The sequence below is a fragment of the Oncorhynchus gorbuscha genome, linkage group LG20 (assembly GCF_021184085.1).
Source record: "Oncorhynchus gorbuscha isolate QuinsamMale2020 ecotype Even-year linkage group LG20, OgorEven_v1.0, whole genome shotgun sequence".
Classification (NCBI taxonomy): domain Eukaryota; kingdom Metazoa; phylum Chordata; class Actinopteri; order Salmoniformes; family Salmonidae; genus Oncorhynchus; species Oncorhynchus gorbuscha.
Window position 1 is genome coordinate 43299563 of NC_060192.1, and position 72089 is coordinate 43371651.

General features: G+C 47.7%; 1 protein-coding gene and 1 long non-coding RNA gene across 2 annotated transcripts; both read right to left on the bottom strand.

Annotated features, from left to right (window-relative positions):
• Positions 1 to 13503: 13503 nt before the first annotated feature.
• On the bottom strand, positions 13504 to 14017 carry LOC124007376. Its single transcript, XR_006833915.1, has 2 exons — positions 13681 to 14017; positions 13504 to 13644 (listed from the first exon to the last, which is right to left on the bottom strand). It is a non-coding gene; the product is annotated as an uncharacterized LOC124007376 (long non-coding RNA).
• A 4487-nt stretch (positions 14018 to 18504) lies between these two features.
• tmem135 (transmembrane protein 135) lies at positions 18505 to 58980 on the bottom strand. Its single transcript, XM_046317875.1, has 14 exons — positions 58762 to 58980; positions 42874 to 43001; positions 42591 to 42683; positions 41244 to 41277; positions 41032 to 41097; positions 36630 to 36718; positions 35853 to 36020; positions 35538 to 35607; positions 27889 to 28056; positions 24054 to 24117; positions 23651 to 23727; positions 23419 to 23517; positions 22784 to 22851; positions 18505 to 18836 (listed from the first exon to the last, which is right to left on the bottom strand). The coding sequence occupies exons 1-14, from the start codon at positions 58897 to 58899 to the stop codon at positions 18728 to 18730; spliced, it is 1371 nt and encodes a 456-aa protein (XP_046173831.1). The 5' UTR covers positions 58900 to 58980; the 3' UTR covers positions 18505 to 18727.
• Positions 58981 to 72089: the final 13109 nt, after the last annotated feature.

The window sequence follows — 72089 nt, forward strand, 5'->3', positions numbered from 1 at the left end:
TGGAGGTCTGGATTTGGTGTCACAATCAAAATTAAAGAGGAAAACCACACTTCAGGCTGATCCAACTTTGATGTAATGTCCTTAAAACAAGTCAAAATGAGGCTCAGTAGTGTGTGGCCTCCACGTGCCTGTATGACCTCCGCCTGTATGACCTCCCTACAACACCTGGGCATGCTCCTGATGAGGTGGCGGATGGTCTCCTGAGGGATCTCCCCTCAGACCTGGACTAAAGCATCCGCCAACTCCTGGACAGTCTGTGGTGCAACGTGGCATTGGTGGATGGAGTGACATGATGTCCCAGATGTGCTCAATTGGATTCAGGTCTGGGGAACGGGCGGGCCAGTCCATAGCTTCAATGCCTTCCTCTTGCAGGAACTGCTGACACACTCCAGCCACATGAGGTCTAGCATTGTCTTGCATTAGGAGGAACCCAGGGCCAACCGCACCAGCATATGGTCTCACAAGGGGTCTGAGGATCTCATCTCGGTACCTAATGGCAGTCAGGCTACCTCTGGCGAGCACATGGAGGGCTGCGCGCCCCCCCAACACCATGACTGACCCACCGCCAAACCGGTCATGCTGGAGGATGTTGCAGGCAGCAGAACGTTCTCCATGGCGTCTCCAGACTCTGTCACGTCTGTCACGTGCTCAGTGTGAACCTGCTTTCATCTGTGAAGAGCGCAGGGCGCCAGTGGCGAATTTGCCAATCTTGGTGTTCTCTGGCAAATGCCAAACGTCCTGCACGGTGTTGGGCTGTAAGCCCAACCCCCACCTGTGGACGCCGGGCCCTCATACCTGTGGACGTCGGGCCCTCATACCTGTGGACGTCGGGCCCTCATACCTGTGGACGTCGGGCCCTCATACCTGTGGACGTCGGGCCCTCATACCTGTGGACGTCGGTCCCTCATACCTGTGGACGTCGGGCCCTCATACCTGTGGACGTCGGGCCCTCATACCTGTGGACGTCGGGCCCTCATACCTGTGGACGTCGGGCCCTCATACCTGTGGATGTCGGGCCCTCATACCTGTGGATGTCGGGCCCTCATACCTGTGGACGTCGGGCCCTCAGGTGGGGTTTGTGACGTTTACATCTGATTGTCAAACAAATCCCTTCAAAGGGGTCTCCTTTACTAACAGTTTAACACTACTAACTAACCCGTCGAGCCACTCACAACATACTGTCTAAGAACTGGATAAAGTCTTATGTCTCACTCATTATGAAAATATATTTGTTAGCCATTTTGAAGCTTCAGAAGTGGTCTTCTCTAATGTTGAGGGGATTCAGTGGACTCAATAGGCTGAGTGAAGGAATGGGACCAATGGACTCATTAGGCTGAGTGAATGACTGGGACCAGTGGACTCAATAGGCTGAGTGAATGAGGGGGACCAGTGGACTCAATAGGCTGAGTGAAGGAGTGGGACCAGTGGACTCATTAGGCTGAGTGAAGGAGTGGGACCAGTGGACTCAATAGGCTGAGTGAAGGAGTGGGACCAGTGGACTCAATAGGCTGAGTGAAGGAGACCAGTGGACTCATTAGGCTGAGTGAAGGAGTGGGACCAGTGGACTCAATAGGCTGAGTGAAGGAGTGGGACCAGTGGACTCAATAGGCTGAGTGAAGGAGTGGGACCAGTGAACTCAATAGGCTGAGTGAAGGAGTGAGACCAGTGGACTCAATAGGCTGAGTGAAGGAGTGGGACCAGTGGACTCAATAGGCTGAGTGAAGGAGTGGGACCAGTGGACTCAATAGGCTGAGTGAAGGAGTGGGACCAGTGGACTCATTAGGCTGAGTGAAGGAGTGGGACCAGTGGACTCAATTGGCTGAGTGAAGGAGTGGGAGCAGTGGACTCAATAGGCTGAGTGAAGGAGACCAGTGGACTCAGTAGGCTGAGTGAAGGAGACCAGTGGACTCATTAGGCTGAGTGAAGGAGTGGGACCAGTGGACTCAATAGGCTGAGTGAAGGAGTGGGACCAGTGGACTCAATAGGCTGAGTGAAAGGAGTGGGACCAGTGGACTCAATAGGCTGAGTGAAGGAGTGGGACCAGTGGACTCAATAGGCTGAGTGAAGGAGTGGGACCAGTGGACTCAATAGGCTGTACTTCATTCTAGGCTATAGGATATATATATATATATATATTCATATCTCAGAGTCCTCCAAACCATGTGCTTATGATCATATATTTTTTGTAATTTTTGTAATATACTAATTACAACTGTGGTAGTTTTTGATTCTTCATCAAATATTTGTCAGCCATGAAATATAAATATATATATTTGCTTTTCAAACAACTTTCATGTATTCAAATACCTTCAAATCTTACTAGGTTTTCTGAGAGGTGTTCAAAATACTATCAAATATTATTAGGTTTTCTGAGAGGTGTTCAAAATACTATCAAATATTATTAGGTTTTCTGAGAGGTGTTCAAAATACTATCAAATATTATTAGGTTTTCTGAGAGGTGTTCAAAATACTATCAAATATTATTAGGTTTTCTGAGAGGTGTTCAAAATACTATCAAATATTATTAGGTTTTCTGAGAGGTGTTCAAAATACTATCAAATATTATTAGGTTTTCTGAGAGGTGTTCAAAATACTATCAAATATTATTAGGTTTTCTGAGACCTGTATTTGAATATCAAAGAAAATCAATCAATCAATCAAATGTATTTATAAAGCCCTTTTTACATCAGCTGATGTCTCAAAGTGCTGTACAGAAACCCAGCATAAAACCCCAAACAGCAAGCAATGCAGGTGTAGATACACCTACACAGCTTCTACACCACCGAATACATCTCTCTACTCTTTATATTTTTCACATGTTAATTTAATGTAGAAGCACGTGTTGCCTTTTATCTGAACAGTTTATATTGAAGTGATAATGCCCTCAAAGCCGGTGTTTGGAGGATATATTGGTATGGATGTTGTCAGGCCCGAGACAAAGACCTGTGAATTATTAACACAGGATATATTGGTACGGATGTTGTCAGGCCCGAGACAAAGACCTGTGAATTATTAACACAAATTCAACCACAAAGATCAGGGAGGTTTTTCAATGCTGCCTCGCAATGTAGAACACCTACTGGTAGATAGGTAAAAAATAATAAAAAGCAGACATTGAATATCCCTTTGAGCATGGTGAAGTTATTCATTACACTTTGGATGGTGTATCCATACACCCAGTCACTACAAAGATACAGGCATCCTTCCTAACTCAGTTGCTGGAGAGGAAGGAAACCGCTCAGGGATTTCACCATGAGGCCAATGGTGACTTTAAAACAGTTACAGAGTTTAATGTCTGTGATAGGAGGAAATTGAGGATGGATCAACAACATTGTAGGTTACTCCACAATACTAACTGAGGATGGATCAACAACATTGTAGTTACTCCACAATACTAACTGAGGATGGATCAACAACATTGTAGTTACTCCACAATACTAACTGAGGATGGATCAACAACATTGTAGGTTACTCCACAATACTAACTGAGGATGGATCAACAACATTGTAGTTACTCCACAATACTAACTGAGGATGGATCAACAACATTGTAGTTACTCCACAATACTAACTGAGGATGGATCAACAACATTGTAGGTTACTCCACAATACTAACTGAGGATGGATCAACAACATTGTAGTTACTCCACAATACTAACTGAGGATGGATCAACAACATTGTAGTTACTCCACAATACTAACTGAGGATGGATGAACAGCATTGTAGTTACTCCACAATACTAACTGAGGATGGATCAACAACATTGTAGTTACTCCACAATACTAACTGAGGATGGATCAACAACATTGTAGTTACTCCACAATACTAACTGAGGATGGATCAACAACATTGTAGGTTACTCCACAATACTAACTGAGGATGGATCAACAACATTGTAGTTACTCCACAATACTAACTGAGGATGGATCAACAACATTGTAGTTACTCCACAATACTAACTGAGGATGGATGAACAGCATTGTAGTTACTCCACAATACTAACTGAGGATGGATCAACAACATTGTAGTTACTCCACAATACTAACTGAGGATGGATCAACAACATTGTAGTTACTCCACAATACTAACTGAGGATGGATCAACAACATTGTAGTTACTCCACAATACTAACTGAGGATGGATCAACAACATTGTAGTTACTCCACAATACTAACTGAGGATAGATCAACAACATTGTAGTTACTCCACAATACTAACTGAGGATGGATCAACAACATTGTAGTTACTCCACAATACTAACTGAGGATGGATCAACAACATTGTAGTTACTCCACAATACTAATGTAAAAGAAGAAAGCCTGTACAGAATAAAAAACATTCCATAACGTGAATCCATTTTATAATAAGGCACTAAAGTAAAACTGCAAAAAATGTGTACCAGTCAAACACATTTACTCATTCAAGGGTTTTACTTTATTTTCTACATTGTAGAATAATAGTGAAAACATCAAAACTATGAAATAACACATATGGAATCAGGTAGTAACCAAAAGTGTTTAACAAATCAAAATATATTTATATTTGAGATTCTTCCAAGTAGCCACCCTTTGCCTTGATGACAGCTTTGAACACTCTTGACATTCTCTCAACCAGCTTCATGAGGTAGTCACCTGGAATGCATTTCAATTAACAGGTGTGCCTTCTTAAACGTTAATTTGTGGAATCTATTTCCTTCTTAATGCATTTGAGCCAATCAGTTGTGTTGTGACAAGGTAAGGGTGGTATACAGAAGATAGCACTATTTGGTAAAAGACCAAGTCCGTATTATGGCAAGAACAGCTCAAATAAGCAAAGAGAAATAAATGATAAATGACAGTCATTACTTTAAAACAGGAAGGTCAGTCAATACGTAAAATGTCAAGAACTTTGAAAGTGTCTTCAAGTGCCGTCGCAAAAACCTGCACTTGAAAATGTGATGAAACTGGCTCTCATGAGGACCGCCACAGGGAAGGAAGACCCAGAGTTACCTCTGCAATAGAGGATAAGTTCATTAGAGTACCAGCCTCAGAATTTGGGGAATGGGGAGGGTTGATTAGTGGGCTGACTATAGTACAGAATGGGGAGGGTTGGTTGGTCGGCTGACTCTCTATAGTACAGAATGGGGAGGGTTGGTTGGTCGGCTGACTCTCTATAGTACAGAATGGGGAGGGTTGGTTGGTTGGCTGACTCTCTATAGTAACAGAATGGGGAGGGTTGGTTGGTGGGCTGACTCTCTATAGTACAGAATGGGGAGGGTTGGTTGGTCGGCTGACTCTCTATAGTACAGAATGGGGAGGGTTGGTTGGTCGGCTGACTCTCTATAGTACAGAATGGGGAGGGTTGGTTGGTCGGCTGACTCTCTATAGTACAGAATGGGGAGGGTTGGTTGGTCGGCTGACTCTCTATAGTAACAGAATGGGGAGGGTTGGTTGGTGGGCTGACTCTCTATAGTACAGAATGGGGAGGGTTGGTTGGTCGGCTGACTCTCTATAGTACAGAATGGGGAGGGTTGGTTGGTGGGCTGACTCTCTATAGTACAGAATGAGGAGGGTTGGTTGGTCGGCTGACTCTCTATAGTACAGAATGGGGAGGGTTGGTTGGTCGGCTGACTCTCTATAGTACAGAATGGGGAGGGTTGGTTGGTCGGCTGACTCTCTATAGTACAGAATGGGGAGGGTTGGTTGGTGGGCTGACTATAGTACAGAATGGGGAGGGTTGGTTGGTGGGCTGACTTTATACAACAGAATGGGGAGCCATTTTGCCACAACTTTGGAAGTATGCTTGGGGTCATTGTCCATTTGGAAGACCCATTTGCGACCAACCTTTTAACTTCCTGACTGAAGTTGCTTCAATATATCCACGTAGTTTTCACCTCCTCATGATGCCATCTATTTTGTGAAGTGCACCAGTCCCTCCTGCAGCAAAGCACCCCCACAACATGATGCTGCCACCCCCGTGCTTCACGGCTGGGGTGGTGTTCTTTTGGCTTGCAAGCCTCCCCCTTTTTCCTCCAAACATAACGATGGTCATTATGGCCAAACAGTTCTATTTTTGTTTTATCAGACCAGAGGACATTTCTCCAAAAAGTACGATCTTAGTCCCCATGTGCAGTAGCAAACTGTAGTCTGGCTTTTTTAATGGTGGTTTTGGAGCAGTGGCTTCTTCCTTGCTGAGCGGCCTTTCAGGTTATGTCGATATAGGACTCATTTTACTGTGGATATAGATACTTTTGTACCTGTTTCCTCCAGCATCTTCACAAGGTCCTTTGCTGTTGTTCTGAGATTGATTTGCACTTTTCTCACCAAAGTATGTTCATCTCCAGGAGACAGAACGCGTCTCCTACCTGAGCGGTATGTTGGCTGCGTGGTCCCATGGTGTTTATACTTGCATACTATTGTTTGTACAGATGAATGTGGTACCTTCAGGAGTTTGGACATTGCTCCCAAGAATGAACCAGACTTGTGGAGGTCTACAATTTTTTCTGAGGTCTTGGCTGATTTCTTTTAATTTTCCCATGATGTCAAGCAAAGAGGCACTGAGTTTGAAAGTAGGCCTTGAAATACATCCACAGGTACACCTCCAATTGACTCAAATAAGGGTAAATTAGCCTAAAGCCATGAGATCATTTCTGGAATTTTCCAGGCTGTTCAAATACTCAGTCAACTTAGTGCATGTACATTTCTGACCCACTGAAATTGTGATACAGTGAATTATAAATTAAATAATCTGTAAATAATTGTTGGAAAAATTACTTGTGTCATGCACAAAGTAGATGTCCTAACTGACTTTCCAAAACTAGTTTGTTAACAAGAAATTTGTGGAGTGGTTGAAAAACGGGTTTTAATGACTCCAACCTAAGTGTATGTAAACTTCCTACTTCAACTGTATCCAGCCAAGTTATTATTGACTCAGTACTGGTACCGTGTATGTAGCCATGTTATCATTGACTCAGTACTGGTACTCTGTGTATAGTACCATGTTATAATTGACTCAGTACTGCCAGTTGAGGACTTGTGAGGCGTCTGTTTCTTAAACTAGACACTCTAATGTACTTGTCCTCTTGCTCAGTTGTGCACCGGAGCCTCCCACTCCTCTTTCTATTCTGGTTAGAGCCAGTTTGTGCTGTTCTGTGAAGGGAGTAGTACACAGCGTTGTACGAGATCTTCAGTTTCTGGGCAATTTCTTGCTTGGAATAGCCTTCAATTCTCAGAAGAATAGACTGATGAGTTTCAGAAGAAAGTTATTTGTTTCTGGCCATTTCGAGCCTGTAATCAAACCCACAAATGCTGATGCTCCAGATACTCAACTAGTCTAAAGGCCAGTTTAATTGCTTCTTTAATCATGACAACAGTTTTCAGCTGTGCTAACATAATTGCAAAAGTGTTTTCTAATGATCAATTAGCCTTTTAAAATGATAAACTTGGATTAGCTAACACAACGTGCCCTTGGAACACAGGAGTGATGGTTGCGGATAATGAGCCCATGTAGATATTCCACAAAAAAATAGCCGTTTCCAGCTACAATAATCATTTACAACATTAACAATGTCTACACTGTATTTCTGATCAATTTGATGATATTCTAATGGAATTTTTTTTGTGCTTTTCTTTCAAAAACAAGGAAACTTCTAAGTGACCCCCGACCTTTTGTATCTGTCTTGTAACGTTTACAAGCATGTAAGTATTTGTACATTTTTCCATTTGTTTGCTGGTAAATATTTGAAACTTTCTCAAATTGTCTGTAAATGTTTACATTTGCATATTACATTTATTCATTACAAATAAAATGTTCAATTGACTGAAAAAGCTGTTCAGTTGCCTAGTTACTGACTTACTGGTCCTTAACGCTTTCTCCCAAGCCGTTAATCCCGTGTGTCCAATTCCAAATCAAATCTTAGGCCAGAATTGGAATGGAATTGGGTTTCTAGTTCATATCTACACATCTGGATGTTCTAGATGTGTGAATGTAATATGGCAGAAGTCTCCTGGAGTCCATTACACAGCAGGGTTGAGTCATCTCCATATCACTACACCTATCCAAGCCCCATCAGGTCAAACACAGCAGGGTTGAGTCATCACCATATCACTACACCTATCCAAGCCCCATCAGGACAAACACAGCAGGGTTGAGTCATTACCATATCGCTACACCTATCCAAGCCCCATCAGGACAAACACAGCAGGGTTGAGTCATCTCCATATCACTACACCTATCCAAGCCCCATCAGGACAAACACAGCAGGGTTGAGTCATCACCATATCACTACACCTATCCAAGCCCCATCAGGACAAACACAGCAGGGTTGAGTCATCACCATATCACTACACCTATCCAAGCCCCATCAGTCCATTACACAGCAGGGTTGAGTCATCTCCATATCACTACACCTATCCAAGCCCCATCAGGACAAACACAGCAGGGTTGAGTCATTACCATATCGCTACACCTATCCAAGCCCCATCAGGTCAAACACAGCAGGGTTGAGTCATCTCCATATCACTACACCTATCCAAGCCCCATCAGGACAAACACAGCAGGGTTGAGTCATCACCATATCACTACACCTATCCAAGCCCCATCAGGACAAACACAGCAGGGTTGAGTCATCTCCATATCACTACACCTATCCAAGCCCCATCAGGACAAACACAGCAGGGTTGAGTCATTACCATATCGCTACACCTATCCAAGCCCCATCAGGACAAACACAGCAGGGTTGAGTCATCACCATATCACTACACCTATCCAAGCCCCATCAGGTCAAACACAGCAGGGTTGAGTCATCACCATATCACTACACCTATCCAAGCCCCATCAGGTCAAACACAGCAGGGTTGAGTCATCTCCATATCGCTACACCTATCCAAGCCCCATCAGGTCAAACACAGCAGGGTTGAGTCATCACCATATCACTACACCTATCCAAGCCCCATCAGGTCAAACACAGCAGGGTTGAGTCATCACCATATCACTACACCTATCCAAGCCCCATCAGGACAAACACAGCAGGGTTGAGTCATTACCATATCACTACACCTATCCAAGCCCCATCAGGTCAAACACAGCAGGGTTGAGTCATCACCATATCACTACACCTATCCAAGCCCCATCAGGACAAACACAGCAGGGTTGAGTCATCACCATATCACTACACCTATCCAAGCCCCATCAGGACAAACACAGCAGGGTTGAGTCATTACCATATCACTACACCTATCCAAGCCCCATCAGGTCAAACACAGCAGGGTTGAGTCATCACCATATCACTACACCTATCCAAGCCCCATCAGGTCAAACACAGCAGGGTTGAGTCATCAGGGTTGAGTCACCATATCACTACACCTATCCAAGCCCCATCAGGTCAAACACAGCAGGGTTGAGTCATCACCATATCACTACACCTATCCAAGCCCCATCAGTCCATAACACAGCAGGGTTGAGTCATCTCCATATCACTACACCTATCCAAGCCCCATCAGGACAAACACAGCAGGGTTGAGTCATCTCCATATCACTACACCTATCCAAGCCCCATCAGGTCAAACACAGCAGGGTTGAGTCATCACCATATCACTACACCTATCCAAGCCCCATCAGGACAAACACAGCAGGGTTGAGTCATTACCATATCACTACACCTATCCAAGCCCCATCAGGTCAAACACAGCAGGGTTGAGTCATCACCATATCACTACACCTATCCAAGCCCCATCAGGTCAAACACAGCAGGGTTGAGTCATCACCATATCACTACACCTATCCAAGCCCCATCAGGACAAAGTCATCACCTCCTTCTCTCGGCCCTGTACCTTCACGTGGTGAGAGGCCTTCCAACTAAACCAGTATTACTGAACCCCTGACTGAGACTGGCCTAAACCAGACCCATGTTATTGAACCCCTGACTGAGACTGGCCTAAACCAGACCCATGTTATTGAACCCCTGACTGAGACTGGCCTAAACCAGACCCATGTTATTGAACCCCTGACTGAGACTGGCCTAAACCAGAACCATGTTATTGAACCCCTGACTGAGACTGGCCTAAACCAGGCCCCTGTTATTGAACCCCTGACTCAGAAGGCAGGTGGCCTAGTGGTTAGAGTGGAGGGGCGGCAGGTAGCCTAGTGGTTAGAGTGGAGGGGCGGCAGGTAGCCTAGTGGTTAGAGTGGAGGGGCGGCAGGTACCCTAGTGGTTAGAGTGGAGGGGCGGCAGGTAGCCTAGTGGTTAGAGTGGAGGGGCGGCAGGTAGCCTAGTGGTTAGAGTGTAGGGGTGGCAGGTAGCCTAGTGGTTAGAGTGGAGGGGAGGCAGGTAGCCTATTGGTTAGAGTGGAGGGGCGGCAGGTAGCTTAGTGGTTAGAGTGGAGGGGCGGCACGTAGCCTAGTGGTTAGAGTGGAGGGGCGGCAGGTAGCCTAGTGGTTAGAGTGGAGGGGCGGCACGTAGCCTAGTGGTTAGAGTGGAGGGGAGGCAGGTAGCCTAGTGGTTAGAGTGGAGGGGCGGCAGGTAGCCTAGTGGTTAGAGTGGAGGGGTGGCAGGTAGCCTAGTGGTTAGAGTGGAGGGGTGGCAGGTAGCCTAGTGGTAAGAGTGGAGGGGCGGCAGGTAGCCTAGTGGTTAGAGTGGAGGGGTGGCAGGTAGCCTAGTGGTTAGAGTGGAGGGGCGGCAGGTAGCCTAGTGGTTAGAGTGGAGGGGCGGCAGGTAGCCTAGTGGTTAGAGTGGTGGCAGGTAGCCTAGTGGTAAGAGTGGAGGGGCGGCTAGTGGTTAGAGTGGAGGGAGGCAGGTAGCCTAGTGGTTAGAGTGGAGGTAGCCTAGTGGTTAGAGTGGAGGGGCGGCAGGTAGCCTAGTGGTTAGAGTGGAGGGAGGCAGGTAGCCTAGTGGTTAGAGTGGAGGGGCGGCAGGTAGCCTAGTGGTTAGAGTGGAGGGGCAGGTAGCCTAGTGGCAGGTAGCCTAGTGGTTAGAGTGGAGGGGCGGCAGGTAGGTAGCCTAGTGGTTAGAGTGTAGAGGTGGTAGGGTAGCCTAGTGGTTAGAGTGGAGGGGCGGCAGGTAGCCTAGTGGTTAGAGTGGAGGGGCGGCAGGTAGCCTAGTGGTTAGAGTGGAGGGGCGGCAGGTAGCCTAGTGGTTAGAGTGGAGGGGCGGCAGGTAGCCTAGTGGTTAGAGTGGAGGGGCGGCAGGTAGCCTAGTGGTTAGAGTGTAGGGGTGGCATGTAGCCTAGAGGTTAGAGTGGAGGGGAGGCAGGTAGCCTAGTGGTTAGAGTGGAGGGGCGGCAGGTAGCCTAGTGGTTAGAGTGGAGGGGCGGCAGGTAGCCTAGTGGTTAGAGTGTAGGGGTGGCATGTAGCCTAGAGGTTAGAGTGGAGGGGAGGCAGGTAGCCTATTGGTTAGAGTGGAGGGGCGGCAGGTAGCTTAGTGGTTAGAGTGGAGGGGCGGCACGTAGCCTAGTGGTTAGAGTGGAGGGGAGGCAGGTAGCCTAGTGGTTAGAGTGGAGGGGAGGCAGGTAGCCTAGTGGTTAGAGTGGAGGGGAGGCAGGTAGCCTAGTGGTTAGAGTGGAGGGGAGGCAGGTAGCCTAGTGGTAAGAGTGGAGGGGCGGCAGGTAGCCTAGTGGTTAGAATGGAGGGGTGGCAGGTAGCCTAGTGGTTAGAGTGGAGGGGCGGCAGGTAGCCTAGTGGTTAGAGTGGTGAGGCGGCAGGTAGCCTAGTGGTTAGAGTGGAGGCAGGTAGCCTAGTGGTTAGAGTGGAGGGGTGGCAGGTAGCCTAGTGGTAAGAGTGGGGGAGGCAGGGTAGCCTAGTGGTTAGAGTGGAGGGCGGCAGGTAGCCTAGTGGTTAGAGTGGAGGGGCGGCAGGTAGCCTAGTGGTTAGAGTGGAGGGGCGGCAGGTACCCTAGTGGTTAGAGTGGAGGGGCGGCAGGTAGCCTAGTGGTTAGAGTGTAGGGGTGGCAGGTAGCCTAGTGGTTAGAGTGGAGGGGAGGCAGGTAGCCTATTGGTTAGAGTGGAGGGGCGGCAGGTAGCTTAGTGGTTAGAGTGGAGGGGCGGCACGTAGCCTAGTGGTTAGAGTGGAGGGGAGGCAGGTAGCCTAGTGGTTAGAGTGGAGGGGAGGCAGGTAGCCTAGTGGTTAGAGTGGAGGCAGGTAGCCTAGTGGTTAGAGTGGAAGGGCGGCAGGTAGCCTAGTGGTTAGAGTGGAAGGGCGGCAGGTAGCCTAGTGGTTAGAGTGGAGGGGTGGCAGGTAGCCTAGTGGTTAGAGTGGAGGCAGGTAGCCTAGTGGTTAGAGTGGAGGGGTGGCAGGTAGCCTAGTGGTAAGAGTGGAGGGGAGGCAGGTAGCCTAGTGGTTAGAGTGGAGGGGCGGCAGGTAGCCTAGTGGTTAGAGTGGAGGGGGCAGTGGTAGCAGGTAGCCTAGTGGTAAGAGTGGAGGGGCGGCAGGTAGAGTGGAGGGGGGCAGCCTAGTGGTTAGAGTGGAGGCAGGTAGCCTAGTGGTTAGAGTGGAGGGGTGGCAGGTAGCCTAGTGGTAAGAGTGGAGGGGAGGCAGGTAGCCTAGTGGTTAGAGTGGAGGGGCGGCAGGTAGCCTAGTGGTTAGAGTGGAGGGGCGGCAGGTAGCCTAGTGGTAAGAGTGGAGGGGCGGCAGGTAGCCTAGTGGTTAGAGTGGAGGGGTGGCAGGTAGCCTAGTGGTTAGAGTGGAGGGGAGGCAGGTAGCCTAGTGGTTAGAGTGGAGGCAGTGGTTAGAGTGGAGGGCGGCAGGTAGTGGTTAGAGTGGAGGGGAGGCAGGTAGAGTGGTGGAGAGGTAGCCTAGCCTAGTGGTTAGAGTGGAGGGCGGCAGGTAGCCTAGTGGTGGTAAGAGTGAGGAGGAGGGGCGGCAGGTAGCCTAGTGGTTAGAGTGGGAGGCGGCAGGTAGCCTAGTGGTTAGAGTGGAGGGGGCAGGTAGCCAGTGGGTAGCCTAGTGGTAAGAGTGGAGGGAGGCAGGTAGCCTAGTGGTTAGAGTGGAGGGGCGGCAGGTAGCCTAGTGGTTAGAGTGGAAGGGCGGCAGGTAGCCTAGTGGTTAGAGTGGAAGGGCGGCAGGTAGCCTAGTGGTTAGAGTGGAGGGGTGGCAGGTAGCCTAGTGGTTAGAGTGGAGGGGCGGCAGGTAGCCTAGTGGTTAGAGTGGAGGCAGGTAGCCTAGTGGTTAGAGTGGAGGGGTGGCAGGTAGCCTAGTGGTTAGAATGGAGAGCATTGATATACACAAGTCTTTACAGTAGGGATGTCCAAGGATCAACGCTGTGTGTAACTGAATGTGTAGAATTCCAACAACATTGTAAAAGTTGTCCAAGTTCTGTAAATACATGGTCCTAAAGTCAGGTATTTACTGTACTGTAAAACACTACAACTCCTGGAGCCCTTTGGGGGTTAAGTGGCCAATGGCAGGATGTGGCATGTAGGTCTATGACTGATTCCAGACACCCTCTGTTTGCAATAACACTCTGCCCAGATGTTTTTCCTGTTGGACATGAGCTCCACGATCTTCCATCCCCACAATAACAGACTACAGGATTTTACTAAATATTTAATAGAAAGTCATCAAGCCTTCTGGAAACATCAACCAATAGAAAGTCATCAAACCTTCTGGAAACATCAACCAATAGAAAGTCATCAAACCTTCTGGAAACATCAACCAATAGAAAGTCATCAAACCTTCTGGAAACATCAACCAATAGAAAGTCATCAAACCTTCTGGAAACATCAACAAAATACTAATAAACATGTTGCTGAATTATTTTATACATAAATTACAAACATTGTCATACTGGTATTTATATCATACAGGTATGTATTTATATATGTTGAGATTATAAGTATCATACATTAGTCTGTATATTGCTATATTTAAAAGATCTCTGCTACGTTTCTATGGTGATTTATGTTACATGATGCTTTTCACAATCAGTTTCTCTCAACCTGGAGAGAGAGCGAGAAAGAGGGGGCGAGAAAGAGGGAGGGGAGAGAGAGGGGGGGAGAAGGGGGAGTGGAGGGAGACGGAAGGGGGAGTGGAGGGAGACGGAAGGGGGAGAGGGAAGGGGGAGTGGAGGGAGAGGGAAGGAGGAGTGGAGGGAGAGGGAAGGGAGGGAGAGGGAGAGGGAAGGGAGGGAGAGGGAAGGGAAGGAGAGGGAGAGGGAAGGGAAGGAGGAGTGGAGGGAGAGGGGGAGGAGTGGAGGGAGAGGGAAGGGAGGGAGAGGAGAGGGAGGGAGGGAGAGGGAAGGGGGAGGGAGAGGGATGGGAGAGAGGGAGGGAGGGAAGGGAGAGAGGGAGGAGGAGAGAGAGAGGAGAGAGGGAGGGAGGAAAGAGAGGGTGAGGGAGAGAGGGAAGAGGGAGGGAAGGGAAGAGAGAGGGAGAGAAGGGGAAGAGGGAGGGGAGGGAGAGAAGGGGAAGAGGGAGGGGAGGGAGAGAAGGGGAAGAGGGAGGGGAGGGAGAGAAGGGGAAGAGGGAGGGGAGGGAGAGAGGGAAGAGGGAGGGAAGGGAGGGGGAGAGAGGGAAGAGGAGAGAGGGAGAGAGAGGGAGGAGAGAGAGGGAGAGAGAGGGAGGGAGAAGAGAGGGAGAGAGAGGGAGGGAGAAGAGAGGGAGAGAGAGGGAGGGAGGGAAGAGAGGGAGAGAGGGAAGAGGGAGGAAGGAGAGAGGGAAGAGGGAGGGAAGGAGAGAGGGAAGAGGGAGGGAAGGAGAGAGGGAAGAGGGAGGGAGAGAGAGGGGAAGTGGGAGGGGAGAGAGAGGGAAGAGCAAGGGAAGGGGAGAGAGGGGAGATTGAGGGAGAGAGAGAGAGAGAGAGAGAGAGAGAGAGAGAGAGAGAGAGAGAGAGGGAAGAGGGAGTGGAGGGAGAGAGAGGGAAGAGGGAGTGGAGGGAGAGAGAGGGAAGAGGGAGTGGAGGGAGAGAGAGGGAAGAGGGAGTGGAGGGAGAGAGAGGGAAGAGGGAGTGGAGGGAGAGAGAGGGAAGAGGGAGTGGAGGGAGAGAGAGGGAAGAGGGAGAGGGAGAGAGGGAAGAGGGAGTGGAGGGAGAGAGAGGGAAGAGGGAGTGGGAGGGAGAGAGGGAAGGGGAGTGGAGGAGAGAGAGGGAAGAGGGAGGGAAGAGGGAGTGGAGGGAGAGAGAGGGAAGAGGGAGTGGAGGGAGAGAGAGGGAAGAGGGAGAGCAGGATTGGGACCTGACAGTTTTAACTCAGTCAATTAAAGAAGTCAATTGAATATGTCCAATGTTTGATAAAAGGAGTTTTCAATTTAGTACATGATTAATCTGAACTTCCACTTAATTAGAACTGACATCAATAAATTACTAAATGGAAAGTGGAATTGAGAACTGAATCAAGCCTGTCCCCTGGTGGAGAGATTAAGAGTTACTGTGCCGCTGAACTGTGTTGCCGTTTTGAAAAAAGAAGTAAACCTTTATTTAACTAGGCAAGTCAGTTAAGAACAAATTCTTATTTACAATGCCTCTTTCAGGAGGAAGAACGACAGATTTTTACCTTGTCAGCTCGGGGATTCGATCCAGCAACCTTTCGGTTACTGGCCCAACGCTCTAACCACTAACCCATTGAGTGGCCATGTCCCAAAACCTGTACTTGTGTCCTAAACAGAAGGCATTTTTTTTCAAACATGTTTTTTTTTTATATATAGTCTGAAATTTAACAAAATGTTGAATACTTTAAATGCCAGGATCTCATACTCATTTCATCTAATAGAATTCGCTGCACTTCATTGAGGAAGAGAATCGTCTGTCCAGACCCACGTGTATCTGACAACAGTTGATAATCAGCTGGGGAGGGGGGCTGCTTCGATTAGCAAATGGCGGGAATTAAGGCAACTGCACGAGGATGACTCATTCTCAGTAGGATGAGCCTAGCATCCTGATACTTGGTGCTTACTGCATTCGTTGTTTTGTTTACACAACGTAATAAATAGCAGCGCTGTAGTATTCAAGTCCAGGATTCACCACCTCATGACACTTGGTACACACACCCAGTACACCCAGCCTTCATCAGCTGGTGAGCTGCACCCAGTACACCCAGCCTTCATCAGCTGGTGAGCTGCACCCAGTACACCCAGCCTTCATCAGCTGGTGAGCTGCACCCAGTACACCCAGCCTTCATCAGCTGGTGAGCTGCACCCAGTACACCCAGCCTTCATCAGCTGGTGAGCTGCACCCAGTACACCCAGCCTTCATCAGCTGGTGAGCTGCACCCAGTACACCCAGCCTTCATCAGCTGGTGAGCTACACCCAGTACACCCAGCCTTCATCAGCTGGTGAGCTACACCCAGTACACACAGCCTTCATCAGCTGGTGAGCTGCACCCAGTACACCCAGCCTTCATCAGCTGGTGAGCTACACCCAGTACACCCAGCCTTCATCAGCTGGTGAGCTGCACCCAGTACACCCAGCCTTCACCAGCTGGTGAGCTGCAGGGGAGCAAGCGTTGAGTGTGGGCAGACAGGCTCCGGTCAAACACATCGTGCAGGCAACTCTCCTGCTTCACCGTAGCGAACCCAGTGACCGTCAGCTTTCTAGTTAGATACCCAACTCTCCTGCTTCACCGTAGCGAACCCAGTGACCGTCAGCTTTCTAGTTAGATACCCAACTCTCCTGCTTCACCGTAGTGAACCCAGTGACCGTCAGCTTTCTAGTTAGATACCCAACTCTCCTGCTTCACCGTAGCTAACCCAGTGACTGTCAGCTTTCTATTTAGAGGCTACTAGTTTAGGCTACACTAAACCTTGTTCAGTCATAATACCTCATTAGCTAGCTAGCTAACATGGTAACATTGCCGGTAGCCTATTGAACGTAGCCATGGTAATATTACCAGTAAACAAGGTAAACATTTGCTGGCAAAGAAAGAAAGGAAAAGGATAGCCAACAATGTATTGACTAAATCCCTCTTGCCAAGACACTATATCTGACTGGGTTAATAACCCCTCTGACTGGGTTAATAACTCCTCTATATCTGACTGGGTTAATAACCCCTCTGACTGGGTTAATAACTCCTCTGACTGGGTTAATAACTCCTCTATATCTGACTGGGTGAATAACCCCTCTATATCTGACTGGGTTAATAACCCCTCTATATCTGACTGGGTTAATAACCCCTCTGACTGGGTGAATAACTCCTCTGACTGGGTTAATAACTCCTCTATATCTGACTGGGTTAATAACTCCTCTATATCTGACTGGGTTAATAACTCCTCTATATCTGACTGGGTTAATAACCCCTCTATATCTGACTGGGTTAATAACTCCTCTATATCTGACTGGGTTAATAACTCCTCTATATCTGACTGGGTTAATAACTCCTCTATATCTGACTGGGTTAATAACTCCTCTATATCTGACTGGGTTAATAACTCCTCTGACTGGGTTAATAACTCCTCTATATCTGACTGGGTTAATAACTCCTCTATATCTGACTGGGTTAATAACTCCTCTATATCTGACTGGGTTAATAACCCCTCTATATCTGACTGGGTTAATAACCCCTCTATATCTGACTGGGTTAATAACTCCTCTATATCTGACTGGGTTAATAACCCCTCTATATCTGACTGGGTTAATAACTCCTCTATATCTGACTGGGTTAATAACTCCTCTGACTGGGTTAATAACTCCTCTATATCTGACTGGGTTAATAACTCCTCTGACTGGGTTAATAACTCCTCTGACTGGGTTAATAACTCCTCTATATCTGACTGGGTTAATAACCCCTCTATATCTGACTGGGTTAATAACTCCTCTATATCTGACTGGGTTAATAACTCCTCTGACTGGGTTAATAACTCCTCTGACTGGGTTAATAACCCCTCTATATCTGACTGGGTTAATAACTCCTCTATATCTGACTGGGTGAATAACTCCTCTGACTGGGTTAATAACTCCTCTATATCTGACTGGGTTAATAACTCCTCTATATCTGACTGGGTAAATAGCCTGGTATGGAACCAGGGACTTGGGCTTCGACTCGGACTTGAAGTTTAGTGACGCGACCACATCACCACTAAATAGTATATATATTATGATTAGTACACAGTATGCCATTTTATTAAGTAGTACGCAAGCCAAATTTGGGACACGGCCAGTGTAACCCCAGAAGGTTGGTTTCCACAACAGAACACCTTGAAGATCCCATAAATGATCAATCACCCTCTCGGCACGGTTAGAGCTCCTCCTCCTCCTGCGCCAAGACAACAGCTAGAAAACCGTCCAGCAAACTCCCCATTCTTCACCTTAACTCAGTTACCCAAATCAAGCCCTAGCCCATTCCCCTAGCCCCTATTCACCAGGGCAGATCTGAGAGGATTGGATAGGTTTAAGCAATATTGCTCATATTAAATCAACTCAGATGTCCAGACGTCTACCGGCGAGAGCAGTTTCCCAAAACCTTCTCCCTCCCTCAATCCCCCCCTCCCGCCCTCCCTCAATCTCTCTCCCTTCCCTCAATCACTCTCCCACAACCTCCCTCCCTCCCCCCTCCCTCCCTCCCTCCCCCTCAATCTCCCTCCCTCCCTCCCTCCCTCCCTCCCTCCCTCCCTTACATACAATATCATCTGCCCTCTACGGGTTGAACATCCTTAAAACAGCCTTATGAAGTGTCCTCGCACAGACGCAGGTCCTTAGAGAGAGCCAATGTGTTCCCTATGTAGTGCACTCTACAGGAAACAGGCCTCCATTTAGGACCCCGCCCCCCCCGGCTGACCCCCTGACCTCTAACAGTGTGGGGTCAACCCAGAGTGATGTTCTGTTAAGGACTCAGGGTCGGGGTGGCGTAACGGGGGTTCTGTTGGGCATGAATCCATGGAAGTCTCTGGAGGCCTGAGTCCCAAACACATCCAGCACCCTCCTGTTCATAAAAGCAAACCTGTAGAGGGAGAGAGAGGGGTTTTAGTCACCAACACAAACCCCCAACCACACCTGTAGAGGGAGAGAGAGGGGCTTTAGTCACCAACACAAACCCCCAACCACACCTGTAGAGGGAGAGAGAGGGGTTTTAGTCACCAACACAAACCCCCAACCACACCTGTAGAGGGAGAGAGAGGGGTTTTAGTCACCAACACAAACCCCCAACCACACCTGTAGAGGGAGAGAGAGGGGCTTTAGTCACCAACACAAACCCCCAACCACACCTGTAGAGGGAGAGAGAGGGGCTTTAGTCACCAACACAAACCCCCAACCACACCTGTAGGGAGAGAGAGGGGCTTTAGTCACCAACACAAACCCCCAACCACACCTGTAGAGGGAGAGAGAGGGGCTTTAGTCACCAACACAAACCCCCAACCACACCTGTAGAGGGGCTTTAGTCACCAACACAAACCCCCAACCACACCTGTAGGAGAGAGGGGTTTTAGTCACCAACACAAACCCCCAACCACACCTGTAGAGGGAGAGAGAGGGGCTTTAGTCACCAACACAAACCCCCAACCACACCTGTAGGGAGAGAGAGGGGTTTTAGTCGACAACATGTATATAGTATATATAGTATAGTATCTAAATGTATATAGTACCTAAATGTATATAGTATATATAGTATAGTATCTAAATGTAAATAGTATATATAGTATAGTATCTAAATGTATATAGTATATATAGTATAGTATCTAAATGTATATAGTATCTAAATGTATATAGCATATATAGTATAGTATATAAATGTATATATAGTATCTAAATATATATAGTACCTAAATGTATATAGTATATATAGTATAGTACCTAAATGTATATAGTATATATAGTATAGTACCTAAATGTATATAGTATATATATAGTACCTAAATGTATATAGTATATATAGTATAGTACCTAAATGACCTCTTGAGTATTGAGTGAGTCACTGGTACTTCCTGCTTTAGCAGGAATCAGGTGGATATAGTTATGGTCTGCCAACTGGAAGGCAGTGTTTGGAGTAAAGGTGGTCTAGAGTTTTTCCTCTGGTTGCACATGTGACATGCTGGTAGAAATTTGGGAAAAAATCTTTAAATTTGCCTGGATTAAAGTCCATGCCCACTAAGAGTGCCTCTTCTGGATGAGCATTTTCTTGTTTGCTTATGGCGTTATACAGCTCGTTGAGTGCGGTCTTAGTGCTAGCATTGGTTTGTGATGGTAAATAGACAGCTCCAAAAAATATACATGAAAACTCTCTTGGTAGGTAGTGTGGTCTTCGGCTTATCATGAGGTACTCTACCTCAGGCGTTCAATGGATACTAAACAAAATAATAAGGATTTCTATCAGCCTAATCAAGATGTAGATTACATCACACACTCCAGTGTTCCAATTTGTAACATGGCTGCATAGGAAAAGACATCACAGACAAAATACTTTACAATTGAAATACATTTAAAAGCATGAACATGTAGTGTGTGTGAGTGTGTGTGCATCTATCATTTCCACATACATGTCAGTAAATACACACAACAAGTAGGTCAAATGGGGGAGATACGTTGTACCATGAGTTGTTGCTTTATTCTTTTTTTGAAACCAGGTTTGCTGTTCACTTGTGCTTTATAAGATAGAAGGGAGTTCCATGCACTCATGGCTCTGTATAATACTATATGTTTGCTTTCATTTGTTCTGGACCTGGGGACTGTGAAAATGATGGGAGCCATGTGCTGATTTGAAAAGGTCCAACGCAATTACACCTCCAACATCGGCTAAATAGAACCAATAAAAACTGTATGCAGTGGTCGGTTATCATGAGTGGAACTGATTGAATCAAAGATGAACTGATCCAAAGATTTATTTATGTATATAGTATATATAGTATAGTACCTAAATGTATATAGTATATAGTATATATAGTATAGTACCTAAATGTATATAGTATATAGTATATATAGTATAGTACCTAAATGTATATAGTATATATAGTATAGTACCTAAATGTATATAGTATATATAGTATAGTACCTAAATGTATATAGTATATAGTATATATAGTATAGTACCTAAATGTATATAGTATATAGTATATATAGTATAGTACCTAAATAGTATATATATATATATAGTATATATAGTATAGTACCTAAATGTATATAGTATATAGTATATATAGTATAGTACCTAAATGTATATAGTATATAGTATATATAGTATAGTACCTAAATGTATATAGTATATAGTATATATAGTATAGTACCTAAATGTATATAGTATATAGTATATATAGTATAGTACCTAAATGTATATAGTATATAGTATATATAGTATAGTACCTAAATGTATATAGTATATAGTATATATAGTATAGTACCTAAATGTATATAGTATATAGTATATATAGTATAGTACCTAAATGTATATAGTATATAGTATATATAGTATAGTACCTAAATGTATATAGTATATATATATAGTATAGTACCTAAATGTATATAGTATATAGTATATATAGTATAGTACCTAAATGTATATAGTATATAGTATATATAGTATAGTACCTAAATGTATATAGTATATAGTATATATAGTATAGTACCTAAATGTATATAGTATATAGTATATATAGTATAGTACCTAAATGTATATAGTATATATAGTATAGTACCTAAATGTATATAGTATATAGTATATATAGTATAGTACCTAAATGTATATAGTATATAGTATATATAGTATAGTACCTAAATGTATATAGTATATAGTATATATAGTATAGTACCTAAATGTATATAAATGTATATAGTATATATAAAGTATATATAGTATATATAGTATACCTAAAAATAGTATATAGTATATAGTATATATAGTATAGTACCTAAATGTATATAGTATATAGTATATAAATGTACCTATATAGTATATAGTATATATAGTATAGTACCTAAATGTATATAGTATATAGTAAATATATAGTATAGTACCTAAATGTATATAGTATATAGTATATATAGTATAGTACCTAAATGTATATAGTATATAGTATATATAGTATAGTACCTAAATGTATATAAATAGTATATATATATAGTACCTATATATAGTATATATAGTATAGTACCTAAAAATGTATATAGTATATATAGTATAGTACCTAAATGTATATAGTATATAGTATATATAGTATAGTACCTAAATGTATATAGTATATAGTATATATAGTATAGTACCTAAATGTATATAGTATATAGTATATATAGTATAGTACCTAAATGTATATAGTATATAGTATATATAGTATAATACCTAAATGTATATAGTATATAGTATATATAGTATAGTACCTAAATGTATATAGTATATAGTATATATAGTATAGTACCTAAATGTATATAGTATATAGTATATATAGTATAGTACCTAAATGTATATAGTATATAGTATATATAGTATAGTACCTAAATGTATATAGTATATAGTATATATAGTATAGTACCTAAATGTATATAAATAGTATATATAGTATATATAGTATATATAGTATAGTACCTAAATGTATATAGTATATATAGTATAGTACCTAAATGTATATAGTATATAGTATAGTACCTAAATGTATATAGTATATATAGTATAGTACCTAAATGTATATAGTATATAGTATATATAGTATAGTACCTAAATGTATATAGTATATATAGTATAGTACCTAAATGTATATAGTATATATAGTATAGTATATAAAAGCAAAGGAGTGTATTTCAAAATACATTAAATATTCAACTTCTTGTATTTTCAAATAAAATATGAATATTGAAATAGTATTTGAACCCAGATCGAACACACAGATATTGTATCTTGGGAAATAAATAATGACTCTGGAAGAAACGCTTGATGTTTTGTTTCTAACTAACAAGTAGACACACCTGCCCTTTGTGAGCCTGAGGAGAAACTTCCAGTAGGAGGGTCTGAGATTCTGTACCTCCATCACCGCCTAGGACAGAAAGAGAGAAGACAGACAGACAGAAAGAGAGAAAAGACAGACAGACAGACAGAAAGAGAGAAAGACAGACAGACAGACAGAGACAGACAGAGACAGACAGAGACAGACAGAGACAGACAGAGACAGACAGAGACAGACAGAGACAGACAGAGAGAGACAGAGACAGACAGAGACAGAGACAGACAGAGAGACACAGAGACAGAGAGAGAGACAGACAGAGAAAGAGAGAGACAGACAGAGAAAGAGAGAGACAGACAGAGAGAGAGAGAGACAGACAGAGAGAGAGAGACAGACAGAGAAAGAGAGAGACAGACAGAGAGAGACACAGAGACAGAGAGAGAGAGACAGACAGAGAGAGAGAGAGAGAGACAGACAGACAGAGAGAGAGAGAGAGAGAGAGGGTCAGCACTGAACAGTGTGTGTGTGTGTGTGTGTGTGTGTGTGTGTGTGTGTGTGTGTGTGTGTGTGTGTGTGTGTGTGTGTGTGTGTGTGTGTGTGTGTGTGTGTGTGTGTGTGTGTGTGTGTGTGTGTGTGTGTGTGTGTGTGTGTGTTTCTCACAGCCTGGAAGCAGATTGCGGTAGATATGGCGTAGATAATGGTGTCAGCCTGGGAGAAGTAGGGGAGGTGACCCGTCTCAATGCCTTTAAAGTACATGGTCTGGAGAGGAACACAGCGCTACAGTCAACATACGTGGTTTTCATCTGACATCTGAAGCAGTAGTATCATTTCCTTCACAATACTACAGGTTCTTTGTGTCCAGGGGGAATGTGAAACGGGACACAGACCTCACCTCCACTAGCTTGGAGAACAGGTACATGGAGATTGTTGTGCTTTTGTAGAAGAACATGGACATGCCAGCCAGGAACCCTAGAGAGAGGGAGGGGGAGAGAGATGGAGGGAGGGAGGGAGGGAGGGAGGGAGGGAGGGAGGGAGGGAGGGAGGGAGGGAGGGAGGGAGGGAGGGAGGGAGGGAGGGAGGGAGGGAGGGAGGGAGGGAGGGAGGGAGGGAGGGAGGGAGGGAAAAAGGAGGGAGAAAGAGGGAAAGATGAGAGATGGAGAAAGAGGGAGAGAAAGAGATTCAATGGGACAAAAACAGAAATTAATGCATTGCTGGACTCTGTAACCAATGGATAGCTGATTGGACAGTGGCAAGACTTCCAGTTAGCTGATTGGACACTGGAAAGACTGACCTACCCGCTATGAGTGCGTGGAGCTCGTCATCAATGTTACGCACCCAACGCAGCAAGCAGCTGGTCCCCTGGGAGAGAGAGAGAGTAGTTCATATCAGAGAGAAAGAGAAGGAGACCTTGTATATTGAGACGAAGGACCCTAGGAATGATGAGAGAAGAAGAGAGGGATATATACAGTGTTGGTGGTAACATGTTACAGGCATCCTTCCTGACTCAGTTGCCGGAGAGGAAGGAAACTGCTCAGGGATTTCACCATGAGGCCAATGGTGACTTTAAAACAGTTACAGAGTTTAATGTCTGTGATATGAGGAAACTGAGGATGGATCAACAACATTGTAGTTACTCCACAATACTAACTGAGGATGGATCAACAACATTGTAGTTACTCCACAATACTAACTGAGGATGGATCAACAACATTGTAGTTACTCCACAATACTAACTGAGGATGGATCAACAGCATTGTAGTTACTCCACAATACTAACTGAGGATGGATCAACAACATTGTAGTTACTCCACAATACTAACTGAGGATGGATCAACAACATTGTAGTTACTCCACAATACTAACTGAGGATGGATCAACAACATTGTAGTTACTCCACAATACTAATGTAAAAGAAGAAAGCCTGTACAGAATAAAAAATATTCCAAAACACGCCTCCTGTTCGCAATAAGGCAAATCAAAATCAAATCAATCAAATCAAATTTTATTTGTCACATACACATGGTTAGCAGATGTTAATGCGAGTGTAGCGAAATGCTTGTGCTTCTAGTTCCGACAATGCAGTGATAACCAACAAGTAATCTAACTAACAATTCCAAAACTACTGTCTTATACACAGTGTAAGGGGATAAGGAATATGTACATAAGGATATATGAATGAGTGATGGTACAGAGCTATATGTAGTACCAGTATATACATATGAGATGAGTGATGGGACAGAGCTATATGTAGTACCAGTATATACATATGAATGAGTGATGGGACAGAGCTATATGTAGTACCAGTATATACATATGAATGAGTGATGGGACAGAGCTATATGTAGTACCAGTATATACATATGAATGAGTGATGGGACAGAGCTATATGTAGTACCAGTATATACATATGAATGAGTGATGGTACAGAGCTATATGTAGTACCAGTATATACATATGAATGAGTGATGGGACAGAGCTATATGTAGTACCAGTATATACATATGAATGAGTGATGGGACAGAGCTATATGTAGTACCAGTATATACATATGAATGAGTGATGGTACAGAGCTATATGTAGTACCAGTATATACATATGAATGAGTGATGGGACAGAGCTATATGTAGTACCAGTATATACATATGAATGAGTGATGGTACAGAGCTATATGTAGTACCAGTATATACATATGAATGAGTGATGGGACAGAGCTATATGTAGTACCAGTATATACATATGAGATGAGTGATGGGACAGAGCTATATGTAGTACCAGTATATACATATGAATGAGTGATGGGGCAGAGCTATATGTAGTACCAGTATATACATATGAATGAGTGGCTATATGTAGTACCAGTATATACATATGAATGAGTGATGGGACAGAGCTATATGTAGTACCAGTATATACATATGAATGAGGGATGGGCAGCCGTAGCGGAAATGGATATGAATGCCTCCCTGCGGACCTGGCATCCTTTCACTCCCTCCTCTCTACATTTTCCTCCTCTGTCTCTGCTGCTAAAGCCACTTTCTATGAATGAGTGATTCCAAGCATCTGCCTCTAACCCTATATACATATGTTTGTCCACCTTCACATACTCCCTCCTGAATCCTCCGACCCCCCTCCTGGCCTCTCTGCAGATGCCTTGAGGCAAATTTTGTTAAATGAGGAAAGACATCCGATCCTCGTTTGCTAAGTCAAGCCACCGCTGGTTCTGCTCACACTGAGCCCTACCCTGTGCAATCAGAGCCACCTCTTTCAGAGCCTCTCTCTCCAGATGAAATCAGAGCCACCTGCATATAGGCCAATCAACAACCTGCATATTGCCCAATCCCCACCTCTCTTCTCCAGACCATTTCCGGAGACCTTCTCCATTAGGCCAATCAACCTCATATAAGGCCATCAACTCATCCCTGACCGGCTCAGAGCCACCTTCCGTCTTCAATCAGAGCCATTCACCCCTTCTGAAAAAACCTGAGCTGTAGATCCCTCCGATGTCAACAATTACAGACCAGTAACCTTCTTTCTTTTCTTTCCAAAACTCTTGAACGTGCAAAGTCCTTGGCCAGCTCTCCCGCTATCTCTCTCTGAATGACCTTCTTGATCCAAATCAGTCAGGTTTCAAGACTAGTCATTCAACTGAGACTGCTCTCCTCTGTATCACGGAGGCGCTCCGCACTGCTAAAGCTAACTCTCTCTCCTCTGCTCTCATCCTTCTAGATCTATCGGCTGCCTTCGATACTGTGAACCATCAGATCCTCCTCTCCACCCTCTCCGAGTTGGGCATCTCCGGCGCGGCCCACCCTTGGATTGCGTCCTACCTGACAGGTCGCTCCTACCAGGTGGCGTGGCGAGAATCTGTCTCCTCACCACGCGCTCTCACCACTGGTGTCCCCCAGGGCTCTGTTCTTGGCCCTCTCCTATTCTCGCTATACACCAAGTCACTTGGCTCTGTCATAACCTCACATGGTCTCTCTTATCATTGCTATGCAGACGACACACAATTAATCTTCTCCTTTCCCCCTTCTGATGACCAGGTGGCGAATCGCATCTCTGCATGTCTGGCAGACATATCAGTGTGGATGACGGATCACCACCTCAAGCTGAACCTCGGCAAGACGGAGCTGCTCTTCCTCCCGGGGAAGGACTGCCCGTTCCATGATCTCGCCATCACGGTTGACAACTCCATTGTGTCCTCCTCCCAGAGCACCAAGAACCTTGGCGTGATCCTGGACAACACCCTGTCGTTCTCAACCAACATCAAGGCGGTGGCCCGTTCCTGTAGGTTCATGCTCTACAACATCCGCAGAGTACGACCCTGCCTCACACAGGAAGCGGCGCAGGTCCTAATCCAGGCACTTGTCATCTCCCGTCTGGATTACTGCAACTCGCTGTTGGCTGGGCTCCCTGCCTGTGCCATTAAACCCCTTCAACTCATCCAGAACGCCGCAGCCCGTCTGGTGTTCAACCTTCCCAAGTTCTCTCACGTCACCCCGCTCCTCCGTTCTCTCCACTGGCTTCCAGTTGAAGCTCGCATCCGCTACAAGACCATGGTGCTTGCCTACGGAGCTGTGAGGGGAACGGCACCTCAGTACCTCCAGGCTCTGATCAGGCCCTACACCCAAACAAGGGCACTGCGTTCATCCACCTCTGGCCTGCTCGCCTCCCTACCACTGAGGAAGTACAGCTCCCGCTCAGCCCAGTCAAAACTGTTCGCTGCCCTGGCCCCCCAATGGTGGAACAAACTCCCTCACGACGCCAGGACAGCGGAGTCAATCACCACCTTCTGGAGACACCTGAAACCCCACCTCTTTAAGGAATACCTAGGATAGGATAAGTAATCCCTCTCACCCCCCTAAGTTTTAGATGCACTATTGTTAAGTGACTGTCCCACTGGATGTCATAAGGTGAATGCACCAATTTGTAAGTCGCTCTGGATAAGAGCGTCTGCTAAATGACTTAAATGTAAATGTAAATGAAAAGAATGAGAACAGGTTTCAGAATAACAGCTGTGAAACTCTAACTAGTACAGTAACTCATTACTTTTCCCAGGGAGTAATACGCCATTAGTTACAGTTGGAAGAATATGACTTTTTTTAAAGTAACACTGAATCTAGTGTTTACCTTGTATATAGAGACGAAGGACCCTAGGAAAGCCCCCAGCTGAAAGTTCTCTTTGTTGTAGAAGAGAGAGGGGAGGCGGGACGGCTTCGTGAAGACCTGGCGGAACGCTGACGGAACCTTCAGACAACACTGGATCAGGTAGCCCACACTGAACATACGGATGAAGCCCTGGAAACATGAATATAACATTATTATAACGTCGTTATAACTTTCAGACAACACTGGATCAGGTAGCCCACACTGAACATACGGATGAAGCCCTGAAAACATGAATATAACATTATTATAACGTCGTTATAACCTTCAGATGACACCGGATCAGGTAGCCATGGAAACCACATTAATACATTACGATTTCAGTTTTTGAACTGAGACGCAACATCACCAGACTTCTGGGAACGCTTGTGAAGCCAACCAGGCCGACCAGGCCGACCAGGACGACCAAGATGACCAGGACACCCAAGATGACCAGACACACCAGGACAACCAAGATGACCAGACACACCAGGACAACCAAGATGACCAGACACACCAGGACAACCAAGATGACCAGGACACCCAAGATGACCAGACACACCAGGACAACCAAGATGACCAGACACACCAGGACAACCAAGATGACCAGACACACCAGGACAACCAAGATGACCAGACACACCAGGACAACCAAGATGACCAGACACACCAGGACACCCAAGATGACCAGACACACCAGGACAACCAAGATGACCAGACACACCAGGACAACCAAGATGACCAGACACACCAGGACACCCAAGATGACCAGACACACCAGGACAACCAAGATGACCAGACACACCAGGACAACCAAGATGACCAGGACAACCAAGATGACCAGACACACCAGGACAACCAAGATGACCAAGATGACCAGACACACCAGGACACCCAAGATGACCAGACACACCAGGACAACCAAGATGACCAGACACACCAGGACAACCAAGATGACCAGACCAGGACACCAAGATGACCAGACACACCAGGACAACCAAGATGACCAGATGACCAGGACACCAAGATGACCAGGACAACCAAGATGACCAGACACACCAGGACAACCAAGATGACCAGGACACCCAAGATGACCAGACACACCAGGACAACCAAGATGACCAGACACACCAGGACAACCAAGATGACCAGACACACCAGGACACCCAAGATGACCAGACACACCAGGACACCCAAGATGACCAGACACACCAGGACAACCAAGATGACCAGACACACCAGGACAACCAAGATGACCAGACACACCAGGACACCCAAGATGACCAGACAGACCAGGACAACCAAGATGACCAGACACACCAGGACACCCAAGATGACCAGACCGACCAGGACAACCAAGATGACCAGACACACCAGGACAACCAGGACACCCAAGATGACCAGACACACCAGGACAACCAAGATGACCAGGCCGACCAGGACAACCAAGATGACCAGACACACCAGGACAACCAAGATGACCAGACACACCAGGACAACCAAGATGACCAGACACACCAGGACAACCAGGACACCCAAGATGACCAGACACACCAGGACACCCAAGATGACCAGACCGACCAGGACAACCAAGATGACCAGACACACCAGGACAACCAAGATGACCAGGCCGACCAGGACAACCAAGATGACCAGACACACCAGGACAACCAAGATGACCAGACACACCAGGACACCCAAGATGACCAGACCGACCAGGACAACCAAGATGACCAGACACACCAGGACAACCAAGATGACCAGGCCGACCAGGACAACCAAGATGACCAGACACACCAGGACAACCAAGATGACCAGGACAACCCAAGATGACCAGACCAGGACAACCAGGACACCCAAGATGACCAGACACACCAGGACAACCAAGATGACCAGACACACCAGGACAACCAAGATGACCAGACCGACCAGGACAACCAAGATGACCAGACACACCAGGACAACCAAGATGACCAGACACACCAGGACAACCAAGATGACCAGGACACCCAAGATGACCAGACCCACCAGGACAACCAAGATGACCAGACACACCAGGACAACCAAGATGACCAGACACACCAGGACAACCAAGATGACCAGACACACCAGGACAACCAAGATGACCAGGACACCCAAGATGACCAGACCGACCAGGACAACCAAGATGACCAGACACACCAGGACAACCAAGATGACCAGGCCGACCAGGACAACCAAGATGACCAGACACACCAGGACAACCAAGATGACCAGACACACCAGGACAACCAAGATGACCAGACACACCAGGACAACCAGGACACCCAAGATGACCAGACACACCAGGACACCCAAGATGACCAGACACACCAGGACAACCAAGATGACCAGACACACCAGGACAACCAAGATGACCAGACACACCAGGACAACCAAGATGACCAGACACACCAGGACAACCAGGACACCCAAGATGACCAGACACACCAGGACACCCAAGATGACCAGACACACCAGGACACCCAAGATGACCAGGACACCCAAGATGACCAGGACACCCAAGATGACCAGACACACCAGGACACCCAAGATGACCAGACACACCAGGACAACCAAGATGACCAGACACACCAGGACACCCAAGATGACCAGACACACCAGGACACCCAAGATGACCAGACACACCAGGACACCCAAGATGACCAGACACACCAGGACACCCAAGATGACCAGACACACCAGGACAACCAAGATGACCAGACACACCAGGACACCCAAGATGACCAGACACACCAGGACAACCAAGATGACCAGACACACCAGGACACCCAAGATGACCAGACACACCAGGACAACCAAGATGACCAGACACACCAGGACAACCAAGATGACCAGACACACCAGGACAACCAGGACAACCAGTACGGGATTTGGGGTTAAAGAAGTCAATGAGAGAAATAAAAAAATTCTTCCTTAGTTGTTCATTTTCTCTCAATCTAAAGGCACATCTCTGATTAGAGCCAATGTCTTCAGTAGTGGAACATATTACTACTCCAGCCTTGTGAAACTGACAAAGACATGTTTTTATCTTCATTTTTAAAAATGACTTTATATCGATGGGAGTGCGTTGACAGCCTGCACACGCACAGTCCAGCACGAGACAACCATTAGACCAGATGACGTGTTTCTGCGCACGAGCTTATAGCTAGCCAACGTCGCCATGACAATCGCCTACAAGCATGATCTGAGATTTCTATTGGAGAAGCAGTTTCTGCCTATCTTCACACTGTACCGTCTTTCACAATAAACTTTATTGACCATCTACATGGAAATTAATTTTGTGAAGTCAGCATACAAACACCCCCCTAAATAATGCACTATAGTCAGGGCTGTCAAATACCCAAGATAATATACTATAGTCAGGGCTGTCAAATACCCAAGATAATACACTATAGTCAGGGCTGTCAAATACCCAAGATAATATACTATAGTCAGGGCTGTCAAATACCCAAGATAATACACTATAGTCAGGGCTGTCAAATACCCAAGATAATACACTATAGTCAGGGCTGTCAAATACCCAAGATAATATACTATAGTCAGGGCTGTCAAATACCCAAGATAATACACTATAGTCAGGGCTGTCAAATACCCAAGATAATATACTATAGTCAGGGCTGTCAAATACCCAAGATAATATACTATAGTCAGGGCTGTCAAATACCCAAGATAATACACTATAGTCAGGGCTGTCAAATACCCAAGATAATACACTATAGTCAGGGCTGTCAAATACCCAAGATAATACACTATAGTCAGGGCTGTCAAATACCCAAGATAATATACTATAGTCAGGGCTGTCAAATACCCAAGATAATACACTATAGTCAGGGCTGTCAAATACCCAAGATAATACACTATAGTCAGGGCTGTCAAATACCCAAGATAATATACTATAGTCAGGGCTGTCAAATATCCCCAAGATAATATACTATAGTCAGGGCTGTCAAATACCCAAGATAATATACTATAGTCAGGGCTGTCAAATACCCAAGATAATATACTATAGTCAGGGCTGTCAAATACCCAAGATAATATACTATAGTCAGGGCTGTCAAATACCCAAGATAATACACTATAGTCAGGGCTGTCAAATACCCAAGATAATATACTATAGTCAGGGCTGTCAAATACCCAAGATAATACACTATAGTCAGGGCTGTCAAATACCCAAGATAATACACTATAGTCAGGGCTGTCAAATACCCAAGATAATATACTATAGTCAGGGCTGTCAAATACCCAAGATAATACACTATAGTCAGGGCTGTCAAATACCCAAGATAATATACTATAGTCAGGGCTGTCAAATACCCAAGATAATACACTATAGTCAGGGCTGTCAAATACCCAAGATAATATACTATAGTCAGGGCTGTCAAATACCCAAGATAATACACTATAGTCAGGGCTGTCAAATACCCAAGATAATACACTATAGTCAGGGCTGTCAAATACCCAAGATAATATACTATAGTCAGGGCTGTCAAATACCCAAGATAATACACTATAGTCAGGGCTGTCAAATACCCAAGATAATACACTATAGTCAGGGCTGTCAAATACCCAAGATAATACACTATAGTCAGGGCTGTCAAATACCCAAGATAATATACTATAGTCAGGGCTGTCAAATACCCAAGATAATATACTATAGTCAGGGCTGTCAAATACCCAAGATAATATACTATAGTCAGGGCTGTCAAATACCCAAGATAATACACTATAGTCAGGGCTGTCAAATACCCAAGATAATATACTATAGTCAGGGCTGTCAAATACCCAAGATAATACACTATAGTCAGGGCTGTCAAATACCCAAGATAATACACTATAGTCAGGGCTGTCAAATACCCAAGATAATATACTATAGTCAGGGCTGTCAAATACCCAAGATAATATACTATAGTCAGGGCTGTCAAATACCCAAGATAATACACTATAGTCAGGGCTGTCAAATACCCAAGATAATATACTATAGTCAGGGCTGTCAAATACCCAAGATAATACACTATAGTCAGGGCTGTCAAATACCCAAGATAATACACTATAGTCAGGGCTGTCAAAGATAATATACTATAGTCAGGGCTGTCAAATACCCAAGATAATACACTATAGTCAGGGCTGTCAAATACCCAAGATAATATACTATAGTCAGGGCTGTCAAATACCCAAGATAATACACTATAGTCAGGGCTGTCAAATACCCAAGATAATACACTATAGTCAGGGCTGTCAAATACCCAAGATAATACACTATAGTCAGGGCTGTCAAATACCCAAGATAATACACTATAGTCAGGGCTGTCAAATACCCAAGATAATATACTATAGTCAGGGCTGTCAAATACCCAAGATAATATACTATAGTCAGGGCTGTCAAATATCCAAGATAATATACTATAGTCAGGGCTGTCAAATACCCAAGATAATACACTATAGTCAGGGCTGTCAAATACCCAAGATAATATACTATAGTCAGGGCTGTCAAATATCCAAGATAATACACTATAGTCAGGGCTGTCAAATACCCAAGATAATACACTATAGTCAGGGCTGTCAAATACCCAAGATAATATACTATAGTCAGGGCTGTCAAATACCCAAGATAATATACTATAGTCAGGGCTGTCAAATATCCCCAAGATAATATACTATAGTCAGGGCTATATAGCCCCTCTACCGTATATAGCCCCTCTACCGTATATAGCCCCTCTACCGTATATAGCCCCTCTACCGTATATAGCCCCTCTACCGTATATAGCCCCTCTACCGTATATAGCCCCTCTACCGTATATAGCCCCTCTACCGTATATAGCCCCTCTACCGTATAGCCCCTCTACCGTATATAGCCCCTCTACCGTATATAGCCCCTCTACCGTATATAGCCCCTCTACCGTATATAGCCCCTCTACCGTATATAGCCCCTCTACCGTATATAGCCCCTCTACCGTATATAGCCCCTCTACCGTATATAGCCCCTCTACCGTATATAGCCCTCTACCGTATATAGCCACTCTACCGTATATAGCCACTCTACCGTATATAGCCACTCTACTGTATATAGCCACTCTACTGTATATAGCCACTCTACTGTATATAGCCACTCTACTGTATATAGCCACTCTACTGTATATAGCCACTCTACTGTATATAGCCACTCTACTGTATATAGCCACTCTACTGTATATAGCCACTCTACTGTATATAGCCACTCTACTGTATATAGCCACTCTACTGTATATAGCCACTCTACTGTATATAGCCACTCTACTGTATATAGCCACTCTACTGTATATAGCCACTCTACTGTATATAGCCACTCTACTGTATATAGCCCCTCTACTGGGGAGGAGACGGGTTAAAGAATGATTTTTAAGCCTTGAGAATTGGATTGTGTTCGTGTGCCATTCAGAGGGTGAATGGGCAAAAGACTTCAGTGCCTTTAAACGGGGTAGTAGGTGTCAGGAGCACCGGTTTGTGTCAAGAACTGCAACGCTGCTGGGTTTTTCACACAACAGTTTTCTGTGTGTACCAAGTATGGTCCACCACCCAAAAGACATCCAGCCAACTTGACACAACTGTGGGAAGCATTGGAGTCAACATGGACCAGCACCCCTGTGGAACGCTTTCGACACCTTGTAGAGTCCATGTGTACAGTGTACAGTGCTGTGAAATTACTTGAATCTCCTCCCAGACTCAAGGGTTTATTCGGAGGACCTCAGAGAGCTCTTTTGATATTGCCATAACGTGTTACCACACACCTGTATGTTTAAGACCAAACCAGACCCAGTTACTGATCTTCATGGAAGGCTGGACCCTACCAAACCAAACCCAGTTTCTGATCTTCATGGAAGCCTGGACCCAGTTGCCCAGTGACCAGGTATCTCACCTTGACACAGTAGACTATGCAGTTGTCCTAGTAGTGACCAGGTATCTCACCTTGACACAGTAGACTATGCAGTTGTCCTGGTAGTGACCAGGTATCTCACCTTGACACAGTAGACTACGCAGTTGTCCTAGTAGTGACCAGGTATCTCACCTTTACACAGTAGACTATGCAGTTGTCCTAGTAGTGACCAGGTATCTCACCTTGACACAGTAGACTATGCAGTTGTCCTAGTAGTGACCAGGTATCTCACCTTGACACAGTAGACTATGCAGTTGTCCTAGTAGTGACCAGGTATCTCACCTTGACACAGTAGACTATGCAGTTGTCCTAGTAGTGACCAGGTATCTCACCTTTACACAGTAGACTATGCAGTTGTCCTAGTAGTGACCAGGTATCTCACCTTTACACAGTAGACTATGCAGTTGTCCTAGTAGTGACCAGGTATCTCACCTTGACACAGTAGACTATGCAGTTGTCCTAGTAGTGACCAGGTATCTCACCTTGACACAGTAGACTATGCAGTTGTCCTGGTAGTGACCAGGTATCTCACCTTGACACAGTAGACTATGCAGTTGTCCTGGTAGTGACCAGGTATCTCACCTTGACACAGTAGACTATGCAGTTGTCCTAGTAGTGACCAGGTATCTCACCTTGACACAGTAGACTATGCAGTTGTCCTAGTAGTGACCAGGTATCTCACCTTGACACAGTAGACTATGCAGTTGTCCTGGTAGTGTTTACAGCATCGATGTCTGGGTCCATGCTTGCATCTGGAGACAGACAACACAGTCACTACAACTCTGTGTGTATGTGTGTGTGCTTGCTTGCAATTGTTACTGTGTGTTGTGTGTGTGTGTGTGTGTGTGTGTGTGTGTGTGTGTGTGTGTGTGTGTGTGTGTGTGTGTGTGTGTGTGTGTGTGTGTGTGTGTGTGTGTGTGTGTGTGTGTGTGTGTGTGTGTGTGTGTGTGTGTGTGTGTGTGTGTGTGCAAATGCTACTGTGTGTGTGTGTCCTCACATAGATTCTAGCAGTCTCCTGGTGAGGGTGATGAGGGACTTCCTGCCGGATGCGGGGCTTTCTGTTGACCTCTGTGACTCTGTGTTGACGGATGTCTCCAGGGATTGTGGATTGCTGTGCTCGGACAGGTTGGAGTGTGTTGGAATCTCCTCCTTCCCAACGATGAACCTGGGGAGGAAGGCAATCACAACAGCAGAGATATATATATAGATAGAAGGATAGATAAACACTTCCCCTAACCTCTAGCTATAACGGTAGTAGTACGCTAGTATAAACACAATGGGACCATGCAGCCGTCATACCGCTCAGTAAGGAGACGCGGTCTGTCTCCCTCCCTCCACCCCCCCCCCACGGCCCTCCATCTCCCCTCCACGATCTCCCCCTCGGCCCTCCATCTCCCCCCACGATCTCCCCCCCTCGGCCCTCCATCTCCCCTCCACGATCTCCCCCTCGGCCCTCCATCTCCCCCCACGATCTCCCCCTCGGCCCTCCATCTCCCCCCCCATCTCCCCCTCGGCCCTCCATCTCCCCCCACGATCTCCTCCCCACGGCCCTCCATCTCCCCCCACGGCCCTCCATCTCCCCCTTCGGGCATCCACCCCCCCCCTCGGGGCATCCACCTCCCCCTTGAGAAGCGTCCCAAAGCTGAAGAGGTGAATATTATCGAAGGTGTAGGGGCCTTTGACTGAGCCAGCTGAGATAGTCTTTAGAGCGATGTGGTATCCAACATGGCCGCCATATGTTTGGAGATGGTACAGGTTCATATGGAAGCCTTACTTGAGCGCTGAGAAGGAGAATCCTTTAAGTCCATCTTTACTCCTGAAGAAGAACATGTAAAGAGATGCTGTCATACAGAACAGCAGAACCTGGAGAGAGAGAGAGAGGTGGGGAGAGAGAGAGAGAGAGAGAGAGAGAGAGAGAGAGAGAGAGAGAGAGAGAGAGGTGGGGAGAGAGAGAGAGAGGTGGGGAGAGAGAGAGAGAGGTGGGGAGAGAGAGAGAGAGAGAGGTGGGGGGAGAGAGAGAGAGGTGGGGGGAGAGAGAGAGAGAGAGAGAGAGGTGGGGAGAGAGAGAGAGAGATGGGGAGAGAGAGAGAGGTGGGGGAGAGAGAGAGAGAGAGAGGTGGGGAGAGAGAGAGAGGAGGGGGGGGAGAGAGAGAGAGAGAGAGGGGGGAGAGAGAGAGAGAGAGAGGTGGGGGGGGAGAGAGAGAGAGAGAGGTGGGGAGAGAGAGAGGTGGGGGGAGAGAGAGAGAGAGAGAGAGAGAGAGAGAGAGAGAGAGAGAGAGAGAGAGAGAGAGAGAGAGGTGGGGAGAGAGAGGTGGGGAGAGAGAGAGAGAGGGGTGGGGGAGAGAGAGAGAGAGAGAGAGAGAGAGAGGGGTGGGGAGAGAGAGAGAGAGGTGGGGAGAGAGAGAGAGAGAGAGGTGGGGAGAGAGAGAGAGGTGGGGGAGAGAGAGAGAGGTGGGGAGAGAGAGAGAGGGGTGGGGGGGGGAGAGAGAGAGAGGTGGGGGGAGAGAGAGAGAGAGGAGGGGAGAGAGAGAGAGAGAGAGAGAGAGAGCGAGAGAGGTGGGGAGAGAGAGAGAGAGAGGTGGGGGGAGAGAGAGAGAGAGGTGGGGGAGAGAGAGAGAGGTGGGGGGGAGAGAGAGAGAGAGAGGTGGGGGGGAGAGAGAGAGAGGTGGGGGAGAGAGAGAGAGGTGGGGGAGAGAGAGGAGAGGGGGGAGAGAGAGAGAGGGGGGGGAGAGAGAGAGGTGGGGGGGAGAGAGAGAGAGGTGGGGGGAGAGAGAGAGGGGTGGGGGGAGAGAGAGAGAGAGGTGGGGGAGAGAGAGAGAGGGGGGGAGGAGAGAGAGGAGGTGGGGAGAGAGAGAGAGGTGGGGGGAGAGAGAGAGAGGGGGGGGGAGAGAGAGAGGGGTGGGGGAGAGAGAGAGAGAGGTGGGGAGAGAGAGAGAGAGAGGTGGGGAGAGAGAGAGAGAGGGGGGAGAGAGAGAGAGAGAGAGAGGTGGGGGGAGAGAGAGAGAGAGGTGGGGGGGAGAGAGAGAGAGGTGGGAGAGAGAGAGGTGGGGAGAGAGAGAGAGAGGTGGGGGGGAGAGAGAGAGGTGGGGGGGAGAGAGAGAGAGGTGGGGGGAGAGAGAGAGAGGTGGGGGGGAGAGAGAGGGGTGGGGGGAGAGAGAGAGAGAGGTGGGGGAGAGAGAGAGAGGTGGGGGGAGAGAGAGAGGGTGGGGGGAGAGAGAGAGAGGGGGGGGAGAGAGAGGGGTGGGGGGAGAGAGAGAGAGAGGTGGGGGAGAGAGAGAGGTGGGGAGAGAGAGAGAGGTGGGGAGAGAGAGAGAGAGAGAGGGGGGGGAGGAGAGAGAGAGAGAGGTGGGGAGAGAGAGAGGTGGGGGAGAGAGAGAGAGGTGGGGAGAGAGAGAGAGAGAGAGAGGTGGGGAGAGAGAGAGAGAGAGAGAGAGAGGTGGGGAGAGAGAGAGAGAGGTGGGGAGAGAGAGAGAGATGGGGAGAGAGAGAGAGGTGGGGGAGAGAGAGAGAGAGAGGAGGTGGGGAGAGAGAGAGAGAGAGGTGGGGAGAGAGAGAGAGAGAGGTGGGGAGAGAGAGAGAGAGAGGTGGGGGAGAGAGAGAGAGAGAGGGGGGGGAGAGAGAGAGAGAGAGAGAGGTGGAGAGAGAGAGAGAGAGGTGGGGAGAGAGAGAGAGAGAGAGAGAGAGAGAGAGAGAGAGAGAGAGAGAGAGAGAGAGAGAGAGAGAGAGAGAGAGAGAGAGAGAGAGGTGGGGAGAGAGAGGTGGGGAGAGAGAGAGAGAGGGGTGGGGAGAGAGAGAGAGAGAGAGAGAGAGAGAGAGAGGGTGGGGGAGAGAGAGAGAGGTGGGGAGAGAGAGAGAGAGAGAGGTGGGGGGGAGAGAGAGAGAGGTGGGGGGGAGAGAGAGAGAGGTGGGGGAGAGAGAGAGGGGTGGGGGGAGAGAGAGAGAGGTGGGGGAGAGAGAGAGAGAGGTGGGGAGAGAGAGAGAGAGAGAGAGGTGGGGGAGAGAGAGCGAGAGAGGTGGGGAGAGAGAGAGAGAGAGAGGTGGGGGGGAGAGAGAGGAGGGGGGGGAGAGAGAGAGAGAGAGGTGGGGGAGAGAGAGAGAGGTGGGGGGGAGAGAGAGAGGTGGGGGAGAGAGAGAGGAGGTGGGGGGAGAGAGAGAGAGGTGGGGGGGAGAGAGAGAGGTGGGGGGGAGAGAGAGAGGGGTGGGGAGAGAGAGAGAGAGGTGGGGGAGAGAGAGAGAGAGGTGGGGAGAGAGAGAGAGAGGTGGGGGGAGAGAGAGAGGTGGGGGGAGAGAGAGAGGTGGGGGGAGAGAGAGAGGGGTGGGGGAGAGAGAGAGAGAGGTGGGGAGAGAGAGAGAGAGAGGTGGGGAGAGAGAGAGAGGGGGGGGAGAGAGAGAGAGAGAGAGGTGGGGGGGAGAGAGAGAGAGAGAGGTGGGGGAGAGAGAGAGAGGTGGGGGGAGAGAGAGAGAGAGGTGGGGAGAGAGAGAGAGAGGTGGGGGAGAGAGAGAGAGGTGGGGGGGGAGAGAGAGGTGGGGGGAGAGAGAGAGAGGTGGGGGAGAGAGAGAGGGGTGGGGGGAGAGAGAGAGAGGTGGGGAGAGAGAGAGAGAGAGAGGTGGGGGGGGAGAGAGAGAGGTGGGGGAGAGAGAGAGAGGTGGGGGAGAGAGAGAGGGGTGGGGGGAGAGAGAGAGAGAGGTGGGGGGAGAGAGAGAGGTGGGGAGAGAGAGAGAGGTGGGGGAGAGAGAGAGAGAGAGAGAGAGGTGGGGGAGAGAGAGAGAGAGAGAGGTGGGGGGGAGAGAGAGAGGGGTGGGGGGAGAGAGAGAGGGTTGGGGGAGAGAGAGAGAGGGTGGGGGAGAGAGAGAGAGAGAGGTGGGGGAGAGAGAGAGAGAGGTGGGGGAGAGAGAGAGAGAGAGAGGGGGGAGAGAGAGAGAGAGGTGGGGAGAGAGAGAGAGAGGTGGGGAGAGAGAGAGAGAGAGAGAGAGGTGGGGAGAGAGAGAGAGAGAAGAGAGAGAGAGGTGGGGAGAGAGAGAGAGAGAGGAGGGAGAGAGAGGTGGGGAGAGAGAGAGAGAGAGAGAGAGAGAGAGAGAGAGAGAGAGGTGGGGAGAGAGAGAGAGAGGGGTGGGGGGAGAGAGAGAGAGAGGTGGGGGAGACAGAGAGAGAGGTGGGGAGAGAGAGAGAGAGAGAGAGAGAGAGAGAGAGGTGGGGAGAGAGAGAGAGAGGTGGGGGGAGAGAGAGAGAGGGGGGGGGAGAGAGAGAGAGGTGGGGGAGAGAGAGAGAGTGAGATTCAATTAAAGGACTGACACATCCCTCACACTTTCAATCCTCAAACTACATCCTCCCTCCCCCTCCATCCATCCTCCCTCCTTCTCCCCCTAAATCCATCCATCCTCTCTCCTCCATCCATCCATCCCTCCCTCCATCCTCCCCCTCCATCCATCCATTCTCCCCATTCATCCTTCCTCCCTCCTCCTCCATCCATCCTCCCTCCTCCTCCTCCATCCATCCATCCTCCCTCCCTCCACCTCCTCCCTCCCTCCATCCATCCTCCCTCCACCTCCTCCATCCATCCATCCATCCTCCCTCCTCCTCCATCCATCCATCCTCCCTCCACCTCCTCCATCCATCCATCCATCCTCCCACCTCCTCCATCCATCCATCCATCCTCCCACCTCCTCCATCCATCCATCCATCCTCCCTCCTCCTCCATCCATCCATCCATCCCTCCATCCTCCCCCCTCCATCCATCCATTCTCCCCATTCATCCTTCCTCCCGCCTCCTCCCTCCACCTCCTCCCTCCATCCATCCTCCCTCCACCTCCTCCATCCATCCATCCCTCCTCCTCCATCCATCCATCCTCCCTCCACCTCCTCCATCCATCCATCCATCCATCCTCCCACCTCCTCCATCCATCCATCCATCCATCCATCCATCCTCCCACCTCCTCCATCCATCCATCCATCCATCCATCCATCCATCCATCCATCCATCCATCCATCCATCCATCCCTCCTCCTCCTCCATCCATCCATCCCTCCTCCTCCATCCATCCATCCATCCATCCATCCATCCATCCATCCTCCCTCCTCCTCCTCCTCCTCCTCCATCCATCCATCCATCCATCCATCCATCCATCCATCCATCCATCCATCCTCCATCCATCCATCCATCCATCCATCCATCCTACCTCCCCGTGTTTGAGGGGGTTGACGATGCCTCGTGTGACAGCCATACGGAACAAGGTCTCTGTCGCCTAGGAAACAAAACACACACACACACACGCAAACAATAGTTATTCACATGTATGTCTGTCCTCCCACATTCCCATCATATGATCTCAGTGTAACAGCAGGGCTGTAACAAGTAGAGAGGTGGTCAGAAGAGATACAGGTCTCTTACCAGGTTGGCCATGTAGATCGTCAGCAGACCTCTCCTACAAGAAAACACATCAATAATAATGATTAAACCTGTGGAGAGAAAACAGGGGAGGAGAGAAGAGAGGACAGGAGATAAGAGGAGAGAGAGAGGAGAGGAGAAAGTTGAAAAGGGAAGAGAGGAGAGGAGAAAAGAGGGGAGAGGGGAAAAGAGGAGAGAGAGGAGAAAGTTGAAAAGGGAAGAGAGGAGAGGAGAAAAGAGGGGAGAGCAGAAAAGAGGAGAGAGAGGAGAAAAGAGGGGAGAGGAGAAAAGAGGGGAGAGGAGAAAAGAGGGGAGAGGAGAAAAGAGGAGAGAGAGGAGAAAAGAGGGGAGAGGAGAAAAGAGGGGAGAGGAGAAAAGAGGGGAGAGGAGAAAAGAGGGGAGAGGAGAAAAGAGGGGAGAGGAGAAAAGAGGGGAGAGGAGAAAAGAGGGGAGAGGAGAAAAGAGGGGAGAGGAGAAAAGAGGGGAGAGGAGAAAAGAGGGGAGAGGAGAAAAGAGGAGAGAGAGGAGAAAAGAGAGGAGAGGAGAAAAGAGGGGAGAGGAGAAAAGAGGAGAGAGAGGAGAAAAGAGAGGAGAGGAGAAAAGAGGGGAGAGGAGAAAAGAGGAGAGAGAGAGAAAAGAGGGGAGAGGAGAAAAGAGGGGAGAGGAGAAAAGAGGGGAGAGGAGAAAAGAGGGAGAGGAGAAAAGAGGGGAGAGGAGAAAAGAGGGAGAGGAGAAAAGAGGGGAGAGGAGAAAAGAGGGGAGAGGAGAAAAGAGGGGAGAGGAGAAAAGAGGGGAGAGGAGAGAAGGAGAAAAGGAATGAGAGGAGGGGGAAAAGGCGAGAGAGGAGAGAAGGAGAAAAGGAAAGAGAGGAGGGGGAAAAGGGAAGAGAGGAGAGAAGGAGAAAAGGAAAGAAAGGAGGGGGAAAAGGGGAGAGAGGAGAGAAAGAGAAAAGGAAAGAGAGGAGGGGGGAAAAGGGAAGAGAGTAGAGAAGGAGAAAAGGAAAGAGAGGAGGTGGAAAAGGTGAGAGAGGAGAGAAGGAGAACAGGAAAGAGAGGAGGGGGGAAAAGGGGAGAGAGGAGAGAAGGAGAAAAGGAAAGAGAGGGGGAAAAGGGAAGAGAGTAGAGAAGGAGAAAAGGAAAGAGAGGAGGTGGAAAAGGGGAGAGAGGAGAGAAGGAGAAAAGGAAAGAGAGGAGGGGGGAAAAGGGAAGAGAGTAGAGAAGGAGAAAAGGAAAGAGAGGAGGGGGGAAAATGAAAGAGAGGAGGGGGGAAGGGAGGGGATGAGAGGGCAGGGGAGAAAATGGGAGAGAGCATAGAGGAGAAAATGGGAGGGGAGAGGAGAAAAGAGGCTACCTGCTCTTGCGTTCCATGAGGATAGAGATATAAGAGGCAGGTAGAGCTGCTCCGAACCCAGCGGACCAGGAGGTGAAGCCACCCAGCAGTTTCCTAACACACACCAAACAAGATAACAACATATCTGAAGTCTTATCTGACACAGCCTGGCCCCTTCTGGTACACTATGGACTTCACCCTCTACACCCTACTGGGCCAAAGGACAGAGACTGCTTCAAAGCCCTCTGATTGGCTATCAGGTCAGGCCACTCTAGCACTCTGTGTGGCTGTGTCTGGCTGTTACCTGAGGATGCAGAAGAAGGCGATGTAGAGTCCTCCATTAGCGGTGAGGAAGGATGTGGACTGAAGGATCTCAGGGAGGAGTCTCTTCAGATAATACTCCTTCTTCCTCCTCCGCAGGATGGCTGCTATCTGCACACACACACACACACACACACACACACACACACACACACACACACACACACACACACACACACACACACACACACACACACACACACACACACACACACACACACACACACACACACACACACACACACACACGAGTTCAGGAAGTCAACATCAAATTGAACAAATGCAAACAACAGTGGGAGCAGTTTAAACAGAACAGGTCAACTAGCCTTTACCGTCCAGGGTCAGAACAGATCAACTAGCCTTACCGTCCAGGGTCAGAACAGATCAACTAGCCTTACCGTCCAGGGTCAGAACAGATCAACTAGCCTTACCGTCCAGGGTCAGAACAGGTCAACTAGCCTTACCGTCCAGGGTCAGAACAGGTCAACTAGCCTTACCGTCCAGGGTCAGAACAGATCAACTAGCCTTACCGTCCAGGGTCAGAACAGATCAACTAGCCTTACCGTCCAGGGTCAGAACAGATCAACTAGCCTTACCGTCCAGGGTCAGAACAGGTCAACTAGCCTTACCGTCCAGGGTCAGAACAGGTCAACTAGCCTTACCGTCCAGGATCAGAACAGATCAACTAGCCTTACCGTCCAGGGTCAGAACAGATCAACTAGCCTTACCGTCCAGGGTCAGAACAGGTCAACTAGCCTTACCGTCCAGGGTGAGAACAGATCAACTAGCCTTTACCGTCCAGGGTCAGAACAGGTCAACTAGCCTTACCGTCCAGGGTCAGAACAGATCAACTAGCCTTACCGTCCAGGGTCAGAACAGATCAACTAGCCTTACCGTCCAGGGTCAGAACAGGTCAACTAGCCTTACCGTCCAGGGTCAGAACAGATCAACTAGCCTTACCGTCCAGGGTCAGAACAGATCAACTAGCCTTACCGTCCAGGGTCAGAACAGGTCAACTAGCCTTACCGTCCAGGGTCAGAACAGGTCAACTAGCCTTACCGTCCAGGGTCAGAACAGGTCAACTAGCCTTACCGTCCAGGGTCAGAACAGATCAACTAGCCTTACCGTCCAGGGTCAGAACAGATCAACTAGCCTTACCGTCCAGGGTCAGAACAGGTCAACTAGCCTTACCGGCCAGGGTCAGAACAGGTCAACTAGCCTTACCGTCCAGGGTCAGAACAGATCAACTAGCCTTACCGTCCAGGGTGAGAACAGATCAACTAGCCTTACCGTCCAGGGTCAGAACAGATCAACTAGCCTTACCGTCCAGGGTCAGAACAGATCAACTAGCCTTACCGTCCAGGGTCAGAACAGATCAACTAGCCTTACCGTCCAGGGTCAGAACAGATCAACTAGCCTTACCGTCCAGGGTCAGAACAGATCAACTAGCCTTACCGTCCAGGGTCAGAACAGATCAACTAGCCTTACCGTCCAGGGTCAGAACAGATCAACTAGCCTTACCGTCCAGGGTCAGAACAGATCAACTAGCCTTACCGTCCAGGGTCAGAACAGATCAACTAGCCTTACCGTCCAGGGTCAGAACAGATCAACTAGCCTTACCGTCCAGGGTCAGAACAGATCAACTAGCCTTACCGTCCAGGGTCAGAACAGATCAACTAGCCTTACCGTCCAGGGTCAGAACAGGTCAACTAGCCTTACCGTCCAGGGTCAGAACAGGTCAACTAGCCTTACCGTCCAGGGTCAGAACAGGTCAACTAGCCTTACCGTCCAGGGTCAGAACAGGTCAACTAGCCTTACCGTCCAGGGTCAGAACAGATCAACTAGCCTTACCGTCCAGGGTCAGAACAGATCAACTAGCCTTACCGTCCAGGGTCAGAACAGGTCAACTAGCCTTACCGTCCAGGGTCAGAACAGGTCAACTAGCCTTACCGTCCAGGGTCAGAACAGATCAACTAGCCTTACCGTCCAGGGTCAGAACAGATCAACTAGCCTTACCGTCCAGGGTCAGATCAGGTCAACTAGCCTTACCGTCCAGGGTGAGAACAGATCAACTAGCCTTTACCGTCCAGGGTCAGAACAGGTCAACTAGCCTTACCGTCCAGGGTCAGAACAGATCAACTAGCCTTACCGTCCAGGGTCAGAACAGATCAACTAGCCTTACCGTCCAGGGTCAGAACAGGTCAACTAGCCTTACCGTCCAGGGTCAGAACAGATCAACTAGCCTTACCGTCCAGGGTCAGAACAGGTCAACTAGCCTTACCGTCCAGGGTCAGAACAGGTCAACTAGCCTTACCGTCCAGGGTCAGAACAGGTCAACTAGCCTTACCGTCCAGGGTCAGAACAGGTCAACTAGCCTTACCGTCCAGGGTCAGAACAGATCAACTAGCCTTACCGTCCAGGGTCAGAACAGATCAACTAGCCTTACCGTCCAGGGTCAGAACAGGTCAACTAGCCTTACCGTCCAGGGTCAGAACAGATCAACTAGCCTTACCGTCCAGGGTCAGAACAGATCAACTAGCCTTACCGTCCAGGGTGAGAACAGATCAACTAGCCTTACCGTCCAGGGTCAGAACAGATCAACTAGCCTTACCGTCCAGGGTCAGAACAGATCAACTAGCCTTACCGTCCAGGGTCAGAACAGATCAACTAGCCTTACCGTCCAGGGTGAGAACAGATCAACTAGCCTTACCGTCCAGGGTGAGAACAGATCAACTAGCCTTACCGTCCAGGGTCAGAACAGATCAACTAGCCTTACCGTCCAGGGTCAGAACAGATCAACTAGCCTTACCGTCCAGGGTCAGAACAGATCAACTAGCCTTACCGTCCAGGGTCAGAACAGATCAACTAGCCTTACCGTCCAGGGTCAGAACAGATCAACTAGCCTTACCGTCCAGGGTCAGAACAGATCAACTAGCCTTACCGTCCAGGGTCAGAACAGATCAACTAGCCTTACCGTCCAGGGTCAGAACAGATCAACTAGCCTTACCGTCCAGGGTCAGAACAGATCAACTAGCCTTACCGTCCAGGGTCAGAACAGATCAACTAGCCTTACCGTCCAGGGTCAGAACAGGTCAACTAGCCTTACCGTCCAGGGTCAGAACAGGTCAACTAGCCTTACCGTCCAGGGTCAGAACAGATCAACTAGCCTTACCGTCCAGGGTCAGAACAGATCAACTAGCCTTACCGTCCAGGGTCAGAACAGATCAACTAGCCTTACCGTCCAGGGTCAGAACAGGTCAACTAGCCTTACCGTCCAGGGTCAGAACAGGTCAACTAGCCTTACCGTCCAGGGTCAGAACAGGTCAACTAGCCTTACCGTCCAGGGTCAGAACAGATCAACTAGCCTTACCGTCCAGGGTCAGAACAGGTCAACTAGCCTTACCGTCCAGGGTCAGAACAGATCAACTAGCCTTACCGTCCAGGGTCAGAACAGATCAACGTCCAGGGTCAGAACAGATCAACTAGCCTTACCGTCCAGGGTCAGAACAGATCAACTAGCCTTACCGTCCAGGGTCAGAACAGGTCAACTAGCCTTACCGTCCAGGGTCAGAACAGATCAACTAGCCTTACCGTCCAGGGTCAGAACAGATCAACTAGCCTTACCGTCCAGGGTCAGAACAGGTCAACTAGCCTTACCGTCCAGGGTCAGAACAGGTCAACTAGCCTTACCGTCCAGGGTCAGAACAGGTCAACTAGCCTTACCGTCCAGGGTCAGAACAGATCAACTAGCCTTACCGTCCAGGGTCAGAACAGATCAACTAGCCTTACCGTCCAGGGTCAGAACAGGTCAACTAGCCTTACCGTCCAGGGTCAGAACAGATCAACTAGCCTTACCGTCCAGGGTCAGAACAGATCAACTAGCCTTACCGTCCAGGGTGAGAACAGATCAACTAGCCTTACCGTCCAGGGTCAGAACAGATCAACTAGCCTTACCGTCCAGGGTCAGAACAGATCAACTAGCCTTACCGTCCAGGGTCAGAACAGATCAACTAGCCTTACCGTCCAGGGTGAGAACAGATCAACTAGCCTTACCGTCCAGGGTCAGAACAGATCAACTAGCCTTACCGTCCAGGGTGAGAACAGATCAACTAGCCTTACCGTCCAGGGTCAGAACAGGTCAACTAGCCTTACCGTCCAGGGTCAGAACAGATCAACTAGCCTTACCGTCCAGGGTCAGAACAGATCAACTAGCCTTACCGTCCAGGGTCAGAACAGATCAACTAGCCTTACCGTCCAGGGTCAGAACAGATCAACTAGCCTTACCGTCCAGGGTCAGAACAGGTCAACTAGCCTTACCGTCCAGGGTCAGAACAGGTCAACTAGCCTTACCGTCCAGGGTCAGAACAGATCAACTAGCCTTACCGTCCAGGGTGAGAACAGATCAACTAGCCTTACCGTCCAGGGTCAGAACAGGTCAACTAGCCTTACCGTCCAGGGTCAGAACAGGTCAACTAGCCTTACCGTCCAGGGTCAGAACAGATCAACTAGCCTTACCGTCCAGGGTCAGAACAGGTCAACTAGCCTTACCATCCAGGGTCAGAACAGATCAACTAGCCTTACCGTCCAGGGTCAGAACAGATCAACTAGCCTTCCAGGGTCAGAACAGATCAACAGTCCAGGGTCAGAACAGATCAACTAGCCTTACCGTCCAGGGTCAGAACAGGTCAACTAGCCTTACCGTCCAGGGTCAGAACAGATCAACTAGCCTTACCGTCCAGGGTCAGAACAGATCAACTAGCCTTACCGTCCAGGGTCAGAACAGATCAACTAGCCTTACCGTCCAGGGTCAGAACAGATCAACTAGCCTTACCGTCCAGGGTCAGAACAGATCAACTAGCCTTACCGTCCAGGGTCAGAACAGATCAACTAGCCTTACCGTCCAGGGTCAGAACAGATCAACTAGCCTTACCGTCCAGGGTCAGAACAGATCAACTAGCCTTACCGTCCAGGGTCAGAACAGATCAACTAGCCTTACCGTCCAGGGTCAGAACAGATCAACTAGCCTTACCGTCGGGTCAGAACAGATCAACTAGTCAGGGTCAGAACAGATCAACTAGCCTTACCGTCCAGGGTCAGAACAGATCAACTAGCCTTACCGTCCAGGGTCAGAACAGATCAACTAGCCTTACCGTCCAGGGTCAGAACAGATCAACTAGCCTTACCGTCCAGGGTCAGAACAGATCAACTAGCCTTACCGTCCAGGGTCAGAACAGATCAACTAGCCTTACCGTCCAGGGTCAGAACAGATCAACTAGCCTTACCGTCCAGGGTCAGAACAGATCAACTAGCCTTACCGTCCAGGGTCAGAACAGATCAACTAGCCTTACCGTCCAGGGTCAGAACAGATCAACTAGCCTTACCGTCCAGGGTCAGAACAGATCAACTAGCCTTACCGTCCAGGGTCAGAACAGATCAACTAGCCTTACCGTCCAGGGTCAGAACAGATCAACTAGCCTTACCGTCCAGGGTCAGAACAGATCAACTAGCCTTACCTACCGTCCAGGGTCAGAACAGATCAACTAGCCTTACCGTCCAGGGTCAGAACAGATCAACTAGCCTTACCGTCCAGGGTGAGAACAGATCAACTAGCCTTACCGTCCAGGGTCAGAACAGGTCAACTAGCCTTACCGTCCAGGGTCAGAACAGGTCAACTAGCCTTACCGTCCAGGGTCAGAACAGATCAACTAGCCTTACCGTCCAGGGTCAGAACAGATCAACTAGCCTTACCGTCCAGGGTCAGAACAGGTCAACTAGCCTTACCGTCCAGGGTCAGAACAGATCAACTAGCCTTACCGTCCAGGGTCAGAACAGATCAACTAGCCTTACCGTCCAGGGTCAGAACAGATCAACTAGCCTTACCGTCCAGGGTCAGAACAGGTCAACTAGCCTTACCGTCCAGGGTCAGAACAGATCAACTAGCCTTACCGTCCAGGGTCAGAACAGATCAACTAGCCTTACCGTCCAGGGTCAGAACAGATCAACTAGCCTTACCGTCCAGGGTCAGAACAGATCAACTAGCCTTACCGTCCAGGGTCAGAACAGATCAACTAGCCTTACCGTCCAGGGTCAGAACAGATCAACTAGCCTTACCGTCCAGGGTCAGAACAGATCAACTAGCCTTACCGTCCAGGGTCAGAACAGATCAACTAGCCTTACCGTCCAGGGTCAGAACAGATCAACTAGCCTTACCGTCCAGGGTCAGAACAGATCAACTAGCCTTACCGTCCAGGGTCAGAACAGATCAACTAGCCTTACCGTCCAGGGTCAGAACAGATCAACTAGCCTTACCGTCCAGGGTCAGAACAGATCAACTAGCCTTAGAGGGACAATGAAAGAGAGAGGAGACAGAGTAAGAGGGACAATGAAAGAGAGAGGAGACAGAGGGACAATGAAAGAGAGAGGAGACAGAGGGACAATGAAAGAGAGAGGAGACAGAGTAAGAGGGACAATGAAAGAGAGAGGAGACAGAGTAAGAGGGACAATGAAAGAGAGAGGAGACAGAGTAAGAGGGACAATGAAAGAGAGAGGAGACAGAGTAAGAGGGACAATGAAAGAGAGAGGAGACAGAGGGACAATGAAAGAGAGAGGAGACAGAGTAAGAGGGACAATGAAAGAGAGAGGAGACAGAGTAAGAGGGACAATGAAAGAGAGAGGAGACAGAGTAAGAGGGACAATGAAAGAGAGAGGAGACAGAGGGACAATGAAAGAGAGAGGAGACAGAGTAAGAGGGACAATGAAAGAGAGGAGACAGTAAGAGGGACAATGAAAGAGAGAGGAGACAGAGTAAGAGGGACAATGAAAGAGAGAGGAGACAGAGTAAGAGGGACAATGAAAGAGAGAGGAGACAGAGGGACAATGAAAGAGAGAGGAGACAGAGTAAGAGGGACAATGAAAGAGAGAGGAGACAGTAAGAGGGACAATGAAAGAGAGAGGAGACAGAGTAAGAGGGACAATGAAAGAGAGAGGAGACAGAGTAAGAGGGACAATGAAAGAGAGAGGAGACAGAGTAAGAGGGACAATGAAAGAGAGAGGAGACAGAGTAAGAGGGACAATGAAAGAGAGAGGAGACAGTAAGAGGGACAATGAAAGAGAGAGGAGACAGAGGGACAATGAAAGAGAGAGGAGACAGAGTAAGAGGGACAATGAAAGAGAGAGGAGACCGAGTAAGAGGGACAATGAAAGAGAGAGGAGACAGTAAGAGGGACACATGGAGAGAGAGGAGACAGTAAGAAGGACATACAGACAATGACAGATGGTGTCTAGTAGTATAATAAGCCTCTTAGTTCACCAGACAGAACTCCACATGTGGGTTACTGTAGGTTACTGTGGGTTACTGTAGGTTACTATAGGTTACTGTGGGTTACTATAGGTTACTGTGGGTTACTGTGGGTTACTGTGGGTTACTGTAGGTTACTGTGGGTTACTGTAGGTTACTGTGGGTTACTGTGGGTTACTGGGTTAGTATAGGTTACTGTGGGTTACTGTGGGTTACTGTGGGTTACTGTAGTATAGGTTACTGTAGGTTACTGTGGGTTACTGTAGTATAGGTTACTGTGGGTTACTGTGGGTTACTGTAGGTTACTGTGGGTTACTGTAGAGTAGGTTACTGTAGTGTACTGTAGTGTAGGTTACTGTACTGTAGGTTACTGTAGTATAGGTTACTGTAGTATAGGTTCCTGTAGTGTACTGCATGTTACTGTAGTATAGGTTCCTGTAGTGTACTGCATGTTACTGTAGTATAGGTTACTGTAGTGTACTGCATGTTACTGTAGTGTACTGCATGTTACTGTAGTATAGGTTACTGTAGTATAGGTTCCTGTAGTGTACTGCATGTTACTGTAGTATAGGTTACTGTAGTATAGGTTACTGTAGTGTACTTGCTACTGTGGTGTAGTGTGCCGTAGAGTACTTGCTATCAGGCCTGGAATTTCATGATTTTAGGGTCAAGGCCATTTGGCCTTCAAGGAGGTTCCCAACATGCCAGGGCAACGAGGCCATCTGCCAGGGCAATGAGGCCATCTGCCAGGGCAACGAGGCCATCTGCCAGGGCAACGAGGCCATCTGCCAGGGCAAGGCCATCTGCCAGGGGCGAGGCCATCTGCCAGGAGGTTCCCAACATGCCAGGCAACGAGGCCATCTGCCAGGGCAACGAGGCCATCTGCCAGGGCACGAGGCCATCTGCCAGGGCACGAGGCCATCTGCCAGGGCAACGAGGCCATCTGCCAGGGCAACGAGGCCATCTGCCAGGGCAACGAGGCCATCTGCCAGGGCCAGGCCATCTGCAACGAGGCCATCTGCCAGGGCAACGAGGCCATCTGCCAGGGCAACGAGGCCATCTGCCAGGGCAACGAGGCCATCTGCCAGGGCAACGAGGCCATCTGCCAGGGCAACGAGGCCATCTGCCAGGGCAACGAGGCCATCTGCCAGGGCAACGAGGCCATCTGCCAGGGCAACGAGGCCATCTGCCAGGGCAATGAGGCCATCTGCCAGGGCAATGAGGCCATCTCCCAGGGCAACGAGGCCATCTGCCAGGGCAACGAGGCCATCTGCCAGGGCAACGAGGCCATCTGCCAGGGCAACGAGGCCATCTGCCAGGGCAACGAGGCCATCTGCCAGGGCAAGGCCATCTGCCAGGGAGGCCATCTGCCAGGGCAACGAGGCCATCTGCCAGGGCAACGAGGCCATCTGCCAGGGCAACGAGGCCATCTGCCAGGGCAATGAGGCCATCTGCCAGGGCAATGAGGCCATCTGCCAGGGCAACGAGGCCATCTGCCAGGGCAACGAGGCCATCTGCCAGGGCAACGAGGCCATCTGCCAGGGCAACGAGGCCATCTGCCAGGGCGAGGCCATCTGCCAGGGCAATGAGGCCATCTGCCAGGGCAACGAGGCCATCTCCCAGGGCCATCTGAGGCCATCTGCCAGGGCAATGAGGCCATCTGCCAGGGCAATGAGGCCATCTCCCAGGGCAACGAGGCCATCTGCCAGGGCAACGAGGCCATCTGCCAGGGCAACGAGGCCATCTCCCAGGGCAACGAGGCCATCTGCCAGGGCAATGAGGCCATCTGCCAGGGCAATGAGGCCATCTCCCAGGGCAATGAGGCCATCTGCCAGGGCAATGAGGCCATCTGCCAGGGCAACGAGGCCATCTGCCATGGCAACGAGGCCATCTCCCAGGGCAATGAGGCCATCTCCCAGGGCAACGAGGCCATCTCCCAGGGCAACGAGGCCATCTCCCAGGGCAACGAGGCCATCTGCCAGGGCAACGAGGCCATCTGCCAGGGCAACGAGGCCATCTGCCAGGGCAACGAGGCCATCTGCCAGGGCAACGAGGCCATCTGCCAGGGCAACGAGGCCATCTGGCAAGGCAACGAGGCCATGGTGTTCAGACCATAGGAATGTTAAGGGTATTATTGTATACACACTTCCTCATATGCCATTGAAACCAGTATTTCTCATGTTCTCAAATTGTACAGCAGCCAAAGACACAATCCTAGTCATATTAACAACCCATAGCAAAAACCCATAGCAACAACCCATTAACAACCACGGTAACAACCCACGGTAACAAGAAACGGCAACAAGAAACGGCAACAACCCACGGTAACAGCCCATAGTAACAACCCATGGTAACAACCCATAGTAACAACCCATTAACCCATACTGATAACAAGTTCAAACTGGTGCCATTAATACAGGTAACGAGTGGAAGACAGAGGAGCCTCTTAAAGAAGAAGTTACAGGTCTGTTAGAGCCAGAAATCTTGCTTGTTTGTAGGCGACCAAATACTTATTTTCCACCATAATTTGCAAATAAATTCATTAAAAATCCTACAATTCGATTTTCTGGATTTTTAAAATCATTTTGTCTGTCATAGTTGAAGTGTACCTATGATGAAAATTACAGGCCTCTCTCATCTTTTTAAGTGGGAGAACTTGCACAATTGGTGGCTGACTAAATACTTTTTTGCCCCCCTGTATATCAGGCGGTGTGAAAGGAAGGAGATTTGTTAGACTCCAGCCAGCCATAGACTGTTCTCTCTGCTTCCTCACGGCAAGCGGAACCGGTGCATCAAGTCTGACACCAACGGGATCTTGAACAGCTTCTATCCCCAAGCAATAAGACTGATAAATAGCTAACTAAATAGCTACAAATACCCTGTTTAACTTGTATCTTTATTGACCTTGAATCTCTATCAACAGTCACAGGGAGTGATACATTATGTACCTCCATCACTCCAGTATCCCTGTACATTGTTAATATGGTACTGGACCTGAGCCTGTATATAATATGGTACTGGACCTGACTGAGCCTGTATATAATATGGTACTGGACCTGAGCCTGTATATAATATGGTACTGGACCTGAGCCTGTATATAATATGGTACTGGACCTGAGCCTGTATATAATATGGTACTGGACCTGAGCCTGTATATAATATGGTACTGGACCTGACTGAGCCTGTATATAATATGGTACTGGACCTGACTGAGCCTGTATATAATATGGTACTGGACCTGAGCCTGTATATAATATGGTACTGGACCTGAGCCTGTATATAATATGGTACTGGACCTGAGCCTGTATATAATATGGTACTGGACCTGAGCCTGTATATAATATGGTACTGGACCTGAGCCTGTATATAATATGGTTACTTCGTGCTGTTCCTATTTCTTTGTGTATTGTGTTTGACCGTGTTATTTTAAGTACTCCATTGATATAGATTACTGCAGGGTTGGGTTTAACTGTACTTGTGACATTAAAACTATCTCTGTAGGCCTAACAGGAGTTCAGGGAGAAAAACGGCTGTGGTTGTTTGTGCCCTGCAAATGCAACACTAGAGTTAGAGAAAAAGCTTTATTATCTTCAAGACAACGGAGCAGCCACATAGCAACATTCCACCAAATAGTTTTACAGTATTTTGTTTTTCCATCTCTGGTTAAAGATAGAGTTTTGAAGTCCTTCTGTAGCTCAGTTGGTAGAGCATGGCGCTTGTAACGCCAGGGTAGTGGGTTCGATCCCCGGGACCACCCATACGTAGAATGTATGCACACATGACTGTAAGTCGCTTTGGATAAAAGCGTCTGCTAAATGGCATATATTATTATAATATTATTACTAGATAACTCATGTCAATCCATCTACTGACCTGTACTCCTCCACCTAAAGACTCTCAGTTCATGTGAAAATAAATTCTCTGGTTTGATGAAACCAAGTTTGAACCCTTTGGACCTGAATGCCAAGCATCAGATCTGTAGGAAACCTGTCACCATCCCTACGGTGAAGCATGGTGGTGGCAGCATCAGATCTGTAGGAAACCTGTCACCATCCCTACGGTGAAGCATGGTGGTGGCAGCATCAGATCTGTAGGAAACCTGTCACCATCCCTACGGTGAAGCATGGTGGTGGCAGCATCATGTCTGTAGGAAACCTGTCACCATCCCTACGGTGAAGCATGGTGGTGGCAGCATCAGATCTGTAGGAAACCTGTCACCATCCCTACGGTGAAGCATGGTGGTGGCAGCATCATGTCTGGAGGAAACCTGTCACCATCCCTACGGTGAAGCATGGTGGTGGCAGCATCATGCTGTGGAGATGGTTTTCAGCAACAGGGACTGCAAGACGAGACAGGATTGAGGGAAAGATAAACAGAGCAAAGTACAGAGAGATCCTTGATGAAAACCTGCTCCAGAGCGCTCAGGACCTCAGACTGGGGGCGAAGGTTCACCTTCCAACAGGACAACGACCCTAAGCACACAGCCAAGACAATTTAGGAGTGGATTCAGGACTCTGAATGTCCTTGAGTGGTCCAGCCAGAGCCCGGACTTGAACCTGATCGAACATCAACATGGAGAAACCTGAAAATAGCTGTGCATCAACAGTCCCCATCCAACCTGACAGAGCTTGAGAGGATCTGCAGAGAAGAATGGGAGAAACTCCCCAAATACAGGTGTGCCAAGCTTGTAGCTTCATACCCAAGAAGACTCGAGGCTGTAATCGTTTTACCCCAGTGTTTTACCCCAGTGTTTTACCCCAGTGTTTTACCCCAGTGTTTGACCCAGTGTTTGACCCAGTGTTTGACCCCAGTGTTTGACCCCAGTGTTTGACCCCAGTGTTTGACCCCAGTGTTTGACCCCAGTGTTTGACCCCAGTGTTTGACCCCAGTGTTTGACCCCAGTGTTTGACCCCAGTGTTTTTGACCCAAAAGGCTCAGACTTTTCTGTTTACATCTACGTGGCCGGCACCCACTGGGCCATGGGAGACCCCTAGACAGTCACTGGGCCATGGGAGACCCCTAGACAGTCACTGGGCCATGGGAGACCCCTAGACAGTCACTGGGCCATGGGAGACCCCTAGACAATCACTGGGCCATGGGAGACCCCTAGACAGTCACTGGGCCATGGGAGACCCCTAGACAGTCACTGGGCCATGGGAGACCCCTAGACAGTCACTGGGCCATGGGAGACCCCTAGACAGTCACTGGGCCATGGGAGACCCCTAGACAGTCACTGGGCCATGGGAGACCCTAGACAGTCACTGGGCCATGGGAGACCCCTAGACAGTCACTGGGCCATGGGAGACCCCTAGACAGTCACTGGGCCATGGGAGACCCCTAGACAGTCACTGGGCCATGGGAGACCCCTAGACAGTCACTGGGCCATGGGAGACCCCTAGACAATCACTGGGCCATGGGAGACCACTAGACAGTCACTGGGCCATGGGAGACCACTAGACAGTCACTGGGCCATGGGAGACCACTAGACAGTCACTGGGCCATGGGAGACCACTAGACAGTCACTGGGCCATGGGAGACCACTAGACAGTCACTGGGCCATGGGAGACCACTAGACAGTCACTGGGCCATGGGAGACCACTAGACAGTCCCTGGGCCATGGGAGACCCCTAGACAGTCACTGGGCCATGGGAGACCACTAGACAGTCACTGGGCCATGGGAGACCACTAGACAGTCACTGGGCCATGGAGACCACTAGACAGTCACTGGGCCATGGGAGACCCCTAGACAGTCACTGGGCCATGGGAGACCACTAGACAGTCACTGGGCCATGGGAGAGACCACTAGACAGTCACTTGGCCATGGGAGACCACTAAACAGTCACTTGGCCATGGGAGACCACTAAACAGTCACTTGGCCATGGGAGAGACCCCTAGACAGTCACTTGGCCATGGGAGACCACTAGACAGTCACTGGGCCATGGGAGACCACTAGATAGTACAGGTTGGCTCAGTCTAACTACAATAATAGATGTTACTGTTTCATCACAGAGACACAAAGATGAAGATAACAAATGTAATCACTGAATTCACTTTATGTTTGCTATTTCATGCAGCCAATAGATTAGTACTAGACTAAACAAATGGTTTTGTATTGTGATTTCACATTGTTTAAAGTTGAGAGATATCATCCACACAAAGTAATGAGACTGGGTGTGAGAGTCTGCCTCTAAGATAATATGTGAAAGCCTCATGTATCAGCCCTCCAACATATACAGAAGACCAAGGACATCCACACTCATTAGATGAACCGTTTTTAATGAAGACAGCAGCAACTGGTAGTTGTTAGAGTTGTTAGAGTGTTGGGCCAGTAACCGAAAGGTTGCAAGATCGAATCCCTGAGCTGACATGTTAAAAAAAAAACTATTGTATTTCTGCCCCCGAACAAGGCAGTTAACCCCACTGTTCCTCAGGAGGCCGTCATTGAAAATAAAAGTTGTTTTTAACTGACTTACCCTAGTTAAATAAAGGTCACTTTTTATTTTTATTTTTTACAAATCATTAATCTCAGTGATTGACAGTATACAGGTATTACTGCATGTTAACTAACCAATAGCTGAGATTGACAGGTATTACTGCATGTTAACTAACCAATAGCTGAGATTGACAGGTATTACTGCATGTTGACTAACCAATAGCTGAGATTGACAGGTATTACTGCATGTTGACTAACCAATAGCTGAGATTGACAGGTATTACTGCATGTTAACTAACCAATAGCTGAGATTGACAGGTATTACTGCATGTTAACTAACCAATAGCTGAGATTGACAGGTATTACTGCATGTTGACTAACCAATAGGTATTACAGGTATTACTGCATGTTGACTAACCAATAGCTGTGATTGTATTTGCATGTTGACTAACCAATAGCTGTGATTGACAGGTATTAGTGCATGTTAACTAACCAATAGCTGAGATTGACAGGTATTACTGCATGTTAACTAACCAATAGCTGAGATTGACAGGTATTACTGCATGTTGACTAACCAATAGCTGTGATTGACAGGTATTAGTGCATGTTAACTAACCAATAGCTGAGATTGACAGGTATTACTGCATGTTAACTAACCAATAGCTGAGATTGACAGGTATTACTGCATGTTGACTAACCAATAGCTGTGATTGACAGGTATTACTGCATGTTGACTAACCAATAGCTGTGATTGACAGGTATTACTGCATGTTAACTAACCAATAGCTGTGATTGACAGGTATTACTGCATGTTAACTAACCAATAGCTGTGATTGACAGGTATTACTGCATGTTGACTAACCAATAGCTGTGATTGACAGGTATTACTGCATGTTGACTAACCAATAGCTGTGATTGACAGGTATTACTGCATGTTGACTAACCAATAGCTGAGATTGACAGGTATTACTGCATGTTGACTAACCAATAGCTGTGATTGACAGGTATTACTGCATGTTGACTAACAAATAGCTGTGATTGACAGGTATTACTGCATGTTAACTAACCAATAGCTGAGATTGACAGGTATTACTGCATGTTGACTAACCAATAGCTGTGATTGACAGGTATTATAACCAATAGCTGAGAAACTACATTAAATCCAGTCATGATCAGATTCATACATTTAATAGCTTTGCTTCGTATCTGCATTGACGTTGTTGGTTGGCTAGAAAAACAAAAGTTGCCGTTACACTTTTTTGGGAAGCTGGTTCTGCCAACTTGGTAGCTGGCTATGGTTAGTTTAAATAAAGCCAAATGATGTACCAATATGACAGTGCAACTATAAACCTTAAGCCCATCATTAGCTTCATTTATGAATGTAGTTACCAGGTTGAGGAGCCTGATTACTAGCCTGCTTGTTAAGCTCATTCATGGGAAATGTCCAGGAATGACTTTTTTGGCAAATGACCAGGAGAGGAATGTTATCTAATATGTCCTGTAACCAGGCAGAGGGTTATCGGTTTGAAGAGGACACATATCAGACAGTCCTTGGACTTTGAAACCCCCCACTCAGCATAACATATAACACCACCCACTGGGTAAAACAACCCGTGGAGAGAGAAAAAAAACTATTTCTGCCAATGGCTCCCTTTCTGGAAATGTCCAAGGGGCCCCCAAACTGTACAAGTGTGCCAAGTTTCATGATAAAATAATAATAATAATAATTAACATCTTTTTCACACATTGCCTGGCCTATTTTGGGATGTTGGAGAGAGCAAAATGTCTTAATAAAGCATAATATTACTGACTGTGACGAGAGGAAAGTTCAACTCAAGTCCAACTAACGTTAACTAGCTAGTTAGCCGGCAAAAAAATTGCAATATAGCTAGCTGGGATTAGCCAGCTAAATAGGGAAGTTAACGTTATAATGCAAAAGAAAGCGAAATATGTAGTCACGACGTCTCATTTGCTAACAACCGGTCACAAACTGTAGTTAACAACAATGCGACCGATTCATTTAGCTAGCTAGCTAGCTTCAATCCATCCATAAGGTATGAACTTGGGGCCCTTGTAGCACAACACGGCTAACTAGCTAGTTAGCATTCGGCTGGACAGTGTATTTGGAGCGAACTACTCACCAGGTAAAGCGGTGCATATATTTTGAAAGAGACCTCCAGAGCCCCCGCAGTGATCTCCAGGGTGGACATGACACAGGAAGGGTTCCATGTGTGTCCGATCTCATAGCAGCTGTGCGGTATCTTACTCAGGGCTGCCATAGTTACACGGTGGACCGTCGGAGGAGCGAGCCGTGCTGTGCAGTGAAGGAAACAGACCGCGGCGGTGGACCCAGGCGCGCTCCCGACTGTGGGGAGATGCGCGGCACCGATGCTATTGAGGCAAAGGGTCATGGCAGATCAGGCGGGGGTAACAGTCGAGCACACGCATGCGGTGTAGGTGGGAGTTCAGTTCACGGTGTGTGTGTGTGTGTGTGTGTGTGTGTGTGTGTGTGTGTGTGTGTGTGTGTGTGTGTGTGTGTGTGTGTGTGTGTGTGTGTGTGTGTGTGTGTGTGTGTGTGTGTGTGTGTGTGTGTGTGTGTGTGTGTGTGTGTTTTCCCTCTTGCTGGATGTGCTTTGTGGCAATTCACCCTCCAAACTGGCTGCCTAACCAACACGTTTCCCCTCCTTTTAAATTTTAAATGTACAGACAGCCAAATGAAGCAGGATTTATTTTTATTTTTTTATTTATTGAATGGTGGTCCTAAGAGTTCAACAACCAATCAGTCTCTGTTGTCCCTGCTGATCTCCCTGCTGATGTCATAGTGGCTGTTTATCACACCTAGCCGGTCATATTTTACCCCATTATGAAAAGAGAGTGCAGTTTAAATTCCCCGTAGAGACTGCAGGCTTATGGACAGCAGTGGAAGCTCCTCAGAAGAGGAAGGGGTAGACCATGCTCCTCAGTGAATTTCATGAATGAAACATTCCTTTTACCAAAAACTATACTAAATATGACTTGCCTAGTTAAATAAAGATTAAATTAAAATTAAAAAATAAATATTCACGTCACCAAATAATTGATTAAAACACAAAGAAGATCTACAGTAGCTTCAACAGCACTATGTAGGGTAGCACCATGGTGTAGCAGGAGGACAGATAGCTTCCATCCTCCTCTGAGTACATTGACTTCAATACAAAACCTTGGAGGCTCACGGTTCTCACCCCCTTCCATAGACTTACACAGTAATTTCAGAGGACATCCACCAACCTATCAGAGCTCTTTATTTTTTTATTTTTTTTATTTCACTTTATTTAACCAGGTAGGCAAGTTGAGAACAAGTTCTCATTTACATTTGCGACCTGGCCAAGATAAAGCAAAGCAGTTCGACAGATACAACAACACAGAGTTACACATGGAGTAAAACAAACATACAGTCAATAATACAGTATAAACAAGTCTATATACAATGTGAGCAAATTAGGTGAGAAGGGAGGTAAAGGCAAAAAAGGCCATGGTGGCAAAGTAAATACAATATAGCAAGTAAAACACTGGAATGGTAGTTTTGCAATGGAAGAATGTGCAAAGTAGAAATAAAAATAATGGGGTGCAAAGGAGCAAAATAAATAAATTAATTAAATACAGTTGGGAAATAGGTAGTTGTTTGGGCTAAATTATAGGTGGGCTATGTACAGGTGCAGTAATCTGTGAGCTGCTCTGACAGTTGGTGCTTAAAGCTTTATCAGATTTAAAGATGTATCAGTGGTGACAGTGTTTCCTATCTTCAGTGCAGTGGGCAGCTGGGAGGAGGTGTTCTTATTCTCCATGGACTTTACAGTGTCCCAGAACTTTTTTGAGTTACTGTTGCAGGAAGCAAATTTCTGCTTGAAAAAGCTAGCCTTGGCTTTTCTAACTGCCTGTGTATAACGGTTTCTAGCTTCCCTGAACAGCTGCATATCACGGGGGCTGTTCGATGCTAATGCAGAACGCCATAGGATGTTTTTGTGTTGGTTAAGGGCAGTCAGGTCTGGGGAGAACCAAGGGCTATATCTGTTCCTGGTTCTAAATTTATTGAATGGGGCATGTTTATTTAAGATGGTTAGGAAGGCATTTAAAAAAAAATATCCAGGCATCCTCTACTGACGGGATGAGATCAATATCCTTCCAGGATACCCCGTCCAGGTCGATTAGAAAGGCCTGCTCGCTGAAGTGTTTCAGGGAGCGTTTTACAGTGATGAGTGGAGGTCGTTTGACCGCTGACCCATTACGGATGCAGGCAATGAGGCAGTGATCGCTGAGATCTTGGTTGAAGACAGCAGAGGTGTATTTAGAGGGGAAGTTGGTTAGGATGATATCTATGAGGGTGCCCATGTTTAAGGCTTTGGGGGGGTACCTGGTAGGTTAATTGATAATTTGAGTGAGATTGAGGGCATCAAGTTTAGATTGTAGGATGGCTGGGGTGTTAAGCAGGTTCCAGTTTAGGTCACCTAGCAGCACAAGCTCTGAAGATAGATGGGGGGCAATCAGTTCACATATGGTGTCCAGAGCACAGCTGGGGGCAGAGGGTGGTCTATAGCAGGCGGCAACAGTGAGAGACTTGTTTTTAGAAAGGTGGATTTTTAAAAGTAAAGTTCAAATTGTTTGGGTACAGACCTGGATAGTAGGACAGAACTCTGCAGGCTATCTTTGCAGTAGATTGCAACACCGCCCCCTTTGGCAGTTCTATCTTGTCTGAAAATGTTGTAATTTGGAATTAAAATCTCAGAATTTTTGGTGGTCTTCCTAAGCCAGGATTCAGACACAGCTAGAACATCCGGGTTGGCAGAGTGTGCTAGAGCAGTGAATACATTTACATTTACATTTAAGTCATTTAGCAGACGCTCTTATCCAGAGCGACTTACAAATTGGTGCATTCACCTTATGACATCCAGTGGAACAGTCACTTTACAATAGTGCATCTAAATCTTAAAGGGGGGGTGAGAGGGAATACTTATCCTATCCTAGGTATTCCTTAAAGAGGTGGGGTTTCAGGTGTCTCCGGAAGGTGGTGATTGACTCCGCTGTCCTGGCGTCGTGAGGGAGTTTGTTCCACCATTGGGGGGCCAGAGCAGCGAACAGTTTTGACTGGGCTGAGCGGGAGCTGTACTTCCTCAGTGGTAGGGAGGCGAGCAGGCCAGAGGTGGATGAACGCAGTGCCCTTGTTTGGGTGTAGGGCCTGATCAGAGCCTGGAGGTACTGAGGTGCCGTTCCCCTCACAGCTCCGTAGGCAAGCACCATGGTCTTGTAGCGGATGCGAGCTTCAACTGGAAGCCAGTGGAGAGAACGGAGGAGTGGGGTGACGTGAGAGAACTTGGGAAGGTTGAACACCAGACGGGCTGCGGCGTTCTGGATGAGTTGAAGGGGTTTAATGGCACAGGCAGGGAGCCCAGCCAACAGCGAGTTGCAGTAATCCAGACGGGAGATTACAAGTGCCTGGATTAGGACCTGCGCCGCTTCCTGTGTGAGGCAGGGTCGTACTCTGCGGATGTTGTAGAGCATGAACCTACAGGAATGGGCCACCGCCTTGATGTTGGTTGAGAACGACAGGGTGTTGTCCAGGATCACGCCAAGGTTCTTAGCGCTCTGGGAGGAGGACACAATGGAGTTGTCAACCGTGATGGCGAGATCATGGAACGGGCAGTCCTTCCCGGGAGGAAGAGCAGCTCCGTCTTGCCGAGGTTCAGCTTGAGGTGGTGATCCGTCATCCACACTGATATGTCTGCCAGACATGCAGAGATGCGATTCGCCACCTGGTCATCAGAAGGGGGAAAGGAGAAGATTAGTTGTGTGTCGTCTGCATAGCAATGATAGGAGAGACCATGTGAGGTTATGACAGAGCCAAGTGACTTGGTGTATAGCGAGAATAGGAGAGGGCCTAGAACAGAGCCCTGGGGGACACCAGTGGTGAAAGCGCGTGGTGAGGAGACAGATTCTCGCCACGCCACCTGGTAGGAGCGACCTGTCAGGTAGGACGCAATCCAAGCGTGGGCCGCGCCGGAGATGCCCAACTCGGAGAGGGTGGAGAGGAGGATCTGATGGTTCACAGTATCGAAGGCAGCCGATAGATCTAGAAGGATGAGAGCAGAGGAGAGAGAGTTAGCTTTAGCAGTGCGGAGCGCCTCCGTGATACAGAGGAGAGCAGTCTCAGTTGAATGACTAGTCTTGAAACCTGACTGATTTGGATCAAGAAGGTCATTCAGAGAGAGATAGCGGGAGAGCTGGCCAAGGACGGCACGTTCAAGAGTTTTGGAGAGAAAAGAAAGAAGGGATACTGGTCTGTAATTGTTGACATCGGAGGGATCGAGTGTAGGTTTTTTCAGAAGGGGTGCAACTCTCGCTCTCTTGAAGACGGAAGGGACGTAGCCAGAGGTCAGGGATGAGTTGATGAGCGAGGTGAGGTAAGGGAGAAGGTCTCCGGAAATGGTCTGGAGAAGAGGGGAGGGGATAGGGTCAAGCGGGCAGGTTGTTGGGCGGCCGGCCGTCACAAGACGCGAGATTTCATCTGGAGAGAGAGGGGAGAAAGAGGTCAGAGCACAGGGTAGGGCAGTGTGAGCAGAACCAAAATGGTTGACGAAGTCGTCTGCAGAGAGGGAGGAGGGGGGAAGGGGAGGAGGATTCAGGAGGGAGGAGAAGGTGGCAAAGAGCTTCCTAGGGTTAGAGGCAGATGCTTGGAATTTAGCGTGGTAGAAAGTGGCTTTAGCAGCAGAGACAGAGGAGAAAAATGTAGAGAGGAGGGAGTGAAAGGATGCCAGGTCCGCAAGGAGGCGAGTTTTCCTCCATTTCCGCTCGGCTGCCCGGAGCCCTGTTCTGTGAGCTCGCAATGAGTCATCGAGCCACGGAGCGGGAGGGGAGGACCGAGCCGGCCTGGAGGATAGGGGACATAGAGAGTCAAAGGATGCAGAGAGGGTGGAGAGGAGGGTTGAGGAGGCAGAATCAGGAGATAGGTTGGAGAAGGTTTGAGCGGAGGGAAGAGATGATAGGATGGAAGAGGAGAGAGTAGCGGGGGAGAGAGAGCGAAGGTTGGGACGGCGCGATACCATCCGAGTAGGGGCAGTGTGCGAGGTGTTGGATGAGAGCGAGAGGGAAAAGGATACAAGGTAGTGGTCGGAGACTTGGAGGGGAGTTGCAATGAGGTTAGTGGAAGAACAGCATTTAGTAAAGATGAGGTCGAGCGTATTGCCTGCCTTGTGAGTAGGGGGGGAAGGTGAGAGGGTGAGAACAAAAGAGGAGAGGAGTGGAAAGAAGGAGGCAGAGAGGAATGAGTCAAAGGTAGACGTGGGGAGGTTAAAGTCGCCCAGAACTGTGAGAGGTGAGCCGTCCTCAGGAAAGGAGCTTATCAAGGCATCAAGCTCATTGATGAACTCTCCGAGGGAACCTGGAGGGCGATAAATGATAAGGATGTTAAGCTTGAAAGGGCTGGTAACTGTGACAGCATGGAATTCAAATGAGGCGATAGACAGATGGGTAAGGGGAGAAAGAGAGAATGACCACTTGGGAGAGATGAGGATCCCGGTGCCACCACCCCGCTGACCAGAAGCTCTCGGGGTGTGCGAGAACACGTGGGCGGACGAAGAGAGAGCAGTAGGAGTAGCAGTGTTGTCTGTGGTGATCCATGTTTCCGTTAGTGTCAAGAAGTCGAGGGACTGGAGGGAGGCGTAGGCTGAGATGAACTCTGCCTTGTTGACCGCAGATCGGCAGTTCCAGAGGCTACCGGAGACCTGGAACTCCACGTGGGTCATGCGCGCTGGGACCACCAGATTAGGGTGGCCGCGGCCACGCGGTGTGGAGCGTTTGTATGGTCTGTGCAGAGAGGAGAGAACAGGGATAAACAGACACATAGTTGACAGGCTACAGAAGAGGCTACGCTAATGCAAAGGAGATTGGAATGACAAGTGGACTACACGTCTCGAATGTTCAGAAAGTTAAGCTACGTAGCAAGAATCTTATTGACTAAAATGATTAAAAATGATACAGTACAGCTGAAGTAGGCTAGCTGGCAGTGGGTGTGTTGTTGACACTACACTAATCAAGTCGTTCCGTTGAGTGTAATAGTTTCTGCAGTGCTGCTATTCGGGGGCTAGCTGGCTAGCTAGTAGTGTTGTTTACGTTACGTTGCGTTAAAAGAACGACAATAGCTGGCTAGCTAACCTAGAAAATCGCTCTAGACTACACAATTATCTTTGATACAAAGACGGCTATGTAGCTAGCTATGTAGCTAGCTACGATCAAACAAATCAAACCGTTGTACTGTAATGAAATGAGAATGTGATACTACCTGTGAATGCGACCGGGTTGTTGAGTTCTATTCAGTAGACGTTGGCTAGCGTTGGCTAGCTAGCAGAGTCTCCTACGTTAAGGACGACAAATAGCTGGCTAGCTAACCTCGGTAAATTAAGATAATCACTCTAAGACTACACACTCTAAACCTAAACAACACAATTATCTTGGATACGAAGATACGAAGACAGCAAAGACAGCTATGTAGCTAGCTAACACTACACTAATCAAGTCGTTCAGTTGAGTGTAATAGTTTTTCCAGTGCAGCAAATCAGTGGACGTTAGCTAGCTGGCTAGTGAAGACTACGTTAGGACGGCGAAATACGATAATTACGCAATTATATTTGATACAAAGACGGCTATGTAGCTAGCTGAGAAGAAATTGCTAAGATTAGACAAATCAAACCGTTGTGCTATAATGAAATATAATGAAATGTAATGAAAAAGTTATACTACCTGCGGGAGCGAAGTGGGATGCGACCACTCGCTCCAAACCGGGAGCAAAACCAAAGAACAAACTTAGGGAGGAGGCTTCTAATGTTAACATGCATGAAACCAAGGCTATTACGGTTACAGAAGTCATCAAAAGAGAGCGCCTGGGGAATAGGAGTGGAGCTAGGCACTGCAGGGCCTGGATTCACCTCTACATCGCCAGAGGAACATAGGAGGAGAAGAATAAGGGTACGGCTAAAAGCAATAAGAATTGGTCATCTAGAACGTCTGGAACAGAGAGTAAAAGGAGGTTTCTGGGGGCGATAAAATAGCATCAAGGTATAATGTACAAACAAAGGTATGGTAGGATGTGAATACAGTGGAGGTAAACCTAGGTATTGAGTGATGAAGAGAGAGATATAGTCTCTAGAAACATCATTGAAACCAGGAGATGTCATTGTATGTGTGGGTGGTGGAACTAATAAATTGGATAAGGTATAGTGAGCAGGACTAGAGGCGCTACAGTGAAATAAGCCAATAAACACTAAACAGAACGGACAAGACATATTGACATTACATTTTACATTACATTTAAGTCATTTAGCAGACGCTCTTATCCAGAGCGACTTACAAATTGGTGCATTCACCTTATGACATCCAGTGAAACAACCACTTTACAATAGTGCATCTAAATATTTTAAGGGGGTGAGAAGGATTACTTTATCCTATCCTAGGTATTCCTTAAAGAGGTGGGGTTTCAGGTGTCTCCGGAAGGTGGTGATTGACTCCGCTGTCCTGGCGTCGTGAGGGAGTTTGTTCCACCATTGGGGAGCCAGATCAGCGAACAGTTTTGACTGAGCTGAGCGGGAACTGTACTTCCTCAGTGGTAGGGAGGCGAGCAGGCCAGAGGTGGATGAACGCAGTGCCCTTATTTGGGTGTAGGGCCTGATCAGAGCCTGGAGGTACTGAGGTGCCGTTCCCCTCACAGCTCCGTAGGCAAGCACCATGGTCTTGTAGTGGATGCGAGCTTCAACTGGAAGCCAGTGGAGAGAGCGGAGGAGCGGGGTGACGTGAGAGAACTTGGGAAGGTTGAACACTAGACGGGCTGCGGCGTTCTGGATGAGTTGTAGGGGTTTAATGGCACAGGCAGGGAGCCCAGCCAACAGCGAGTTGCAGTAATCCAGACGGGAGATGACAAGTGCCTGGATTAGGACCTGCGCCGCTTCCTGTGTGAGGCAGGGTCGTACTCTGCGGATGTTGTAGAGCATGAACCTACAGGAACGGGCCACCGCCTTGATGTTAGTTGAGAACGACAGGGTGTTGTCCAGGATCACGCCAAGGTTCTTAGCGCTCTGGGAGGAGGACACAATGGAGTTGTCAACCGTGATGGCGAGATCATGGAACGGGCAGTCCTTCCCCGGGAGGAAGAGCAGCTCCGTCTTGCCGAAGTTCAGCTTGAGGTGGTGATCCGTCATCCACACTGATATGTCTGCCAGACATGCAGAGATGCAATTCGCCACCTGGTCATCAGAAGGGGGAAAGGAGAAGATTAATTGTGTGTCGTCTGCATAGCAATGATAGGAGAGACCATGTGAGGTTATGACAGAGCCAAGTGACTTGGTGTATAGCGATAATAGGAGAGGGCCTAGAACAGAGCCCTGGGGGACACCAGTGGTGAGAGCGCGTGGTGAGGAGACAGATTCTCGCCACGCCACCTGGTAGGAGCGACCTGTCAGGTAGGACGCAATCCAAGCGTGGGCCGCGCCGGAGATGCCCAACTCGGAGAGGGTGGAGAGGAGGATCTGATGGTTCACAGTATCGAAGGCAGCCGATAGGTCTAGAAGGATGAGAGCAGAGGAGAGAGAGTTAGCTTTAGCGGTGCGGAGCGCCTCCGTGATACAGAGAAGAGCAGTCTCAGTTGAATGACTAGTCTTGAAACCTGACTGATTTGGATCAAGAAGGTCATTAAGGAGAGGCATCCTTAGTCGAGTGATCAAAAGGGTCCAGTGAGTGGAGTGGTTGGTTTGGGGGTCACGGCGATTTAGACAGCTAGCCAGGACATCGGTAGCAAGCTAGCATAGGATGGAGGTCTGTTGATAGCCACCTCTTGCGTTCCATCAGTAGATTAGTGGGGTTCCGTGTGGTAGAGGGGATTAGTCCAAATCACACAACAACAACAAAAATAAAATAAAAACAATAGATATAGTTATAGAGGCCCAAGAAGAAAACATAATAATAATAAAAATAAATAAATTGTCCGATTGTCTATTCTGAGAGCAGCCGGTAAGACAGCTAACGGTTAGCAGGCCGCAGATGGGCGTTCAGGTAACGTCGCGACGGAGGAGCCAGCCGGATCTCCTTCGGGTAGATAACGTCGGCAGTCCAGTTGTGAAGGCCCGGTGGAGCTCCGCGTAGGCGGTAAAACGGGTCCGGATAGGTGACTGCAGCCCAGGAATGATTGACGGAGCTTAGGAGCGACTGACGGAGCTAGCAACCGATGCTTGCTCCGGAATCGACGAGAGCAGACAGACACACGGACAGCAGCCAGCCAGCTGTGAGATCCGGGAATGAATGTCCACAGAGAGCAGCCGAAATCCAAGGACATGGAGAGGAAAATTGGTCCGGTATGTTCCGTTCCGAGCCGCGCCGTACAAAAACTGGCGATAGATTTTCGAGCTAAAGGATAGCTGATGACCACAAACCGTGGTTAGCTGAATACTAACGATTTGCCAGTAAAGAAGCTAACTAGCTTCTGAACTAGCTTCTGATTAGGTTCTAGCTAGCTCCTGGCTAGCTTCTGGTTAGTTTCTGGCTAGCTTCTTGGAGCTTCTGGCTAGCTTCTGGCTAGCTTCTTGGAGGATTGCAGATTTGAGGTAAATAATACTTATTTATAAATATAAATTGGTGAGGCGGGTTGCAGGAGAGTGTTTTGAAGATGAGTTGATGGAAAATAAAAACAAAATGTATGTGAAAAAAAGTTGTAAATATATATATATACAGGACACGACAAGACGAGGACAAAAGACGTCTGAACTGCTATGCCATCTCGGGAAAGCATGAATTGACATGTTTTCCACCCAATCAAAGGATCAGAGTATGAATATAGTACCGAAAGCATAAGCTACAGCTAGCTAGCACTGCAGTGCATAAAGTGTGGTGAGTAGTTGACTCAAAGAGAGAGAAAGACAATAGTTGAACAGTTGTGAACAAATTAATTTATTCAAAAATGAAGGAGAAGCAAGAGAAGAGAGAGAGAGATATTTCATGATTTTTTTTGCACTTTCAGTTTCACTTACTCAAAGTTACTAAAACACCCGGCTCAGACAGAGGGATGCTATGTTAGCTAGCTGGTTATAACAAAAGAATGCTATGTTAGCTAGCTGGCTATAACAGTGGGATGCTATGTTAGCTAGCTGGCTATAACAGAGGGATGCTATATTAGCTAGCTGGCTATGACTATCCAACACAACACCAGAACTCTTTCAAGGCAAGGTAAGCTTTTGGTTTATTAATTTATTGCCACCGGGGCCCACCGGTGTAACTGCTTACTGACTATACTGCTACAGCTGCCTCTGTCAACTGTAAGTGCTGTTATTGTGAAGTGGAAATGTCAAGGAGCGACAACGGCTCAACCGCAAAGTGTAGGCCACACTAGCTCCAGGCCTACCAACGTCAGGCCTCGCCGCCCTGGAGCCTGATCGACGTCGGCAACCTTCCATCCCTACTCTGGATCAAGAAGAGGCTTCTCCATCTGTCGGAGGCCTGCACCAGGCGCCGGGAGCTACGGGCTCAAGTTATCCTGCCTCTCACCCGTCCATCCACAGCTCTCTGAATCCTGTGATGTGTGGGAGTGGGCGGATTTCCTCGTCCTTCTCGTCAACCTTGATTTTGGGCAGCTCCATGGTAAGAAATATGGCTGTTTCTGGTGCAAAAACAATGTCCTATCCCAGAGCTCGAGTTAATGACATTACTAAGCTGCTCCTGAATGTACTACACCAGGACATCAACATTGATTCTATCCTAGTCCATGTGGGTTTTAATGACATTACTAAGCTGCTCCTGAATGTACTACACTAGGACATTGATTCTATCCTAGTCCATGTGGGTTTTAAAGACATTACTAAGCTGCTCCTGAATGTACTACACCAGGACATTGATTCTATCCTAGTCCATGTGGGTTTTAATGACATTACTAAGCTGAATGTACTACACCAGGACATTGATTCTACCCTAGTCCATGAGGGTTTTAATGACATTACTAAGCTGCTCCTGAATGTACTACACCAGGACATTGATTCTATCCTAGTCCATGTGGGTTTTAATGAAATTACTAAGCTGAATGTACTACACCAGGACATTGATTCTATCCTAGTCCATGTGGGTTTTAAAGACATTACTAAGCTGAATGTACTACACCAGGACATTGATTCTATCCTAGTCCATGAGGGTTTTAATGACATTACTAAGCTGCTCCTGAATGTACTACATCAAGACATTGATTCTATCCTAGTCCATGTGGGTTTTAATGACATTACTAAGCTGCTCCTGAATGTACTACACCAGGACATAAACATTGATTCTATCGTAGTCCATGTGGGTGTTAATGACATTATGAAGGGCAGCTCTGAACAGTTGAAACTGGATTTCAAAGAGCTGATTGACTCTCTGCTAGACACTAATAAAGACCCATCATATCTGGCCCTGATCCCTCTCTGAATCGTGGCATTGTACGCTTCAGCAGGATTCTCTCTCTTCACAACTGGCTATGTGATTATTGTAGCTCAATGGGTGTAACTTTTGTTGACAATTTCGATACCTTTTGGAAACAAAAAACGTTGTATAAGGAGGAAGTGATCCACCCAAATCATCTGGTTTCCTGGATCCTTTCACAGCGTTATAATGCTGTGTTGAGGCAATGACTTATCAATGACTCAAGCCCAGCTCAGTTAATCCCTACCACTGTGATGTAGAGATGTCACAATGCTTCAGCAAATGCACATTAAACCAGGGGAGTTGGTAGACACAATGTAACTAACCTAAATGATGTCCCTCTAACTGCCCTGAATGCCTCTTCTGATATTGTATTCAGTAATCATGAACCAGAGTTATACTGTTAGCACTGAGGCGGTGTGCCCTAGTAGGAAGTCCACTGTGTGTAGTCCACCCTGTAATAACATAAATTACATGAGAATGTCTACTTCTGCTGAGCTTCCCAGTAAAGCAATGAAAACAAGCAAGCATCCCGGAAAAGTGCATAAAAAAGCTCCCGTTGAAATATGTAGCTTAAATTAATAACTGGTTTGTAACAGATGACATTCATATTCTGGCTATCTCTGAAACTCACTTAGATAAAACCTTTGATGATACAGTGGTAGCAATACATGGTTATAACATCCACAGAAAAGACAGACATGCCAAAGGTGGAGGTGCTGCTGTTTATATTCAGAACCACATTCCTGTAAAGATTAGAGAGGATCTCATGTTAAATACTGCTGAAGTAATATGGCTACAGGTTCATCTGCCTCACCTAAAGCCCATTCTGGTGTGAAGCTGCTATAGACAGTCAGTATCTGGATAATGTTAAATACTGTTGAAGTAATATGGCTACAGGTTCATCTGCCTCACCTAAAGTCCATTCTGGTGGGAAGCTGCTATAGACCACCGAGTGCTAACAGTCAGTATCTGGATAACATGTATGAAATGCTTGATAATGTATGTGATATCAACAGATAGGTATATTTTCTGGATGACTTAAATATTGACTGGCTTTCATCAAGTTGCCCACTCAAGAAAAAGCCTCAAATTGTAACCAGAGCCTGTAAACTGGTTCAGGTTGTCAGTCAACCTACCAGGGTGTTTACAAACAGCACAGGAATGACATCATCAACATGTATTGGTCACATCTTAATTAATGCTTCAGATATTTGCTTAAAAGCAGTATCCAGATCCATTGGATGTAGTGAGCACAATATAATAGCCATATCTAGGAAAACCAATGTTCCAAAGGCTGGGCCTAATATAGTGTATAAGAGGTCATACAATAAGTTTTGTAGTGATTCCTATGTCGGCGCCGGCTTACTTCCGGCACTGACAGAGATGGCCGCCTCGCTTCGCGTTCCTAGGAAACTATGCAGTTTTTTTTTTTTTTTTTTTTTTTACGTGTTATTTCTTACATTGGTACCCCAGGTCATCTTAGGTTTCATTACATACAGTCGAGAAGAACTACTGAATATAAGATCAGCGTCAACTCACCATCAGTACGACCAAGAATATGACTTTCGCGAAGCGATCCTGCGTTCTGCCTTTCACCCAGGACAACGGAATGGATCCCAGCCGGCGACCCCAAAAACGACTTTGAAAAAGGGGAAAACGAAGCGTTCTTCTGGTCAGACTCTGGAGACGGGCACATCGTGCACCACTCCCTAGCATTCTCCTCGCAAATGTCCAGTCTCTTGACAACAAGGTTGATGAAATCCGAGCAAGGGTAGCATTCCAGAGGGACATCAGAGACTGTAACGTTCTTTGCTTCACGGAAACATGGCTCACTGGAGAGACGCTATCGGAGACGGTGCAGCCAGCTGGTTTCTCCATGCATCACGCCGACAGAAACCAACATCTTTCTGGTAAGAAGAGGGGTGGGGGCGTATGCTTTATGGTTAACGTGACGTTGTCATGTTTTGTCATTTATTATCTTGTCTTGTCCCTGTGCTTCCCATTCTATTCG

What these genes read in the sequence shown, in the direction of transcription:
- tmem135 (XM_046317875.1), bottom strand. Translation starts at nt 58,899, where the DNA reads ATGGCAGCCCTGAGTAAGATACCGCACAGCTGCTATGAGATCGGACAC. An exon ending in AGGAGACTGCTAGAATCTAT is followed by an intron (nt 35,608 to 35,852) that starts GTGAGGACACAC and finishes GTCTGTCTCCAG; the next exon opens with ATGCAAGCATGGACCCAGAC. An exon ending in CCGCAATCTGCTTCCAGGCT is followed by an intron (nt 22,852 to 23,418) that starts GTGAGAAACACA and finishes TTTCTGTCCTAG; the next exon opens with GCGGTGATGGAGGTACAGAA.